This window comes from Benincasa hispida, chromosome 7 (assembly GCF_009727055.1).
Source record: "Benincasa hispida cultivar B227 chromosome 7, ASM972705v1, whole genome shotgun sequence".
Classification (NCBI taxonomy): domain Eukaryota; kingdom Viridiplantae; phylum Streptophyta; class Magnoliopsida; order Cucurbitales; family Cucurbitaceae; genus Benincasa; species Benincasa hispida.
Genome location: NC_052355.1, coordinates 51,116,857 through 51,174,093, shown reverse-complemented (window position 1 = coordinate 51,174,093; position 57,237 = coordinate 51,116,857). Strand labels below are relative to the sequence as shown.

Here is a 57,237-nt window from a genome sequence, read left to right as displayed (position 1 = left end):
GATAATTAATTCTTTTTCTTTAATAACCAAATGAGTGGATGATTATTAAATTCATGGTAACCGTGAGTTTAAAAGGAAAGTGGTTTTCCTATTTTGAAAAGAAGTTTTACAAAAGGTTGATAAAAGTTTTTGAGATTTCTCTCGACGAAAAAAAAAAGGATCTCACGGTAGTCATCAAGTAAATACAGACTTACTAAACGACAGTTGGGCGAGCTAAACGATCGTGCAGTATTTACTAAACGATCGCATAGTTTTGCTAGACGATCACTTGCCCTAATAAACGATCATGTAAAGTTTGTAGGCGACAGACCGAGCTAAGCGATGAACTAAACGATCGCATTACTTTTGCTAGACGATTGCTTAGCTTTATCTAAATGATTGGGCATCGACCTATACGATAGGTCTNTTGTGTTTCGGTCGTGTAGAACGAGCGTTCGAGGATGCTGTTGTTTGAGCGATTGTGCGCAACAGAGCATGGAGACGCATCTTCAAATGTTCGTAGAGTTTTTCTCTTTGTTCATTTGAGTTTTTCATGCTGTAATGTCTATATGAATTGTATAATCGTTTGTTTGAAGTCAACTGTAAATGTAAATTGTTCATTCATGATTGTGATTTGGAATTATCTTTCTTCCGCTCTCATGGAAATCACGAATCCGATTTCCTTCATCAAGCACTTTTTGAAAAAATTGTTTAAACTGGAATTTAATTTCTAAATATACTACCAAACGTGAAATACAACTTTGTTTTCATTGAATCCTTTGTTTTCAAATTACCTACCAAACAGGCCATAAATTTATGAGTAGTTCTTTTATATAATTAACTTCACATTGACAATTTGAGTTTAAAGGTGATTTACTCAAAATTTATAGTAGAAGGAAATAAGTTAGTCTAACAAATTATTCATATATATAATTTAAATTTAAATATTCATTTCAAACATGTTCATTAATTTAATTATTAAACAATTATAATTGTAAAAAGGTTTGAAATTTGAATCTACATCATGTTAAAGAAATATTATGTTAACGATTCTTAAGACTTGTTTGGAAGTATTTTGAAAACTAATTTTATGCCTTTTATAATAAAGATGTGGTAAAATTATGTTTTCAAATATAGTAAAACGAAGCAATTTATTTATAAATATAACAAAATATCACTAAAAGACAAATGACATATTACTATATTTAAAGAAACTTACTATTTATATAAACTGTGTGTTATTTTTTACAAATTAAGAGTGAGAGAATTCGAGAAAATTAAAGTAATATTATTGTTTTAAAAAGTATTTATAAAAATATTGTTGTTTTCAAACTATTTATAAAAATGTTGTAATTTTTTTTTAAGGTTTCGAGTCTTCAAAATTCGATCTAACCAATAGGTCGAATTTTTAAGATTCGAGGTCGAATTTTGAAGATTCAACCTTCATTATATATTTTTTTAATTTTCCATTAATTCGACCTCCATTTTTTCTTTTTTCTTTTTCCTTTTTCTTTTTTTTTTAATTTTCCATTATGTTATTATTTGGTATATTCAAATTTACATTATTTTATTATTTTATTATTTTTTAAACCATCTTAAAATTTACATTATTTTATTATTTTTTAAACCAAAAATTTACATTATTTTATTATTTTTCAAACCATCTTAATTTAACTTTAAAAAGAAAAAAATTAAAAAAATAATATCTCATAAAAACAATAAAGTGTGAATTAAAATATCCCATTTATATAAAAATAATTATAAAAATCAATGTGTCCCACAAGGCGGACGTCGATTTCGAGCTGGTTGTCGTCATCGACTTCGAACTTGAGGTTGTTCTCGTTCTTCTTGATGTTGCTCTGGTACCTCTACAGGCGCTTCATAATATAAATATTCATTATGCTCTCCACGACCCCAACTGTGTCCATGCACGTATGAAGACGAAGGGCCAGCCTCTAAGTCATAAAGTCCTGTACCAAATGCTAGCATCATCATCAGACTAACATAATCAGTTTGACTCTGCGTCTACATCAAGGGCAACTCTTCCACATTGTGGGCAACCTCATCAAACTCATCCTCTTCCCAAACAAGTCCTCGACGTCTAGGAGCTGGTGGAGGAATAATAGGTATATGGTACATATAATGTATCTCCTCCATATAGCTCTGGTTGTCACTACATATAGCAAGAACCTGGTTCGGATCATTCGCAACATCACGGAGTCTACTATTGTTCAATCTCTGTGAATTATAAAATAATTAGTTAATATTTAAAATAAATTCAAATTAAAAATAATTAAATAATATTTAAAATAAATTTAGATTAAAAATAATTTGATAATACTTAAAATAAATTTAAATTAAAAATAATTAGATAATATTCATTTATTTACTAGATGACTCACAATTGCTCCCGGACGAGTAACGCAGCGCCTTGTGATATTATTATATCAATGAATGTAGTCTTGAGTGACATCCCCGTCAAACTGTTCAATAGAAACCCTCACTGCAATAAACCTTGCACGATAGTGCCATCGCACTACCAAATGTGCAACTTTTTTCGGATCAATCTCCAGTCAAGTCAATATCATGCAGTAGGGGTTCAGTATTAGAAGACGATGGGACATCCTGCTGAAAACTGAATTGTCTCATCACCCTGTCAGGAAGATATCACCCACCAATGTGAAAACATATGAGATGACTCATTGTGACCATTCATACAGAAATGGAGCAAAGTGTGCATAATAATTTTGTAGGGCTCCCAAATAACCTGAAACACAAAATATTATATTAGAAAACATTAAAGACAAATACAATAAAAATGTATATAAAATAATCAATTTGGTTCAGTGTTAATGTACCTAATCAGGTTGAAGCAAATCAAACATGTATCTGTACTGGCTGACTATATGTGTGGTTGTCCTAGTCACACAAAATTTGTCTCTCCACCTAAATTTTCAAATTGACAATTTAGATTCTAAATTAACTAGATCAGTCATATAAAAATTAAATTGAATTAAAATAACATACCAAGAATCGTAGGCTCGTCCAGCTAACTGAGTATCATTTACATGTTGTAGCTGTGGAGCCATTGTTGGAAATCGCTCCCAAGCCTATAGTTGCAAAAGTATGAGAGACCCAGCTATCTCACGAACCTCAAATCTTGTTGCTTTGCATATTTGCCTATACAACCATGCCAAACATGACCCACCCCACGAATACCGCCCCGCATCATAGAGGTTAGCTAATAGTGGCAGGAACATCGAGTGAACAAAATGACCTGATTTGTCGGAAAACAGACTTCCACCCATCATTTGTATTATATATGCTCGTGCATATCTTATGACGGTTTCCTCGTCTGCATCATCTGTGAGCTCACGAAATTGTGTCCCTAACCATATCAAACTTAACCTTGATCCTTTAATTTTATCGGCATGTGGGGACACACTGAGGTATAGTTGACAAACTTGTGACCAGTCATCATACATCACTCCGGTGACTGACTCACCCTTAACAGGTAACCCCAACAACATTTCTATGTCTTGTAGAGTGATAATGTACTCTCCAACACACAGGTCTTCATCTCTCGATCAAGGTTGTGATCAAATGTTAGTCCAACTGAATAAATCACAATCTGGCAACCCTATAGAATCTAGATGTATGGAGTAGCGGTAGTATTTTAGGGTGGAGTGGGATAGTGCATTGGACAACTGTCTCTCGACACCTGCAAGATATTTCTCCAATAGTACGATATCGCCAAAGATGATCGATGAAAGGATTGGTCGTACAAAATATCAGGATCAATAGGTCTTGGGTTTAAAGCCATGATATGAAAGAAAAAAATATTTTTTTCTCAATTAAAAAAATATTTTTTTCTCAATTAGAAGAATAATGTACAACTTAATTAACTAATGGATCAACATAATCTGAATATACAATAAAAGTATCATCTACACTTAATTAAATATACATGATGAAAAAAATTATTTATTTCTCAATTAAATAATGTACAACTTAATTAAAAGAATAATGTACAACTTTATAAATTATAATAAAAAATTGAATATACAATAAAAGCATCTACACTTAATTAAATATACATGATAAAAAAAAAGTATTTATTTATCAATTAAAAGAACAATGTACAACTTTATAAATTATAATAAAAAATTGAATATACAATAAATGTGTAATCTACATTCTCAATCTAACTGTCTGGAGCCCGTCTTAGTAACGAATAACACTTCCTTCGATTATGGCATAATTGATTACAAAATCCACATCGTTGTTGAGTGACTGGTCTATCAGGTTTTCTCAACAACGATGGATCAGGATGTAAGGCAAACATATTAGAGTGCATGATCTAGTAATCTTCATGTGGTACAGGTTAAAACTGAGGAGAGTAACATTTAGCATACGTTGACAATTTATAATAGTCCTCAATAAAGTCTTCGTAGTTCATGTTAAAATGTGAGCAAACTGCCATAAAATGCGAACATGGAATGTCGAACGCTTGCCACTTGTTACATGAACAGTACCGCTCGGACCTGTTTAGCCTAAATATTTGAACATTTCCTCATTTAGCATTGAGACTATGACGTCCGATTTTCACATGAAACACACCTGTCAATCGTATGATTGTACTTCATGTTTACTGGATCTTGCAGCCCATTTATTTATTTTTTCATGTGCATACCTGAATATGCTTGAAACAAATTGTTTATAACACACATATATATAGATATATATATATATTACAAGATGTATTTATCTTGATGCTCCAATGCATTCCTTATTTCTTCTCTTATTTTCTCAAAATAATTCACACACTTGAAGAATGTTATTTGAGCAAGAGCATTTATCGGCAACATCCGAGCTCATTTGAGGACACCATTTATGCACTTTGATAGATTTGTCATCATCCACCCATATCTGAACCCTCCATCATGTGCTTGAGTCCATTGCTCTATACCAATGTTGTAAAAAAAAACTCATACAACTCCGATTTATTCCTTTGATATCTTCGATGAACTTCCGAATTTGAAACTGACACCCGACACGATAAACATAATTTTTCATTGTATTAAATTTGTACTTTTTATTAAAGTTGCAGATGATATGTTGTAAGCAGAAACGGCAGTGACATTTCGGTCCCATCCAACCATTTGCTAGATTATTCACTATTGCGATTATGTCAACATGTCGATCTAAAATTAAACACACCTCTTCATGTATTACAATTTATCTCAAGTGTTTCAGGAACCATCACATGAGTCTGCAAACTCTTCATTTGCAACAACAAATGCAAGTGGAAGAAGATGCCCGTTCGAGTCAATTGATGTAGCAATTGACAATTTTCTTCGATATTTTCCATATTAAAAGCTTCTATACAAGGAGCAAAAGCCCAAAATACAAAAGTTAAAATAACATGGCCTTCAATAAACGTTTCTTTCGCTCTCCACTCTACACATGTTCCGGGATTGGTCTGCTTAATCATATACAACCACCTGGATAACAATTTGTAAGACTCATTCTAATCACCAAATAATTTAGCCAACACTTTTCTTTTGCCTTCCCGTACCTTATGATAAGGAACATGATATCCGATGTCGGACTGCAGTTGTGCCACGCTGATAGATGGTTTTTCTATTACGACATCACAGAACTCTAATGCAATCATTGATGAATCCAATTACACATGACTTTGACTCATTCTGAATAAAACACATGTATGCTGCTCATCGTACTTAGTGATCTCGAACAAGCCATGCAATTTTTTCTTTATTGCACGAAGTCTCCATTTGCAACATTCTTCCCACTTCTTACACCGAATTGTCCAAATTGTTGGTGTCGATTCCACAACCTCATATGGTGCGTGACATTAATAGCAAAACATTTGACCGCGTGTTGTAGCATTTCTTGTCTTGACAAATCATCCTTTTATACAACTAAGTATGTTAACGTCTACATGGTTATAATTAGTCATGTTCTCGAATGCATCTAGTACATTCATATCCAAATCGTTGAATGTATCTGAAGGTAACTCATTTCACGACCATCGAAATCCAACTCTTCAAATTCATCGTCCGTTTCTGTTTTGAAATCTTTATACTGATTGTTAGTCGTCATATCTTCATTATCACATGGTGATGCAACTGGCTCCGATTAGGATCAATACATTCGATTGGATCTTCAAATGACTAAATGGTGCTCCAGTTTTGTATCCAACCTTATCCTATTTACATAAAAAATACACTAAATTTGGCAGTGACATCGCGATTGAGAACATCAAGTTCATAGCTTGGCATTCGAAATAGGGAATGACATAAACCTTATTGAATCCTCATGGTTCTAAGTTAGGATGTCTATATATTATTTCTAACTGATTTGTTCCCATACTACACTAAGTGACATCCCAACCATTTCAAGGAATTGTAACATTCACTGTTTCACATTTGTACTAAAACCCCTACTTGGTGTTGGTCATAGTCAACTCCATCAATACCATTAAATCATATTACTAGTTGTAAACAACATAAACCCAAACATTGTCCGCCATTTTCTTAAAAAAAAAAAAAAGACAAACCAAACATACTAATTGTTTATTAATTATTCAAACTTAAACAAAAATAAAATCATAATAAAAATCACAAAAGAAATATAAGAAATATATAAAAAAATCACAATAAAAATCATAGTAAGTAAACTTTTAAAACTATTTTAACTAACATAAATTAAACATTTTTTTATAACTATTTTAAACATAACATAAATTAAAACTTTTCAATATCATAAAGAAATATATTACAAAAAATCATATAATTTTGTATTAAACCTAAATATAAAGTTTTTAAACTATAAACATCAACTTTTTAAACATAACAATGAGGTAAACTTTTTAAACTATTTTTCAAATTTAATACATAACATAAAATAAATATTATTAAGAAATATAGTTAAAAAAATCAACAATAATTTTGTATTAACTTTTAAAATTATAAACATTCAACTTTTTAAAGCATAATAATAAGACAAACTTTTAAAACCTATGTTTTCAAAATTTTATACTAAAAACATAAAATATCCATTGAAAAATATATTAAAAAAAACTCACAACAAAATAAACTTTTTGTAAAAAAATTAAAGATTAAAAATAGATTAAAAGTGTTAATGAAACATTCAAACCCTCCTTAAACAAAAAATAGATTAAACTTTTAAAAGCTATTTTAAGCTATATTTTCAAAGTTAATACTAAAAAAATCAAATATCATAAGAAATATATTTCAAAAAATCATAATAATTTTGTATTAAACTAAAAATATTAAAGCATAAACATTAACTTTTTAAACATAACAATAAACTAGACTTAAATACAAACGAAAGCAAACAAAATATAAATAAGACTAACATGTTGGTATAGCATAATATAAATGAGATTAATACTAATATAATAAAGAAATAACTACTAACATCAATATCAATATGTAAATATTATTAAATTCAACAACTATTAAAAAATTAACATGATAGATATACTAAATATAGAAAAACTAGTAATAAATAAACAGTAAACTCACAAATTGAATAGTGGTTTTATTTTTTCCCCAAAGTGACAATGGTATGTTATTCGGCAACAAAAACTACGAAAAAAACAAAATATTATGAGAATATGGATCTACAACAAAAACAATGAAAAAAAAACAAAATATTATGAGAATATATGAATTTTGTTAACGTTACCTTTTTTTGTTATTTGTTTCTCAAACAGCAACAAAAACTATAAAAAGAATATAATAGTATGAGAATAGAAACAAAATTTACAATTTTTTTTTTTAAATGAAATTTTGTATAGTAAAGGTACAAACCTCACAATTTAATGGACGAATGTGGGAGAATAAGAAGATATGCCGATGAAGAAATGAAGAAGGCAAAAGCAAATTTTTAGAAGTTTTAATTAGGTTCGAAGAAGTAGGCAGAAATGAAGAAATAAAGAAATGAAGAAACGAAGAAATGAAAAAGGCAGAAGCGAGCTGTGATGTGAGAAATGAGAAATGAGGAGGAGAGGGTTAAAAAGTTGTAGGTCGAGTTTTCGCGGGACTTAAATTCGGCACGACGAGCGTTGGGAAATTGAAGACGATGGGACGAGATGCTGACGAATCGCTGCACTTTCTGCACGTTGATGGAAATCTATGCACCCTCTGCCCGCTTTAATGAAGTCAAGGATTGAACCCTCGACATGCGTAGTATGCAAAAAGATGGTTTTAGGTCGATCTTCTTTAATTTTTGTTGGTCGAGGGTCTCTTCTTTAATTTTTGTATGTCGAACGTTCAACCCTCGACATCTTCTTTAACTTCTTTTAGGTTGAGGGTTGAACCCTCGACACACTATTGCAACTTCGAAAACTCCCAAACAATCTTAAATCTTTAAATACTTTTCCTAACTACAATATTTTTTTAAAAAAAAAACTCCAGATAATTTGATCCACGGACCTTTTAATCTTCAACAACTTTTTGTTTGTTTGTTTGTTTGTTTTTTTTTTTTTTTTGGCAACTTTTAGTACTAATTCCAAGCTAACATTTGCATCATTTTATATTTATATAAATGAAAATGGGGCGGGTCGCGCACTCGCGCTGTTCACCTTTTTTTTTTTTTTAAGGGTCCCAAAAATGCTCTTATAAATTGAGAATTGGACGGGTGGGTCGGGTTGTTCATCTTTATTCATTTTAAAAACAATTCCAATTAATTCGCGGCAAATAGATTCAATGCCCTAGACTACTTTTGTCATCAGTATCACCATCCCCAACTCCAAAAATCCGATAGAATCACCATTTCGTCGAGCACAAGTCTCAGAGTCTCGAATGGCGATTTCGATTTGAGACGTTAGGGTTCCTCTTTGATCCTCCAGTGCAAATACAATGTTCGGAGCTCAACCGTCCTCCTCCGCCTTCGGCACTCCACAATCAACTCCGGCCTTCGGCACTCCGCAATCAACTCCGGCATTTGGCACGCCGGCGTCCACTCCTGCCTTCGGAACTCCATCGGCGTCTCCTGCATTTGGCAACCTTTCCTCAACTCCTGCCTTCGGAACTCCATCTACGTCGTCGTTTGCTACCGGCTTTGGCTCATCGCTTTTCTCCACTCCATTCTCTTCTCAGCCTTCACAACCGCAGCAGCAGTTGCAGCAATCGCCGCTATTTCCGCAACCAGCCGCCACTGGGTTCGGTTTCCAGACTCCGTTTGCTGCGCCTCAGTCCACTCCATTTCCAAATGCTCAACTGACTACTCAGATGGCCCCGGTCGCACCGCTTCCTTTCTCCCTCGCAGATCGAGATATTCAAGTATGTTCCTAAAAGTAATCGGCAAGAAATAGTAATATCTCCTTTCTCCGTTTATATCCGCGCCTATTTATTTTGTTTTTATTGAGTGCACCAGGCAATTGTTGAGGCTTACAAGGACGACGCAGGAAACCCTAAGTATGCTTTCAAGGTTCGTTTCCCCAATCTTGACTGGAAATCGGAATGCCTCGTGTTTTTACCCTCACTAACACTTGAGAATTGTTGATAATCGTGAGGTAATATACGATAAGCTTTCTTGTCCAGTTGCTCCAATGTTAACGCTTGTGTTTATTTTGCAGCATTTGTTGTTCAGTGTAACTGATCCTCAATATAGGGTGAAGCCTGCTGGTGTATCGGATGTGAGTTCAATATGTCGCGTTTTTACGTCTGAAGAATTCTCATCTCCTTGTATGTATTTTCTTTTTCACGGATTCTACACTAAATGCGGATAATAGTTTGCATTGCCAGATAATGTGGGCTGAGGCAATGGCAAAGCTTGAAGGCATGGAAAGTGCTGATAGAGAGCGATTGTGGCCGCAGCTTGTTCAAGGTTTTAAGGATTTGTCTCAGCGCTTGAAGGTATTTCAATTCACTGCAAAATGTGTGGTTAAATTAATTGATTGTGTTTTAAGATATTTGTCTCAATGCATGAAGGTTGTGTGTCATTCGTATTTATGCATATTCAATTATGTTGTATGATTTTTTGCATATCTTTTGTTATAGCTTAAAAATTTGTTATTCGTCATAAGCATTGGTGGATTTGCAGGCGTGTTCTTTAGCAACCTTAACCATATGTTAATTAACTTAGAGCTGCTATTTAACGTCATGGATCTAATTTGATGCCTTGAGCTTTTGAATATATGGATATGAGTGGGTGATCCAAAGTTACATTAGAGAAATGGCACTCATGAATATAGAATTTTATGTTTAGTCTGCCTGTTTCACAATTTTAAGAGTTAATTTTACTTCAAACTGAATTATGGTATTGCCTGTATTACATCAATTTCAATTTTCCAGAAATAGAATTTTAAATGAAGAAATATTTGTCTATCTACACAATATTCTAATGTTTGACATTCCATTTGAATTAGATATTTAAGTTCTACAATTATTGCTTCACGTATTATTTTTCTTTTGATGATTTATTACCTAAATAATAAATATAAAATAAAATGAAAGCAATCAAGTCAGTACTTGCTGAATGGTTAAAAATTATTATTATTATTATTAAATAATGAAAATGTACTTTCAATTGTGATGGTGAAAAAAAGATTAAATTTATGAAAACTATACAATAGAGAGTAAGCATCATTAGTGAAATAAAATTCAAACAATAACCAAGATTTTCATAAATGTTTGTATATATAATTTTTTTCCCCTTATGTATATTGTTAAATTTCAAATGTCTCGAGGACATTGCCTCCTCTGTGCCTGTACTGTGTCGACCCCTCCGGGATGTTATTTATTGTGACAAATGCTAATGCACGCGGTTGGGAAGTAGTCTTTTCTTTTCCCTTTCCAAATAATGATAATGCAGGGTATGCCAGTCTCTAGTCCATATATTATTGCCATTCAAAACTGTGAAGTAGGAAAACACAACTTATATTTGATAGGATGGCAATTATGTTTTGTTCCATCTACCAATGTTGGTGAAACAAATGCAATAGCCTAGTGACCAGTTTTATGTTTCCATTTAAGATTATTAATATGTTGTTCTTCGGTAAATATAATCATCTTTATGTCCAAGTTGTGAGAGTACATAAATTGAGAACATCCATGATGTATCAATATCACATATGCTGAAACTGAAAGTTATAATCTGCTGAGCCTTAATAGCTTCTGCATTTGCTTCCAGCATTCCTTGTGAATGTAAATGTTCCGGAAAGTTGTCACATAAAGAATGCGTTTTGTTTCAGTTATTGTTTATAAAAATAATTTTAACAACTCTACGTATCTTAAATTTCAATGACATTAGCTCATTTTTTTGTTGTTGCTGCATGCTTTTCTGCTTTTTTTTTTTTTAAAGTGATTTTCTTTTTCACACGTTCTGGTATTTGCGAGTGAAGTAACACAGTTTCTTGCACTGACGCTCCAGTGGAATTAATGCAGATTCAAGATGAAGTCATTCTCTCTGATTCTGATAGACTTCGGATGACCCAAAGCAATGTCAAAATGGTAATCTTATGCTTCCTTAATGATATATTTTAAATTTCCTATTTCTAATTGATGCTTGATGTATTTTGCAGCTTCAAAGGCATTTTCTAGCCGATACTCTACCTTGGGTTCAAAGATTGAAACAGAAGGAGCAAGGTCTTCAAAGGCGTCTGTTGAGAGTATGTTTTTATTTTTTTAAATCAGTGGACTAATATGGAAAAAAAAAAGTGGTATGGATGTGATCTTCAAGCTTTCTTCCCTCTTGCCTCCTCACCCCCTACCGGTTCCAAACTGCTGCTATTTTAATTTGATGTTTTCTTCAATAAAAGGTTATGAGAATTGTGGAAGCGCTAGAAAGTAAAGGTTGCCGAGTGCCTGTAATGAAAGGAGAGGCTGAATTGGCAGAGAAGTTAGCTTTGATAACGAGGCAGGTACGTATCATTCACCACATTTACTTTAAATGGAGGAAGAGATACTGAAGAACCTCCTCAGTTCCTAGGGCCTTCCCGTCTAGTTCTACTTCTTTATCCTAATTGTCAAACATATAAATTATTTCAAAATTTAAGTAACTCGATACAAAATTTTGAATTATCATTTTGGAAGAAGAGAAACTTTAATGATTGTAATGAATGCTTATTTTTCCTTTTAAAGAGCATCACATAAAGATTATTATCATCATCATTATTTTTCTTTATTTATTTTTTATAATATGATATTATTGTCATTTTGCCTGTGTTGAAATTTGAAAGAATTTGGCCATGTGCACATTCTGATCGACGGGGGAAGAATGAACTAAACTTATAACTAGGGAGAAATATCTTACATGTCCCAAAAAGTTGCATCATAATATTCTTCAACGATTTTCAGTTGAAAGGATCTGGAGCAGAACTTTCAAGGAGGGTGCAAAATTTGCTTACAATTACTCGTGGTCAAGCAAATGGCTCCAGTGCTGGTAACTCCATCTATCTTCAAGGATCAGCAAAAATACACGAGCAGAGTCTTGCTGATATGCAGGAGGTGCGAACATATTTGTGTTTGGAGTCTGCTTTTTGACTTGTAGTTTTGCTGGAAATGAACTTTATGAGATTTACCAAAATTCTGTTAACAGTCTTTCAAAAAGGAAAAAAAGACGTGTAATAATTATACAAGCGAGAATTTTGGTAAATGCAGTTAATTTTGGTAAGTGCAGTTATGTTATTGTCAAATTTATTAACCAACTTCCTCTACGTCTACACGTCATGTGCCAGGTTTTGCAGCAACAGACTGAGGCCATTGCTAGACTTGGAAATGTTTTAAAGCGGGATGTTAGAGACATGGAAATCATAATGGCTGAAGACAGAGAAATGACAGATGATGCGAGCTAAATGAAATTGAGTTCACATTTCTAGCCATTGTTCTGTTTGTTATTAGATATACTTGGCTTGATTTTTCCAAATGGAAAAATTAATATTCGTTTTCAAAACTTTTATGTACTGCTCAAGGTGCTAGCCGGGATCTCTTTTGAGAGACGTGGGTTAGTACTTGGTTAAGGTCAACTTTTAACTGCTTAATACCTATACAATTTTGATTTGATGCAGTGTTAAAGGCTAATAAGGCAGCATGAACAGTTGCTATGTTGGTCTCTTAACGTAGCCAGCATCATCAGAGAAAGGCCTTGGACTCATCTTTTCCTCGTCAGGTGAATGAGGTGGTTCTCTCACTTATGAATATACTTTACCTCTTAGCATTTGGGGATGTTAGTCCTCTAATTATAAAAGCTCATGCGAGTTGTTAGGTATGCTTTATTTATATATAAATATATACATATAGTTGAGAAATATGACTTTCATTAATAAGAGTGATAATACAAAAGAGGATAATGAGTTGGGCATAGTTTATAGTTGTTGGGGCTGGGGCAATATTTTAGAGAAAGGACAATGATCACAGATGCACCTTAGTCATCAAAATTTTTGTGAGAATTTGACTTCGTATATCCATTGGGGCAGTGTTGTTGAAATATCGGTGTAGTCACAGGTTATTTAAGCTTTCGTACAATTAGCATTAGGGGTTTAGTTTTATTTAGGGGTTAAAAGTTAAAAAATAATGTAAGTAATGGCAAAAATAGGGTATCTAAGAAAGAAATTTCAAAAGTAAAGTGGTTAAAGAAATAAATCGTGTACTCGGTACACGATTTTCATTAATATAGTCATCAGCCTCATGGTCGGTAGATAGCTGCCATGTTAGCATATGCGTAGGCTTGATCAGTGAAGGAAGACCAAACTTTGTGGACATACTTTTTTTTTTACTTCTAATGAACAATTTTCTTCCTTACCTGTTTTTTTTTCTTATTCTTTTATATCATATTCATTTATTAGATTTAGTGTCAAGATAAAATATAATTTTATTAGTTTTTTATTTTTTTATTTTTTTTATTTTTTTTATTTCAAGATAGAAGTTCATATGGCGTTAAAAGATTGAATTGCAAATCACTCAAGATTTCATATGATGGTCGTCTTCATGTTCCTTTGGATTAGTTTTGCCTTGTTGGTGTTGTCGTTTTGACGAGTACATCTTCGATTAGTGTTAGCAACATTGAGTTGTGTTGTCTGCTGAATAATATTTTCTATATTTACTAAGTTTTGGTCACATATTGAGTTCAGCTCTGGTAAATTGTGTATTGGTGTACATCTTGGGCAAAATTATTGTGTGATGAAAAATATTAATATTAAATAATGTTCATATCATATATTTGAAAAATGTAAGATAATAAAATTCTTACTGTGTAGTAATGGTAAGTGTCATCAAGTGATAAATTGTCTCATGATTTAATTGTACTAGGAAAAGTAGTTATGTTGGCCCATTTGTTATTTCTTCTTGTGCACAATGACCATGATGTGCACGTCAAACGATATACATTATGCATGACTTCGATGTCAATTGTGTTCGTGCTTATCTCAAATCAATTCGATTTAGTGTCGAGAGAATGGCACAAGGGTATCGTTTGTTGCAAACAAATTGGTTCAACACACGATTTGGTTGATGCCATTCTATGATTAGGAGGGCTAACCGTCAATCAAATATCTTGACCGTCACAACAATAATCAGATAGTAATAACAAAATATCGTGTGTATGACATCCATTTAATCTGAAAAAAAAAAAGATAATTTGACATCCAAAAAGTATGTTATATTCATTTGTATATTTGCTGATTGTGTATCAATTGGTCAAGTATTAGTCGAAATTTATTAACATATTTGTTGACTGGTCAGATGTAGTTTATACACCACTTTATCTAAAATTTAAAAAAAAAAAACAAATAATATATTTTATTACATAAAATAATAACAAAATAAATATATAAATAAAATAATACATGATATTGAGTGAATGATGATACGGAGTCTGTAATTGAGAATTTGTGGTGCTACAACTATTTGTAGCAGTTATTTTAATCTCAGTTTGGTGTTAAAATAATGAGCAATCCTAAACTCCAGGGAAATATATGCAACTGGGTACTGTTATTTAAGACTATATAGATTTAAGAAGACCTATTCAATAAAGAAGATAGAGTGTAGATCAAGTATGTCACGCTTTTCCTTGGTGTGAAGTAGTTTGTAGCAGTAATAACAAAATGGTGACCATGACTAGAAGAAGAATTGGATGATTGAAAGCGGTTGTGAAAGAAAAGCTAGACTTCTTGAAAGGATAGCCAGATTTGTTGATAATCTGACAATTATTGATGACTCAGAAATAAAGTTGGGCTAGGTCTTCTTCCCTGAGCTAAAAAAGGAGCAATTAGTCTCGAGGTTTTTCATCCACTGGTAATTCAAACTGAATTGCAACGTAATTAGGCATCCCCACAATATGTTATGCAGATGTCTCCCTTACCAAGATCCATGTTGCACCATGACTGAAAGAATATAAACAAAATTAAATAACAAAATCCATTACATAACAAAGTCAGTTACATAACAAATATAGTTACATAACGAAGTCAATTCCATAACCAAATCCATTAGATAACAAAGTTAATTACATAACAATCTTAAAACAAAATTTCAAATCCAATCTAATGGTAAAACAAATACTAGATCTTAGACAAAACAAATTTCACACTAGATTTTCAAAATTTTCAACAAAATAAGTTCAAAACAATAGATTTTTCATCGATACATCTAAACAAAATACTAGAACTATGGATATTCAAAGAACAATCTCATATACTTGGGAAAAAATTGCCTAGGGTCAACTACGGTATGGTAGGGGCAGCAGCAGCGGAGAATGACAAGCAATAGAGAACACGACGGGCAGTGAATTAGAAGAGAGGAATAAAGAAAACTGGAAGAGTGAGGAAGAAAGTGATTGGAGAGGGTGGTGGGAAGAATTTTGGAACCACTAACTCGTGTACCGAGTACACGAGTATGGTGGACCCAGTCCACGACTTTTTGGTCAATACAACATGTTAGACGTGTAAAAATTGCCAGGTGGCAGGTCAGCATCAAGTCAGCATCAGGTCATGTGAAGCTGGTGATATGGAGGGAAGTTGTGAATTCCATCGTGGCTTTAAATCATGGATTAGGTACACGTGTTATTTGCTTACTCATAACTCATGCACCCGGTCCACAATTTCACTACCTTATATTTGTCATTTCTTTCAATCCAACTTTATTTTTGTCAGTAAATATTAAAACAACATTATTTTTAAAAACCATTATTTAGGTTAGAAGATAATTAATCAGAAGTTCTATTAAAATTCATTAATTAGAGCCTCGTAGAATAATATAATTATTTATTTTGGTCATTGGTGTTTCTGTTTTTGATCTCTAGTCTTTTAGAAATAATTTTATTTTTTTTAAAAAAAATCAGATTTTGCATCCATTGACCATTGTTTTATTCTGTCATTCTTGAGGATTGTTTGATCATCTTTTATATATATACATATAGTTGTAAATGAACTTTTTAAATTAAAAAAATATGAATTATTTTTGGTTCAGTATAGGAAACGTCGTTTAATAATAAATTGTTTGCTTTTCGATTTCTTATTATCTTTTCTTAATCATCCAGGCTTGGTTTTAGTTTTTAGTTTTCTATTGATGAACAAAGAAAATGTTTTTAAAACTTGTGAAGAATTATAGAGAATAGGGTAAGGAAAGGAAATGTTATTGAGTGAAAGACATTATATATAGAATGATCTAGAAGATTGTAAAGCAGTGGGCTTTTCAGAGACAATTATGAGGTTGAAAAGTCAGATGAAAGATCTTTTGAAGAGAAGGATGGACTCGGAATTTTCTCAGATGAAATTGTGTTCTTCAAAACTTGCATTATAGATTTCTTTATATTTTAAAAATATCCCAAAATTTTAAAATAAGTTATCTAGCTAACCATGATTAAATAGTTTTCAATTATTTCTTAAAATAAGGCATGCTTGTTTTAAATGGCAAAATTATTGAAAGTATTTTTAAATATAGCAAAATACTTTTTTTTATTGATAAATTTTATTAGTGCCTATTGCATTTTGCTATTTTCTTTTCTACAAAATTTGTCTTTCATTAAACTGGATCCAACTTTTTAACACATGCAACTTTCACGTAATCCTATTTAACAGGTGCGGGTTTCATTTTCTACTTTAAAAACATAGAAACGAAAGCTCATAGTCCAAAATAGAAGTAATTGGATTAGTGTTGTACTAAGATGTTCGACAATTTTTATTATATTTATACAATAATCAAGATATAAAATAGTTTGGAAGACGAAGGTTAAGACGAGAGGATTGGATTTAATTTTAAATTTAGACGATTATATTAATTTCCAAAACTAAACAATCAAAAGACGATTAATTTAGATTGAAAATGTGGTTGCAGTGAATTTTTAAAATTTAAGTTCAAATTGAACGCCATTTGATTCGATTTTTTCCTATTATGCTCATCTTTTCACAATTTTATAATCATCATTTTTATTTTTATTGTTCCCAAGTAAACAATTAAAATTTTAGCTAAATTTAAAAAACAAAAACAAATTTATTAAAACTGCTTTTCCAAATTAGAATTTGAAATTATTTTTAAAATGTAGAGAACAAAATGAAGAAATTAATAGATGCAAGTAGAGTATAGTATCTATAAAAGGCTACTTATGAATCAAATGATAATAAAATGAAACAATAAATTTGTAATACGCTCAATACTAATGCTTAAAGATTAAACTTGTAGGTTAGTCCATTAAATAAGATTCGGACAAACACGTGATAAATGAAGTCACAATGTACCGAGATGAATCCGTTATTCCACTGTAAGTACTCTCTTCTACACCATTTATTAAAAATGTTTCCTATACCCAGTTGAGTGCTCCAAGTTCTCTGTTCATAAATTATATGATCCACCGCAGATAATGAAACGCAAGGGAGAGGGGTTAAACAATAATATATATATATATATATATTATGAACATTATCTGAGAAGGGATGGGATGGGATGAGGATACCCAAAAAGCTCCTCCTAACTTTCTGTATAGGCTTCTGCCATGATTAAGAGCACTAAAGATGTCCAACCAGTAAATGGGTGTGCGCCTTTTCCTTTACCCGTTTTTTGATTATACTGTTCCCAAATGTATCCAGTCTTGTGATAATTGCCAACCACATTTCTGCGCCAATAGTGAACTGGTGTAAAGCTTTCGGCATTCTAGATATGTTCATGGTTTGATTCGATTTGGTTTTGCTGCCAAACCAAACCAAACCAAACAAAAAATATGGGTTCGGAAAATATGTCAAACCAAATCAAACAGTTTGTTTGGTAACTAAACTGCAAATATTCAGTTTAGTTCGGCCTTTGGTTTCATAATATATAATATATATGTAATTTGTTTGGTTCGACTTGGCTTTCGGTTTTACATAATATATACATATATAAATACTTCAATTTCATATATAACATAGGCTTGGTTTTTGATTTTCTATATAATATAATCAATTTGATTTTGGATTCGGCAAATCCAAAACTGAACCGAATTGAAAGATTCAATTTTCTTATAATTTTAAACCCAACAAAATCGATGCTTAAACAGAAACTGAATTTTCAGTTCGGTTTTGTCATTCGGCTTGGTTTGGTCGGTTCTAAAGTTTTCCAAGCTAGCCATGAAACAAATAACTGCAGCAGCTTGTACGGGGGTGTTTGAAAATAAGTTCACAAAACTCACTTTTTCTTTGTTAACTTGTTGAAAATTTGCACAAGTTATAAATAAAAGAAAATGATAGTGAAAAAGCATAATCTTCAGAAAACGGAACGTAAAAAGAAGGTAAAAAAAAATTGTTGAACGGACTCATAATTACCTAATTATATTGCTTCTCAACTCATCACGAATATCTTTGGCTCTTTCTCTATACGGTCCATGCTCTGTAATCCAGGTCACATTAAGGTATTATCGAACTAAAAACAAAGAGGCGCACATGAGATACCTTCCAGATAGGAGGCGATGGATTGAAAATACCTGTGGCATAGTGGTTGAGAGCTGAAAGAATCAAGTAATTCATGTTCATCCAAATTGTACCTCTCCAATAAGGTGCCTCATGCTCCGTATTGTACTTCATGTATAATGAGCTACAACGTGCAATTTCAAAGACGGAATTAATCCACACAATAATACACCACATGGTTTTGGGTTCGTCGAAGGACAGAGATTAACAGAAATTATGATACCGTACACGTACCTTGTTTTAGATAGGGAACGGAGCCCATAATTTGTCCAGAATATGCTTCGATTTGAAATAAGATCAAGCTGTTTTCCAAGGATCGGAGATTCCTGTTGGAGAGTTGAAGGGAAAAAAAGATTCAAGCCTCTTCACGACTGTAAAATAACACCACACGAATCAATGGTTTCACGTTGCCAGCACTTACAGGTGGAATGATTCTCCCCATGAGTGGAAAAAGACTGACATAACCGATATGAGGAACCATTCTTAGCCTTGGCGTTTCCGACACTTCCCGGATAAGTTGTCGAGTTGTAAATCCCTGCTCTCCCATCACCTCTTTCCAAATTAAACGTACCTACATGAAATCAATCCTTGCATTAGGGGAAAAACTGAAAAAACTGGTTAAACGGATCGAAATTGCTATTTGGTCGGATTGGGTTTGCAGAAAAACAAAATTAAAAGGGGAAAAAACAAACCGTTAATATTTTATTATATATATAAAAATTCAAAAGTAATATCAAATAAAAACGTTGGACATGTCGGTGTGAACGATTTTGTATTCTTTAGGTCCTCAATTTGAGCCTCAGGCAGATTGTCCCCACCCGTCACCAAACCCAGACCCACACACACAAGAAATCGGCAAACTGCGAGCCGAACCAATCAAACCACTGGTTTAATCGGTTTGGTTCGACTTCGGCTTTCTGTTTTTCCTTCACCAAATGGTTGGTTCGGCCCTGGTTTTGCACAGTAACCAAGCTGAACTGATCGCCTGAACCCCTACCTTGCATTAAAAAACACAAGAATGGACTCTAAACACACAGTACCACCGCAAAACAAGCTTTTAAGGTAGAAATTTCCGTCAGTGCAATCGAAAATACACACATTTCAGAGCGAGTAATGTACTTAATAGAGTTTTGGAGCCTTCTGTTCATTTTGTAATTTCTCAAACAATGGTGGATCTATTAATAAAGGAAACAACTTTATAAACTCATAAAAAGCCAAATTCATATGTGGGAACCATCAAGAAAACCAGGAAAGTGCAAAAGAGCGAACGAGAAATCAAGGGAGTGTTCCGTTGACATACATAAAATAGAAAATAATACAGGCATTTGGAGAATAAAAGTTCGTATCCCACACATTAAGAGTTTATTTCAAGGAGAAGATTAAATGAAAGTCGAATTGTAAAGACAATGATGATAATACAGAGACCATACCTTTTCAGTGTGATTTCCAAAATCTAAGTAAGTTCCATAGGCGTCATCAAAGTGCATCTGGTCAGGCATCAATCATGGTCAAATTAGAGGTCGAGAGCTTATTATCTATTACTATTTCAAATGTTCTACAAAAAAGACCACGTGCATAAATAATCGTCTCCATATATTATAATTATGAAATAAATTTCCAGCAGAGATGAAAGTGACAACCAACCTGATTTTTTATTTATTTTTTAATGAGAAACATGAAACATAATTTTATTGACAGTATGAAATTACAAAAGAGCAAAAGATGTCGTGAGGAGTTACATAATACTATTCCAATGTGTAATGAAAGAAGTAAGGTCGTAATCACAAAAGAGAGGGGTGAATTTACACCAAGTTAAAGGTGTATAAAAAAGGTGTTCAAAGAATTGAAAATTTGACAACCAACCTGATTCAGAAGCTCAAAATCCGAAAGAATTTTTGCTGCTGAACTATAAACCTGCATGATATGAATTCTTCAAAAATTCGAATGGAAATAAATAATAAAATTAAAAAAAAAAAAAAAAAAAAAAAAAAAAGAAAGAGAAGAAAATCTATGAGATACTAAGTTGATCTCTCATGACAATTTACCGTTTCAACTCTCTTTCTCTTCACGGTTAGCTCCGAAATAGCATGCATGCAATCTGCAGCAAGAAGCATCCAGCATCGGAGGTCCACATGACGCTCATCATCAGTGGGGTGCGAAGCACGAGGATAATCATCCAACCCAGACATCAGTGCCTACAAATGTGAACAATTTTAGATCATGGGGAACTTTGTTGGTAAGGCATAAAAGAGAAACTTCAACGCCATTATTTTGATACTGCTTAGAGAAACGTGCTTTTGTAACACTGACAACTTTTACACCAAATAAAGTGTAAGGATTCTTCCTCACTTAAATGGTATTCACGTCAAGATAATTCCAGAACAGGGGAAAATAGAGTTCAAGATGGAAAACAAACAACGTATTCCCACCTACAGCCAAGATAACCAAGAGGGTTGCCCTCTCCACCAAGACTTCTGTTCATACACAAAATACAAGATAACTAACCCTAGCACAACAAAACGTTTAAATACCAACATTCCCTTGCTGGCCGTACAACGGGCCCACTATAAGCTACCCCTCTGTCGATGGTGCAAGCCCTTTTTTGCCCCTCCTTTTGTACACATACTTGATAGGTGGCCTAACATTATCCCCATGGAGATCAGGGAATTGTTCGGTGAAGGCTGCACAAGACTCCCAGGTGGCTTCATGCTCCGGTTGGTCTTTCCAGGTTACTAAGCATTCCCATTCCCTCTCAGCTTCATTCCAGCGTACTTGTTCAACTTTGCTGGGTCCAGAACCCATTCCAACTGGTCATTCAGCAGCGAAACATCAGGCTGTACTACTTGGTGATTTCCCACAGCTTTCTTCAACTGGGAAACATGAAACACCGAGTGAATTTTGGCTGTCTCCAGTAAGTCTAACAGATAAGCTACCTCGCCGATTTGACCCCTAACTCTAAATGGTCCAAAGAATCTCGGGGCTAGCTTTTCACAACGCTTCTTGGCTAGAGTCTTCTGTCTATAGAGACGTATTTTCCGATAAACCCAGTCCCCTGCTTCAAACTCTACTTTCCTTCTATGAATGTCCGCAAATTTCTTCATCTATCCTGTGCACGGGAGAGGTGGTCCTTCAAAATGGCCAAGGTCTCGTCTCTATCTTGCAACTGTTTTTCCATGGAATCATTCGCCGTGGTACCCGAATGTCCGTAAGAAACGATCAGCAGCGGCGGCTTCCCATAAACTACAGCATACGGAATAATTTTTATGGAGGCATGATATGATGTGTTGTACCAAAGCTCCACCCAAGGCAGCCACTCCCTCCACGTTTTGGGCTTTCTTGACAGAAATAACTGTTGAAATTAGGATTTTGAGCCCTAGGGGCAATTTTGTCTTTTTCATTGTACCCTAGGGTTCCTTGTTCTCTATTTAAGTTGTTGGTCTACTGAATTCCATTGTATCAGTTTCTAATAATAATTCCCTTATCCCGTGATTTTTCTCCCTAATTAGGATTTTCCACGTAAATTCTTGGTGTGTTATTTTTCTTTTCCCTACTCTTTTTTTATCATGGTATCAGAGCATGGAGATGAAACCCTGGCCACCATTGAGGAAAATCCAATAGGAGAATCCCAAACCAATAACCCAGATATAACCACTGTTATCCAAAAAGCCATTGATAGATACTTCCAAACTCTTCCCCACTTCCGTGAAGACCAGCCGCCGCCGCCCTACCCACCGCCGGCCGTTTCCGTCGAGCCAACCGCCACCGCCATCCCAACTTCCGGCTCCCTCAAAGACCTAACCACCCAACTGCACCCGCACGCTACCTGTTCGAACCAACCGCACACGAGCGATGGAGTTTTTCTGGCTCAGACACGTGCAGAGGAGGTCGACCAACGACCAGCCGCGCGAAACTGGTCTGACCGGTCACAGACGATGCCGACCGAAGCTGTGGAGCATCGATCTGCTATTTCCGACGCCAACTGGACCCGATCTGCAATACCCGAGCTCCGATCTGCTATTTCCGACGCCGATTGGTCCAGATCTGTGATGCCCGGTACCAATCAGTCAAGTTTCCGTCCTTCGGGAGTACCGCCGACCTTCTCCTCTCAGATCAGAGCCTCATCCCAGTCTTTGCCGCACCAAATGACAGATGAAAGAGGTATGGGTATTTTCCAGCTAGGTATGAGCAACCAAAGGGGGCAGTTTTCGCCGAGTATGGATGAGTTTGGAGGGGGCGAGTCTTCATCTTACCACCAGGACCAAGGAAATACAATCAAAGATCGAGTTACCCAGTTGCAGTTGCAGATTAAACAACAGAATGAGATGTTTCAACAGTAGCTTGCTGCTATTGGGGACGCCATGGGATCAAAATCCAAGATCCAATCAGATCTAAATCCATACCCTGAAAACTCGATAACTTCGTTCCCTACTTACTCCTCAAATTTATGTTCTGGAACTATAGGCAACTCTTCTGGAATTATTATAGGGGAAAAGTTAAATGGGGATAATTACTTCTCTTGGTCCCAATCTATTAAAATGGCTCTTGGGGGCCGTCATAAATTTGGATATCTGACAGGTGAAATACCAAAACCAAGGATTGGTGACCCTTAAGAGCGAATGTGGAAAGGAGAGGATTCTTTGTTGAGATCAATTTTGATTGGTAGTATGGAACCTCAGGTTGGAAAACCTTTATTGTATGCAGCTACAACCCGTAATATTTGGGAGGCAGCCCAGAAACTCTACTCCAGGAGACAGAATGCCTCACGTTTGTATACTCTACGTAAGTAGAGTCCATTAATGCAAACAGGGAACGATGGACGTTACCGCTTACTTTAACAAGCTATCTCTATTATGGCAAGAGATGGATTTGTGCCGTGAAATGATCTGGAACTGTCCTTATAGAGGAGTGTTACATTATCAATCTGAAGAAACGGATCGCGTGTATGACTTTCTTGCAGGTCTAAACTCTAAATTTGATATAGTGCGCAGTCGTATACTGGGGACCAGACCTATACCATCCCTAATGGAGGTCTGTTCTGAAGTTCGCCTGGAAGAAGATCAGTCGAGAGCCATGAACAGTACACCTATAACACCAACAGATTCTGTTGCGTTCAAAACATCAGGCCCAGTACAAGATAAACAGAATAGTAAGCCGCCCCCAATATGTGAACATTGCAAGAAACCTTGGCACACTAAAGATCAGTGCTAGAAACTCCATGGCCGACCGCCTAATGGTAAGAAACGACAGCCAAGTCGAGCTCTCATAGGTGAATCTGTTACTAAAGATACTCAGACTTAGAACCAGGAAATTACTCAGAATACTACTACAGTGGGTGTAAGTGCAATCGCCCATACAGGTACTTTTCAATCTTTTGGTCTTGTGAGTAAAACTGGTAATAAACTGTGGATATTAGACTCAGGAGCCACAGATCACCTCACTGGTTCCTCTAATCAATTTTTATCTTATCAACCTGATGCTGGAAATGAAAGGATCCGAATTGCAGATGGGTCCTTTGCTTCTGTTGCTGGAAAAGGACGAGTGTCACCCTTTGCCGGCTTAGTACTCCAAGATGTGTTGCATGTGCCAAAAGTGTCTTACAATCTGTTATCTGTTAGTAAGCTAACAAGAGATTTGAAGTGTTGTGTTAGTTTCTCACTTGATGATGTTATGTTTCAGGATCTGACCTCGGGGAGGACGATTGGCACTGCCCGACATGACAGGGGACTCTATTTCCTTACTGAAGAAGCTTCCTTTAGGTTATGTGATAGGACTAGTTTGTTTTCTTCTCATTTTTCCATTTCTGAAACTGATTATATGTTGTGGCATTATCGTCTTGGCCATCATAATTTCCAGTATATGAACTATTTGTTCCCTCATCTTTTTCGCAATATTAATATCTCCAAATTGAAATGTGATGTGTGTGTCCAGGCGTAACAGCCTCGTGTTTCTTTCTCTTCTCCGCCCTATAAGCCGTCTAAACCATTTACTCTATTCCATAGTGATGTCTGGGGTCCTTCACCAGTCACTACCATAACTGGGAAGCGTTGGTTTGTAACCTTTATTGACGATCATACTCGTCTAACCTGGGTTTTCCTGCTGACAGATAAATCAGAAGTCACGTCAGTTTTCCAACAATTTTACAATTCCATAGAAACCCAGTTCAACGCTAAAATTGCTATCCTCAGAAGTGATAATGGTCGATAATACCTTAGTAACACCTTACAGAATTCCTTACCTCCGAAGGTGTTGTCCATCAGAGTTCCTGTGCGTACACTCCTCAACAAAATGGAGTGGCCGAACGGAAAAACCGTCACCTAGTTGAAGTTGCCCGCTCTCTTATGTTGTCTACCTCTCTTCCCTCTTATTTGTGGGGTGATGCTATTCTGACAGCAGCCCATCTCATAAACCGCATGCCATCCCGGGTCCTTAAATTCCAAACCCCATAAGACTATTTCAAAGAGTCTTACCCAAACTCCAGACTTCTTTCTAATGTACCCCTTCGTGTCTTTGGCTGTGTGGTGTTCGGCCATACACACAGACCTAACCGAACCAAGTTTACCCTTCGAGCACAAAAATGCGTTTTTATAGGATACCCTCTACATCAGCGTGGGTACAAGTGTTATCACCCTCCTTCCAGGAAATACTTTGTCACTATGGATGTGACCTTCTTCGAAGATCATCTATTCTTTCCCAATGGTTCTCTTCAGGGGGAGCATTCCAGTGAAGAAACCAATTGGTGTCCCAGTCTTTCTACCTTACCTGAACCTGAACCCATCCTTGATGTCAGTGTCAACACCAACGCACCCATCCTCCCAACTGTACAAGTCCCTTGGATCACATACTATAGAAAGAATCTCAGGAAGGAAATAGCACCACCTGTCATCTCTCCGGCTCCAGTTCATGAGTTTGAACAGAGATCAGTTCTAGGTACTAGTAGTCCTATCCTTGATCATGATAATAAATGTGATAACATTGATGCTTGTGTTGAAAATGTTGAGAGCAAAAGCAGGGAAGATAATGCCAGCAAGGATGTGATTGAGGTTGATGATGGTGCAGAGACAGATGAGTGCATGACTCTTAAGGACATGGTAGAACCTAGAAAAGAAGCCTCTCTTATTCCCACTGAGAAAAATGTTGAGAGTGGGAAAATAACAGAACCGGAGGGAGAATGCAGTATGTCAGAAGAAAATAAAGATAGAGATGAATCCCTTGATCTTCCGATTGCCTTGAGGAAAGGTACAAGATCATGTACTAAATATCCGTTGCAAAGCTACTTGTCCTATAGTAATTTATCCCCTAAGTTCAAGGCCCTCCCTACAAGCCTAGACACAATGGTGATACCAAAAAGTATACACACCACATTGGAAAGTCCTGAATGGAAAGCAGCGGTTATGGAAGAAATGAAAGCCCTCGAGAAAAATCATATGTGGGATAAGTCAATCTTCCGAATGGTCATAAAGCAGTCGGATGTAAATGGGTATTCACAATAAAGTATAAGCCTGATGGAACTGTTGACAGATATAAAGCAAGATTAGTAGCCAGGGGTTTTACTCAGATATTTGGGGTTGATTATTCAAAGACCTTTTTGCCAATTGCAAAGCTAAATACAGTTCGGGTCCTCCTTTCTATTGCAGTTAATAAGGACTGACCCCTTCACCAGCTTGATGTGAAGAATGCTTTTCTCAATGGAGAACTGGAGGAAGAAGTCTATATGAGTCCTCCCCCAGGATTTGAGAGACAGTTTGATCACCGAGTTTGCAGATTGAGAAAGTCCTTATATGGGCTAAAACAGTCACCAAGGGCGTGGTTTGACAGATTTACTATGTTTGTAAAATCTCAAGGATATAAACAGGGTCATTCTGATCATACTCTGTTTACTAAAAGGTCTGTATCCGAAAAAATCGCAATTTTGATTGTTTATGTTGATGACATTGTTATTTCAAGTGATGATACTTCAGAGATTGACCGATTGAAGGCAAAGATAGCTGAGGAATTCGAGATCAAGGACCTTGGAAAACTAAGATACTTCCTCGAAATGGAAGTAGCTCGATCAAGAGAAGGAATTTCAGTTTCCCAAAGGAAGTATACTCTGGACCTGCTCAAGGAAACAGGTATGACGGGNCAAGAGAAGGAATTTCAGTTTCCCAAAGGAAGTATACTCTGGACCTGCTCAAGGAAACAGGTATGACGGGATGTAAACCAGTTGATACCCCTATAGAAGCCAATGCAAAGTTAAGTAATATGAGTAAAAGTGTTCCAGTGAGCAAAGAAAGATATCAGCGACTTATTGGGAAATTAATATATCTTTCTCATACTAGACCCGACATCTCTTATGCAGTAAGTATGGTAAGTCAGTTCATGCAGTCACCATACGAAGAACACATGACGACAGTGGAGCGCATTTTGAGATATCTAAAAACTTCCCCAAGGAAAGACTTGATGTTCAGGAAAACTGAAAAACGATGTATCGAAGCTTACACTGATGCTGATTGGGCAGGATCTGTAGTAGACAAAAAATCAACATCAGGATATTGTACCTTTGTGTGGGGCAATCTTGTTACATGGAGAAACAAAAAACAAGGTGTTGTTGCCAGAAGCAGTGCTGAGGCATAATACAGAGCCATGAGTCAAGGAATCTGTGAAGAGATCTGGCTTGAAAAAGTCTTGAAAGACCTTGGTCAAGAGAATACCAGCCCAATGAAACTCTACTGTGATAATAAAGCAGCCATAAGCATAGCAAACAACCCTGTTCAACATGACAGAACAAAACATGTGGAGATTGAGCGGCACTTTATCAAAGAAAGACTCGATAGTGGCAACATTTGTGTTCCTTATATTCCCTCCAATCAACAAATTGCAGGTCCTAACAAAGGGGCTTTCCAGACAGTCGTTTGACACTTGTGTGAGCAAGTTGGGACTTATTGACATCTACGCCCCAACTTGAGGGGGAGTGTTGAAATTAGGGTTTTGGGCCCTAGGGGCAATTTTGTTTTTTTCATTGTACCCTAGGGTTTCCCTGTTCTCTATTTAAGCTATTGGTCTACTGTATTCCATTGTATCAGTTTCTAATAATAATTCCCTTATCCCGTGGTTTTTCTCCCTAATTAGGGTTTTCCACGTAAATTCTTGGTGTGTTATTTTTCTTTTTCCTACTTTTTTTTCATCAACCACGAAGATACATTTCCAAGCATGTGTTTACAGCCTCAGTCTGAGGGTGGTATGCCGTGCTTCTCTTCAACTAAGTGCCTTGTAAACAAAACAGTTCCTGCCAGAAGTGGTCAAGGAAAACGTGATCCCAATCCGATACGATGGAACGAGGATATCCATGGTGGCGCACCACCTCTTTAATAAACACTGTTGCAACCATTTTAGCCGAGTACGAATGGCCCAAGGCCATGAAATGAGCATATTTACTCATACGGTCCACCACCACAAAGACTACCTAAAATCCCTTCGAACAGGGTAGCCCTCCACGAAGTCCATCGAAATATCCTCCCATACTCGATTAGGAATCGGCAAAAGTTGTAATAGTCCGATGGGGGATAATGCTTGAATTTTGTTTCTCTAGCAAACATAACACTGTTCCACATATTGCTTGACATCCGATCGCATTCCCTCCCAGAACAACTCAGCTACTATCCGTTTGTTTGTCCGCAAATACCCTGAATGCCCCCGATCACCGAATCATGGAAGGTATGAAGAATTGTGCACAATAAACTCAAGGAACGGAAAAGGACTAATTTGCCGTTATGAAACAACCTCCCTTGATATTAAACAATCAGCGAATCAATTATGCATACAGGCTATAATTGGGAACGCTCTCGCTCTCGCTCTCTTGGGCTACCTTGTTAAATATGGCCTTGAGTTTCGGATCTTCTTGTACTTCTTTATCAACCACACTCAAATCAATCAGATAGGGAACTGCTATCACATTTAGCTGGCTCCACCCAACATTCTTGAGAGAGCCGTTTTGTTCTCAGGTCCCACTTTATAAATGATCTCAAAATCATACCCCATCAACTTGTCACCCATTTTTGAACTCCCTGTGGAATATCACACTGTTCTAAGATGTATCTCAGAGTCTTTTGGTCTGTGTAGATCGTGAACCAGTGACCTAACAAATAGTGGCGCCATTTTTCCACAGACAACACAATGGCCATTAATTCCCTTTCGTAAACCGACTTCTTCCTGCCAGCCATCGATAAGACCTGATTGAAATAGGCGATGGGGTGTTGATTCTGTGATAACACTGCTCCCAAACCCATCCTTGAGGCATCCGTTTCTATGTCAAATGGGAGGTTAAAGTCGGGTAAAGCTAAAACCAGTAGTGTAACCATGGCCTTTTTTAATGTCTCAAACACCCTTGCCGCGTCCTCTGACCATACAAATCCATTCTTCTTAGTCAGCCGCATCAACGGAGCTGCTATGACTCCATAATTGGCTACGAACCAGCGATAATACCCCATTAGGCCTAGGAAGCCTTCTCAATTCTTTGACGTTTCTTGGTAGGGGCCACTCCGCCATGGCTCGGATTTTCCCTTCATCCGTTTCCACTCCTCCCGCTAAGACCCAGTGTCCTAGGTATTCAATTCGAGTTTTGGCTAGCTGACACTTTTTCTTGTTTGCAGAGGAGCTGGAGTACCACAATTAAATGTTCCAAATGGGAAACCATGTCCCTGCTGTAAACCAAAATGTTATCGGAAAACACAAACGACATGATTCATAAGAAATTTTCGAAGATAGGGTCCAAAAACCTGATTCATAAGAGCTTGAAACGTCGTTGGTGCGTTAGTCAACCCAAACGACATGACCAAAAACTCCTGATGCCCCCTATGGATCCGAAATGTCGTCTTTGGTATATCTTTTTCTCAAACCCTTATCTGGTGGTATCCGAATTTCAAGTCAATTTTGGAAAAAACACAGGCCCTATGCAGCTCGTCTAGCAATTCATCGATCATCAAAATAGGGAATTTGTTCGGTACCGTAACCCGATTCAGTGCTCAATAATCCAAACAAAAATGCCAGTTGTCGTCCTTCTTAACTAATATGATAGCGATGGAAAACAAACTTATACTCAGAAGGGTGTCGTCCTTCTTCTTAACTCATTTACTAACCTCTCGATCTCATTCTTCTGCGCATGCAGGTGTCAGTAGGGTCTCACGTTGATCAGGTCGGTTCCTGCTTTCAATTGGATCTGGTGGTCAATCTACCTTACTGGAGGTAAGCCCTCTGGCATGTGGGACACATCTTCGAACTCTTGCTGGAGTTGCTCTAACTCAGGTTGAAGTTCCTCAATGGTTTCGCTCATCAACAGTTCCCAATCCTCCTGAGGTACACCCATCGCCTCCCATCGCCCGGAGATCTACTAGGAACCCCTCATCCTCTGGCTGCCACGTCTTAACCATCATTTTCAAGTAGACTTCCATTCAAGCAAGACCTTCAATCCCTCTACCGTAAGGGTCATTGTCAATTCCTTCTAGTCGACTGTCATTGATCCCTGTTTTCTTAGCCACTGCATGCGTAGCACCATGTCTAAATTTCCTAGCTTCATTGGTAGAAAATCATCCATAAAAGTTATCATGGGCAGGTCGACCGTCACCCCTTTGCACGTGCCTTTTCCTGGGACAACTTTCCCAGAACCCATGATAACACCATAGCTAGTTGTCTCCGTCACGGGTAATTTCAAGGTCTCTACCACGCGCTGCCCTATAAAGTTGTGTGGCCCCACAGTATACCATAACCAAAATTTCTTGCTCCTCGATCATCGCTTTGAGTTTAAAATTACCTGGTGTGGTTACCCCACTACCGAATTCAACAACAACTCGACCACGGGACTCACCTCCAACATGCAGTCCTCCACCTGCATTTCTTCCATCTCAATATCCTCCACATCATTAGCTACTACACAAAGGCGTAATTCTTTGTTTTTGCAACGATGACCCTTACCGAATGGCTCGTCGCACTGATAACACAAGCCCTCTTCCCTCTTCGCTTGCAGCTCAGAGTCTATCCATCTGTGAAGAGGATCTCGTCGATTTGTTCCAATGCCCGTACCTGGGGATTGTACCTTCTCGGCCCATGTGATCGTACGGGTCGTACTACCCTTTGTATTTTTTACCATTGGCTTTTGGGCTGGTTTCCAATCCTACCCATACGGGTTGTGGGCCATACGCATACATCTATACGATCTTCAACTAATTGGGTCGCGTCCATCATCTCTTCCAGGCCCACTGCTCTCATGGTGAACACCTCAGTCCGTATCACCGGATCCAACCCATTCGTGAATGTGTTGACTAAGACATCTTCTGCCAATTCCGGCAATGGTGCCAACAGCTCTTCAAACCTCTGTAAATATTCCGTGATGGTTCCCTCCTGCTTGATCGCCAAGAACCAAACACATGGTGTTCCCTGCTCCCGTGACCAAAAACGAATGTAAATCCTCTGTTTGGGCTCCTTCCATGACTTAAATTTCCAACGATTCTTTGCCCAGTGAAACCAGTTTAACGCCTTCCCTTCCATACTCACGATCGTGATTTTCAACTTCTCCTTTTCAGTCGGCCAATACAACTAGAAGTAGTGCTCCTCTCTAAAAAACCAACCATCTGGATCCTTCCCGTTGAAAACAGGCATCTCGAGTTTTTCGAACTTAATCCACTCTTGTCCTCCCCCATTTTCTTTCCTTAGGGATGATTCCCCTTCTTTGGCTTCTTTGAATTCCTCGAACTCCTCTTCCGGTCTCTCTTTTCTCTTCCCCGTGGTGGTACCAGTCACCTCCGACGACCCCTACTGTCTTTGGCGGTCACCATATATCTTAGTCAACATTACTTGAATCTTCTCCACCGGCTTTTCCAGCGTCGGCAGCCTCTGCAACTCCTGCTTGATAATCCCAATGTCATTTTCCGTTGCACTCAACCGTTCCTCAATCAGTTTCTGTGTCATCTTCATCCACTTCCCTAGGTTTCCGAACATCTTTGGTACCACTTATAAGAATTCTTCCTCACTTAAATGGTATTCACGTTAAGATAATTCCAAACAGGGGGAAATAGAGTTCAAGATAGAAAACAAACAACGTATTCCAACCTACAGCCAAGATAACCAAGAGGGTTGCCCTCTCCACCAAGACTTCTGTTCATACACAAAATACAAGATAACTAACCCTAGCAGAACAAAACATTTAAATACCAACATTCCTCTACTGGCCATACGGCGGGCCCACTATAAGCTACCCCTCTGTCGATGGTGCAAGCCTATTTTTTGTCCCTCCTTTTGTACACATGCTTGATAGGTGGCCTAACATAAAGAGCCACAAAAAGAGAGGCCTCAAGGACTTCTTATGAAGATCTTTCCTTATTTCTTTCATTCCAAATTTTCCAGATCACCACTCTTATGATGTATAGCGTTTCTAAAGAACAATCATTAATGAAGGAAAGTTAATAAATGGATAAATATGTACAAAGTGATGAAGGGAGCACTGTTTTCTCGGTCACCAACAGAGCAAGGCATAGAGAGTTCAGAATTTTAAAAAAAAAACCTTAGGGTTAAGTTCCCGAATTGTAGAGCTGTCTCTTCCATGCCAGTAAAAGCTGCTTGCCTCTTTCCCTGTGTTCCACAAAATGATATTTTCAGTCAATGAAGGGGAGAAAATGTGAAATTCCAAATGGCTTACTAACTAATATGAACTCAAGCATAGTGAAAGAACCCATTGAATGCCCAAAAAAATAATATAACACAGGATGCAGACACCTGGCTGTGTAGTATTGAACCACTGGAACCAAGCTTCCAAGCGGACAAAAGCCCGTTCTAAGAATGAAGATATCTTCGAGCTTTCTGTCTCCGTAAATGCATTTTTCTTTAGGCCATGAACTAATTCTACAAGAAGAAACAAATCTAATCACCAACATCGCAACTAGAGATTCAACCAAATGATTTGATATTTTATGTTACGGACCACAATGGTCTACTATTACCAGTGTACTGTGAGTTCATATTCGCTGGTGACACTACATACAAAAGCAGAAAATGTAGAGCTAGTTAAACAGCCACAGTACCCATGAATGCTCAGATTTCTGAATGCACTCAAGTGTAAATGGGAGTGTGTAACCAAATGCCGAAGAGATAAGACTCCAAGAAATAAGTTCTCGTCAAATAAAATAGCAGGAATTGCTAGCAAGGTACTCATTATCTCAAAGGATCCATAGAAGTTGTATGAATCCTTCGATCAATGGCCAACAACATTTTTTTGTCTCTTATTCAGATAATAAAGCAAAAAGAATTTCAGAGTTGCTTACTCTACAATACATTGTATCTTTTGTGTAGCAGACTTATTAGGAACAATCCACATTATTAACAAATTTTCCTCCATCAGAAATACATTAAAAAAATTATTGGAGTTCAAAACTCGAGTTACTACATCTCTCAACAGTCAACACCATTGCACCATCACAATTTCTCTGTTCTCATTGCCCTAAAATTATATTTTAAAAAAACGCCAGGCATGGCTACTTACGTTCCACTCCTAGCATCATTGCATGGTTTATCACACTAATTCCCCAAAGTCACCTCTTTTAATATCTATAGACGCGATAATAAGATGTTGGAGGGAGAGAAAAGAATCATACACAGAATACTATGACAGGGAATTGAGATAAAATTAGTAATTACCACGCAAGACTAGAAATAATGCTGGAGGGTTAGCATTGCTTGGATATTGAGGAATAAATTCTTCCGGGATCTTGCTGCATTGAGATTAGAAAACAAAGTGGAAGATATTTCAGTAGAGGTTAACGGTAATTTAAATTCACATATTTGAACAAGCTGTCACCTGAGAGCTTCGGCCCCTAATATTTGTTCACGTGGAATCCATCCATCAATATTCATTAGATCCAACCAGTGACCAAGAATATCTAAGCTAATATGAATATCCCATCGCCTGTTCAACAATGGATAGGAAGAAGGTACGGGGTCAAGAATGAAAGCTCAGCCCAGTAAAGTCTTCATAACATGTGAATCTTTCTTATCCAAAAGACGAATAATCTACCTGCACTTGAAAATATAAAAATGAACTGCACGTCTAGAAACAATAAGCACTAACCAGATCAGCAGCTGATGAAAGCCTTCATCCCACAAAAATCCCCTAGGGAAGACGGGACGGCATGGAACAGCAGTGTAAAGCTCAGCAGGCCAATAAAAAAGGAAACTATCACGACTTCCGGGCTGCAATAAATGTAGTGTTGTGTTTCCTCGGTTGCAAAATTAATAACATACAACAAAACATTCACAGGTTTCAATGCAAAAGGAACAGAATAAATATGCTCAAAGACTGAAAAATAGAAAAGGAAAAAAAGAACCAAAAACTACAAAATACAAGATTAATAATCTTGGAGCAAATAGAAATTACGTTAATTCCTCAGGCCAATAAGAAAACAAAAAATTTTACATCTAGTAAAAATGGAAAATTTAAAAAAAAAAATTGAGTATACTGATGAAGCATCTCCTACGATGAGAGGTATACATATATCATTAGATGGAGATTATTTAATGATAAAACAATTGAAGAATTAGTAGGCTAATAAAGGGAGGGGGGGGGGGGGGGTTGTGGGTGTTGTCTTCAAGACATGCCAACAAGGAATGAGAAGAAAAGGCTCCAACTACTTACATGGGAGGCACCTGGGAGAGCAATTTTAGACCGGCCATAGAAATAACCAATGCCACCTAATAAGTTTGAAACAGCAGCCTTACCAACAGTTGTGGATTCTAAATCAAACTGATCATAATTGCAAAATTAGATCCATCAAACACTAATTACAAGTTTAAGGACATCAACAGAATATAATCTAGAATCAAAGAAGAAAATATCACTTAGAAGTTGGAAATATGTTTTTTGCTTCAGCCAGTTTTTAGAAGAACTCGGTACATATTGTATTGAACACAAACTAAGGAAGGATCACCAAACATGTATTTTGTCTTATGGAGTAAGCATCTGACTTTTGATACTTTGATATAAGCATCCAGCTAGGTGCTATACTATATTCAACAGTTCTCGTTACTCAGTTCAAGCAAATCTTTTTTTTTTTTTTTTGGGCAAAATATAGAAGATGAGATGATGAACAGATGTCTCCAAACTATAAATACCTTGTTTGCCAAACTAAAGCACTCCTCAAATCTGGTATCAAATTCTAATTCTTTCTCCTTTAATCGGTCCGTTAATGATGAACCTAGTTGAAGTGGGAACAAACACAATATGTGAAGAACAGAAGCCAAGAAAAATAATAACCCTTCTTATGAATAATTGACATCTCCAAACAACATACATAAGTAGAAACACGATTTAGACTCTGCATCACATACATAAAATGGATTTTCTTTAAGGATACAGACAAAAACTTCAAATCAATTCGATAACTTTTTTATGCTCTTCTTTGGTTCATTGTTGAAGCAAATAATTCAGTAGCCTCACTTCTAGTTTCATAACTTTTTATAACGTACAGATGTTTCTTATAAACATAAAAAGCACACAAAAGCTTATGGCAGATCAAAATTCCAATTTTTTGTGGTAGAAGTGTACCAAAAAGATTTGTCTTTCCTCAACTCCAAATTTGGCAGTGCATATTGCCAACTACTAACTGGATCTTATGGATTCAAAGTGGGATTCACAGTAAACACCTGTAAGGCTGTTGACACGTTCCTCTTCTCTAGAACTTGGGAAACCAGTTCCAGAAATGAAAGCCAAATCTGTTCTAAATGGAATTCTTCCGGAGATCTGTGAAACAAAAATAAACAAATCACACAGAAAAAAACAAGAAAATGGTGCCACTCATATGGTTTAGACATTCCCACTTTCTCCATGATATGGAAACTTTCATCTGCATTCAAGCATACCTGGAAAACTAAAATATTTGAAGAGTCATCAGAAGTGTCAGAGAGCTGCAGTCGACCAAATTTTCTTGCCTGGCAAAAAAGATAATGCAAAGACGTGCTGGAGTCCATCACAGCACAGATATATAAACCCCAAAAGATTATTCAGGGGGAAAATCAGACATCACGAGGCATCCAAATGCATTTAAAAAGAGTAATAAAAAGAAAAGTCAACCTACTTGTGCACCAATATTTTCCTGAACAAGTTCAGATAAATTGTGAAAATGCTCGGTCTTAAAGCCACTAAAATGGACTTCCACATCATCCTGCAGGGGAAACCATATGAAAAGAAAAATGATGTCACCAGATTAACAACAATGGTTATGTAAAAAGAAAATTCCAAGCAGTCTGATCAAAGAAAGCACAGTATGTCAGAGGCAATTTCTATTACAATAACGACACAAACTCTAAGATTATAACTGAAGATTTTAATTTCAACAAGCAATTATGGAAAAAAAAAAATCTTAGGAAGAAGGATGGGGTAGCAGATGTTCAATTAAAATGTTTGATTGAGATGTGAGGGGTTGGAGAAAGAGACTACAGCAGAACAAATGATCATGGAGATTTGTCCTTCTGTGGTCCCTTAAAAGTGTAGAAAGTGCAGAAAATAGACAGGAGGGTGGCTAAAACAATATGTAGCTCAAGAGAATCAACAGATATAGGATGGGATGGGCTCAAATTACTACTTGCAAGTTCATTTAAAGTAGTAAATGCCAACACTATCCCATTGGAATTCATATAAATCTAAAATAGAAAACTTCAATTCCTCACTTAAGAAGAATCCAAAGAGAAAAACTGAGGGAACTAATTCATTTAGAGAAGACATTTCAGAGAAAAAATTGGAGAGGCATCACACTATTGCTTTCAGGAATTTACCCTAGATTCTAAATGTAACTGCCAATTTCCTATATCTCTGCGTGAACCTGATGCTATGAGTGAAGTCTCATGAATGTTCATGGCATCTCTACTCAAACGTAAAGCATTTCCATCTTCATCTGCCAAGTAGAAAAAAAGATGTCCAGTTTTCAACAATTCCTTGACCTCCTCAGATCTGCAAAACCAGCTAGAAATAAGAATGTGTTTATCCTCACAAAAGAAACGTGATAAAATCAACCACATTCTCAAAAGGGGAAAAAATCTATTACAGGCCTTAAGCCTAGGTCTCATGTAAGTAACAAGGTAAATGGGATTGAAAAAATATTCACGTAGTTCATGACTCAGTTAAACTAATAGTCAAATTCTGAAACCCACATAAAACCTTCCAGAACAAGTGGCTCAATAAGAACAGATTACACCAAATGAATGTGGTACATGACATAACTACATAGTCAACAATACAAGATTAAACCGATCTATATGCTTCAACATGAGTAAACTTTTCAAGGGAGAAATCTCACTTTTATCCTATAGTACCCTCAGATCATTTATACTTATTTTACGGGAATGATTTTCAATATAGAATATATATCACTTTTGATACTTTCAGAATTCCTAATTCTCTTCTGAAAATGGATCGACAAGGAAAATCCTGCACTAGACATTATTCGACACCGGTGAAAGAGATTTTTACAGTTTCACATGGCAGTCCAATCATTTACCAATTTGTAAAACATATGCATAAAGTGAAATATGAATCCTCGGTCAAAGGAGAAATAAGAAGTCAAGAAAAGTTCATCTAGAAGAACTTTACATGGAAAGCTAGGTCTTTAACCAGACTACCAACGATCGCTGTGCCACAAAATAAGTTCCAACTCATTGTCAGAATCCAGTCCAGTTATGCTACATCTACTTTCTATCAAGTTACTATTTATGGACAGCCCTTCAACATTAAAGCCACGTTAATGGAAAGAATGTTTAAAATATCCTTGTATTAAAGGCATTTACGTTTTGCTATTAACTTCAATGCGAACACTCCAATCTCCACCATAGCCACTACCACTCTCCTTTGTTTTCAGAAAACTTGTTGCCAAAGTCAAGTCCTGGTCAACAATAACTTGATGTCCAAAATCACGTGCATTATGATGAGTCCAGCCGTATGTGCTTAGTTCATCAGAATCTTGGCACACATGCCTCATGACATATCTTCCATTCTGAACACCTATCCACATCAAGCCAGCAAGCAATGAACGTGGAGTCCTGAGATATAAGAGAACTACTTATCAGCTAAAAACTAGGTATTCGTATAAAGCATTTGATAGAGTGAGTAAAGAACAAAAAACAGATATAGAAGAATTGGCTGAGGTCAAGACTATGATTACAGTGACCAAAGTTACATATCGAGAATCACAGAGATTGAACTCTAAATACCCAGAAAATTTTTATGTTCGGTATTAAAAACTCGCCACGGAAAGATTGCAACTACCTTGTGAGGTTTGCATCATAAAAATTCATTTACCAAAAATAATCTAACAATATACACTAAAAATACAATGTCTTGAAGAGCACAAATCTGACTTTCAAAACACAACTCAAAGAATCGAGTCACTCCAGCCACCAAGTATGCTCAAGTTATCAATACAGAGTTTGTATTCCTGACAATACACATTTTGTAAATGGACGATAAGAACAATGTGGTAGTTAGCAAAGTGTTTCCTGCGTACTCGTTGAATAATTAAGCATCTTGTAACTTCGAAAACACAAGTAAATTCAATTGTTGAAAAACATCCTAGATCGTGCAAATATACGACGAAACTTATTTTCAACTCAATGAAGTACCTAGCTCGGATTCCAAGATAGAGATGAGGTCGATAAGTTCCCCAATACAGGCTCTCTTTATGTTCACCTTGAAACTGTCTCCACAACCAGCGAATATAGGCGGAATGTAGGCAGCGTAAGATATACAATTAATATATATACACACATATATATAGCGGGAAAAAAATGATGGAGGAGAAAAATTAACAAATAGTTAAAGCAACTCTCTACCTGAGGAAGGTCGATAACTTTTGGAGCAGGAAATGGCGTAATAACCCTAGGAGTCCGATGGTCTCCGACTACGACTAGGCTTCTGATCAGATAAAAGATGACGAAAAATGCGACGAAGCAAAAACCTACCATGACCTTGAGACTAACATTGAAGATGCGAATCGAAGGACGTAATTTGCTTCTATCTCTGTGCCGTCGATAAGTATCCGGACCTTGACGGACGGCGGTGTCGTCGTCGCCGTCGACGGCGGAGACTGATTTGTTTCGGCTTCGAGGATTCCGTCGACTATGTCCAGTCATATTGAAATCAACGCCCCTAAGACAGTACAAACTGAAGGAGCAAGAGGACCTGCGGTTAACGGTCGTAAGAAGAAAGGAGGAGTGAAGTGATGGAGAGAGGGAGTATAAGATTCCTAATTCTGACTAATCTCCGGCGATACCTTGACTTGAGGCGCGCGTGGGTGAAAATGATATAAATAGTTTATTTTCGCGCTAAATACTCGATTGGAGAATAAAATGCGTCTTCGTGCACCTATTTAGTGTTCTCCGATTATACAGAAAGGGGCAATTCTACAAATAATGTATTTTTAAAGAGAGCGAGGGACATAGGGTGGTGATAAAAAATTCCCTGAAAATAATGTTGTTCGAAAAAATAAATGTCTCATCCAGGGTCCGGTGAGAAAATTGTGTACGGAATTCACGATTTTTTTCGATGCAACTTTCCTCTATGTCGTTTGTCAAAAAGGCAACTATGTTCACGAGACCCGTGGACCAAATCCATGAATAAGATAAAACTTGTTGGGAATAACTTTGGGTTTTTGGCTCATAGCAAAAGAAAAAGTAATTTTGAGAGAAAAGAGATAAGAGTTATCCTATTTTGAAGATTTAGGCTTGACAAGTTGGTATATATATAAATGTTTAGAAGGAAGCTTCTAAAGTGTGGTGGTGGTAGAAGTATGACCCTTTCACCACACATGTTGTTACCTATCCTTTTTAAAATGTTATAAAAAAAAATTACTGTTTTACCGTTCGTTAATCCTTAAAATTAATTCCAAATCTAAAAATATTTTTCTTCCTCTTCTTAATTTTTTTTTTTTGACAACTTGTGTATACACAGAAAAAACTCTAGCTTCTCAGTTTTACCGATCTTTTTTGTTTTCGGTTGTCATCGACGTTTTTGAGCTAATTTTTTGATTGATTCCAATTCATTATGTGACGAGTGCACGTTAAAGTTCGGATGTTGTGTGAACCTTGGGGAGCAACGACTTTTTGTGATATAGCACCAAGGTCACGTCATTCTTGCTTTAAAGGCAGTAGGTTTATCCACGACGCAATAATCTTCATTTGGAATAACAAAACTTGTATACCTTTTATTTAATTTAAATTTAAATGTTATCTAAAAAATGAAGTTTATTTTTTTGTTTGCGTTTATAAAACATTAAAACATCATAAAAATTGATTAATCAAATTATATTCAAATAAAAATATATCTAAACTTATAAACTCACCTATTACTTTTATTGACCATGAGGGGTTGTTTGGGGGCTCGTAATGTAATGAGTTTGGATTGTAATGTAATCCAAAACTCATGTTCGAATTGAGCATTTTGGACCCAATTTATATTTTTTAACTCATTATGATCTGATAGCTTTTAACCCAATCCTCTTTCCCATTGTTTCACGTTTCACGATTCTATTTTTATTCCACCTTTGATTCTTCACGTATTCCAACACTACTCTAATTCTCAATAATCCTTATTACATCTCAGTCTCCTAAATAGTATTTTCTCATACTTTATAAAGTCTATTGGAATGTAGATTAAGATATACACTTGTTTTTTTGGAGCACACCTAGATGTTCAACTACAATTCCTCATACATGATTTTTTCTCAATATTTTCAAATTTTTTATGGGGTGTGATTGAAACTTTGAGATAGACTCTGATAATTTAAAAATGGCACACCCGGCCCCATACCACTTTTAACCATCTAATGACATGGCGTGCTTGACAATAAATCCTAACATGTTGCTAACTCTTTTAATCACATTAGATCTCACAAAACTTAAATAATTGAAAATTGAGCAAGTTTACTTTGAAAAATGGCTAAAACACTTGTAGGAGAAGATAAATATTTACGAACATGCTATATGGAAATACCAAAAAGGTTAAAAAAAACTTCACAACCTGAAACCAATCTACAACCACATACATTCTGAACCTACTTTACTCAGCCCAACATTCCATTACGAAACATTTTTACAAACTACTAGTCCATGCAACCATCTTATATATAAAAGTATCACCCCAACAAAATACACATACAAGAATGTTATTATGCACAGACTCAAGTGACAAGCTGCTTCTAGTAGGCTCGTTGAAGCTCAATGGCTACCTGGTAGAAAAAATTAAAGAAAAAGAATGAGCTAACAAGCTCAATGAATAGCGCTCACTTGTTATATGAAAGTAATATTTCGAAATTCATCATTTATTATTATTGTTTTAGCGGAGAATCAATATAAAATATTCAAAATCTCATATGTCAATTCAAATAATGCTCCAAAGATCATAATACAATAACTCTCTTTTTAAGACAATTAAAAGTCCATAAAACTTGTCACCAATCCTGTATCCTATAATCAGACATAGAGCGTCCTCAAATGCACAACAGCGTTAAAACTCTAGTCACACGTGTGCGCACAATAGCCCATTAAGGTTGAGCACCCCAACACACGGTCCTCGACTTATGTGCAACCTAGAGTGGGTCCCAAAGACCTCTCTCTATATATATTATGGAAACATATTCACATGGGTAATCATCAAGGGTACATAAAACTAGCGATTTTGAAAAATACATTTCAACATAAATAACATGATCCACTAGCTTCTTAACAAAAGCAAAAAGTTCACTGAACTTAAAACTCTTCTCTAGAGTCGTGTTTAGCTATGGTTTTCACAAATACTATAAATGTAGTACTTTTTAATAATATAAAATAACTTAAAAAACAATCACTCACAAATACTATAGATGAGATGCGTTTGGGTCATAAACTGTTCTAATCTCTGCACCCTTGGAATACTAATTAGCCAACGTATAAGTTACCATCTAATTTAATTATCCAACAAGTAAGAACACACATAAAATAATTCGAAAAATTTAAATTTCTCCATGTCCACCTAAAGTTTTGTCATTATTTCCATTCAAATAATATATATTTCCATTATCCAAACAATACCAAAATGAACCATTTGTACCAACTTTCCCTTTTCTCACTCCACCTTATTTTATTAATTTATTCTCTCTCCTTAACTTCATCTTCCTCCTCCCCGATTTTCTTCCTTCTTCAACAAAACCCACAACTTCCACCATTAACACACATCTTCTCCTTCTTCTTCTTCCAAACAAATATCTAACACCCAACTTCTTCCTTCTAGCATATTCCAACTATTCCCCAAATCTCTACAACAATTTAACCCAAAAGCAAAGTAACAAATAACGACGGAATTTTCAAAACACGACTTACCAAATTATTGTAAGGGAAAGTCATGGTTGAGCTATCTTCACAAATCCAACTTCCTTCCCTGAAATTTCCCTTCTCAACAAACCCCCTTGTTTGATGGTTCCAACTTCTCTCCCTCTCATATTCATTTGTTGTTAAAAAATGAAAAACCAGCATTCAGCCGTCGTTGATTACTCCTCACACCACACACCCCCAACCGCCCCAACCTTTTTCCCCCTCTCTTTTAAATAATAATAATACACTAAATGGGTTGGGTCTTACACAAAACTACCTCATTTTGAGAATTTCGTCCTCAAAATTCATCCATTTTAATCAAGAGTAGAACTGTATATTGAGCTCACATTTCATTTTTACTCTTCCAAGTTGTTTCTAGGGGTATACATGGACTAGGTTGGGAAATTTTTTAGACCAACCCGAAAATTTGGATTGGTTGGTTGACAATTCGAATAACTTAAATAAAGTCCAACTCGACCCCAATCCGACCCGACCCGTAAAACCATAAAAAATCAATCCAATCCAACCCAAAATTAAAACAAATCCAATTCAATCCTTACAATTTGGGTTGGGTAGTCCGAGTTGTTCGGGTTGTCGGATCATTTGAATACTCTTAATTGTTTTGTACACTTGCATGATTTTCCCATGAAACCTTAACAAGTGGAGTGGTTTTGTTTCGTAATAGTTCTTTCTTATTCAGGATTTTATTCAACTCTTCCACATAGGTTAGATCCTCCTTCAATTGCACTAGTTGAGATTCCAACATATGCGTTGGATCCGGCACGTACTTACGCAACATAGAAATATGGAATGCATCATGTATTATGGATAACTTTTCTTTCCTACCAAACTTCAACACATCTTTTCAATGAGACAACCGGAGGAAAACTTACCATAAAGTTTAGATCTTTTCCACGCTTATTAGCCTAACTTTTTCTTGTCAATCCTGAGCCACTTTCAATCTTTTCCTAATTAATTTCACCTTTTCTGATGTGATCTGAACAAGCTTAGGTCCCAACAACTTTTTTTCTCCAACTTCTTCCCAACAAATTGGAGTTCTGTCTTTTATGCCATACAAGACTTCAAATGGTGTCATTCCAAATACCGGAAATATAACAAATATTTCTTTTAAATAATAATAATAATAATAATCTACTAAATGGGTTGGGCCTTACAAAGATACAACCTGACATGTTTAGTTTGACATTTTCTTTTGGATTAAATTGTAAATTTGGTTTGAAGAAAGTTAGAATGTAGTCCCTATAATTTATAATTAGAATTTAATTCTTATGATTTGATAAAATTCTCATAAATAGTTCATACGACTATTTATGAAAATTTTATCAAACCATAAGAACTATTTATGAGGTTTGATCAAACCATATGGACTAACTTTTAATTTCTGGGATCAATTTTAGCATTTAACGTTTTTTTTAACCGTGAACTACAATATCTTCATTAAGAATTACAAATTTCTTCACAGTGAATTTGATCAAAAAAAAAAAAAAAAAACATAGAAACAGAAATAAAGGAAAATTGATTAAAAGACCTATTTCTCAAGGCTCAAAATGATATTTGCAATACTTTTTAAAAGTTAAGAATTTTGATTTTTTGCTTACCTTATCTTTAAGCAATTTTATAAAATTACCTTTATTTCTCTCATTCTTCTTCTAGTGCCACCAATTTCAATGATACCACACACTAGCTCTGGCGAGACCAAAACAGTGAGTGTGTAAGAGTGAGACATGGGAGCACAAGAGCTAGAGTGCAAAAGCAAAAATAAGAGAACAAAAAAGACCATTCTATGAAACTGTTTTTTTTAGTAATTTCATCCAATTTTGACGTCAATCAATAGTAAAAAATCTCATTTTTAGAAGGTCAGCAAATCTCTCTCTTTTTTTTTTTCTTTCTAAGTTTGGATCATCCATCCGAGATCCCGAGAAAACGCCAAGATAGAGATAAATATTATTGAAGCAAATTTTATGAAGTTCAAAAGCATTCACAATTTAGAAATTTACATACAGATTCATACATGGAAAACAATGGGCTTGGGCTCATTGGTGCACTCGTCCACCGCCGTGGCAAGGGCTGAGCAGCCTCTTCTTTTTGTCGCCAAGGCTGAGGCTCCGCGCCAATTTTGGAACCGGAATACACCACGGCGTCGTTGACTGCGCCGATTTTTCATTCACCGATCTAGAAATTGGCTTCTTATTATTGGCCTCCATAATTACGACCTCAATATTGTGACGATTACTTGTTGTATTTGCAATTGATCTTCCATGATCTCTGTTGAAGCTTTCCTGAAACAGCTCGAATAGCAGTTTCTTTGTTTCTTTGGGCGGTAAGGGATCAGCCGGCGGTGCTTCTACGGCATTGGGACGCCATACTGGAGTGCTGCCGCACGACGGTGTATTATCTGCATGTATACGAGGCAAGCCACTCGAAAATTTTAGCCCTTGCTCTGTTCAGTTACTGGTTTGTTTTGTTTTTTTAAAATTTTTGCTCTAATACATAATTTTTTGTTTTTTTTTCTATCATCATTTACATATTCCCGAAATAAACACATGAATTATTAATAGGCGTTCAAATGACCCGACAATTCAGACTATCCCATCTAAATTATATTATTAATAAAAATATTTTTTAGTTGATATTTTAGATTGAGTTGGGTTAATTTTTCTGGATTGGGTTTAGGGTTGAATAAAAAAAATTTACTTTGACCCGGTTAATCCATCTTGACATATAAATTAATAAAAACAAATTATATATTTCTTTTAGAAGGGATGAATTTGTGAATTCTTTATTTACTTTGGTGGAGATTTTAGTTATTAGATATGTTTTGTTAATAAATTTAAGCATTTTAAATTAGGAAGAAAAAGTAATAGTAACCGGACAACTCAATCCAATCCAATCTGGGTTGGATTGGGTGGGAGATCTATGTTAGGTTATTTGAGTTACCAATTTGACCAACCCAAATTTTTGGATTGGTCCAAAAAAGGGTAACCCAATTTGTACACCCCTAATTCTTACCTAAGTCTTTTTTTTTAAAAAAAAAATCTTAGTTTTGATTTTAAAAACACTCCTAGAATGTAAATGAGAACATATTGAAACTAATAGATGATTGGAAGTGATGTTTATTAGCTTAATTTTTTAAAATAAAAAACTAAATGGTTTCTAAAATTAGAATTTAAATATCAAATTTCATTTGTGAAGTTTCAAAATTTGTAGGTAACAATTTAATAAATTCATAATAATTCCTATAAGTTGTCATTTTTTTAATTATTCATTAACCTAGTATTTTAGTTTATAAATAAATACATCTAAGCCTTCAATCTCAATTTATCAATCTATAAGGACGATGAATTTCTATAATGCAGAAAAATTTGTTACACCATTCAAAATGAATTAATTCCTACATATCAAGTCCTTTTTATCATTGTTAAGCTTTGGTCAATTTTCACTACTTTGTTCACTCCTCTTACAGTTTTTTACTTTAATTTAACCTTTTTGTTTTCAACTTTCCCCACCTTGAAATGTATTTTTAACAATTTTTTAATTGTAAAAAATGTTTGAATAAAAATGATGTTTTTGAAAACTATTTTTTTCTTAAATCAATTTAAACGAATCAATCTTTTAATAGATTTTTAAAATTTCACCATCTTCGACCAGCATTAAGTCTAATGAAATGCGGAGAGAATGGACATATTTACTAATCTTTTAAATTTGCTTATGTTTCTTATAATCCACTCATATGAAGCAAACCATAGATTAAAGAAAAAAAATTAGAGAAGAAGAATTGAACTTATCCAAGCTTAAAATTCGCTAAGGTTAAAAATTGATTAGTGTTCGAGTTGAGAAATGAAAAAATTGTGAATTGTTTATAATTCTAACCTCCATTAACGCTGAAGAAATCATCGTTATCGGAATCCAACCAAGCCTGTGAATCGAAGAACATTTCATCGCCTTTACCTGCATTGACACGAAAACTAAATGGTTAAGCGTTCTGTTGAAAATGTTGAAAATATGTAATTAAACTCTAAATTTGAATGGGAAGGACTAATAGCAAGTGCAAAATGTTTGGAAATGATTATCAACATCAAAATAATTTTTAACTATTTTAAAAAGACACGTTAAAATTATAATATGATACGATAGAACCACTTTTATTAGATAATAAATACGATGTTCATCTCGAAACCAATGATACTAAAATGAGTAACACTTCTGCTTTATATAATTATATGATATTTCATAATGTGTGTCTCAACATGCCTTTTCATGATAGTGCTTTCCCAATTTTGAGTTGGTTTTTTTTTTTTTTAAAACCAATGGTCAGTTTGAGCTTTATTACCTCTTACTAAATATAAAGTTTCGTCTAAAAATCAACTAACACTAATAAGCACAACATATATTTTATAAAGATTAGAGCAAATATAATTTATACCTCTAAACTTTGAGGCTTGAATCAATTAAAACACTTAAGTAACTAAGAGATTTTTAAAAATATAAAAATAATGGAAATTATTTACACAAAATAGTAAAATTTAATTTTCTTTGATATAGACTCATAGAGATCAATAGAAGTCTATCAATGTCTATGAGTGATAGAAATGGATAAAAGTCTATTATTGATACTATATGATAGACGTTCATAGAAGTCTAACCATGTCTATCGGTATTTTTTTGCTATTTATGTAAATAGTTTAAAATTTTTTTTATATGTGAAAATTTTGCTAATGAAATTGTATCAATTTAAAATCTAAACTTTCATAAATATATTAATTTACTCCTTCCTCTAAATTTCATTCTATTGTGTCAAACTTTTAATTTAAGTCCATTAAACTTTTAAATTTTCATAAGTCAATCAATTTAGACCTTCGTTTTCATTACCTTTGGAAATCATCCCTACATCAATTATCAAATATGTAGACTTTTTAAATGTCAGTTTTACAAAACGGATGATTAAAATAAATGTATAGACAATTTTTAAAGAAAATTTAGTTTAAAGGTCTAAATTGAATAATTAATGAAAATTGAGAAATTTAATTGATACAAAGATTTTTTTAGACAGAACATAACCGAAGGTGAATTGGTGAGGTTACAAAAAAATTGAGAATTTAAATCAATATAGATTTTTTTTCAAACAGACTATAAGGTTTCCAAATCTTTCTAAATGTAGAATCGTGATCAAACAGCTGCGCGGCAGACAAGTAAGACCATCAAATGGGTTATAAAAAAAGAAAAATTATATCAATTCTCAACTCTTAAATGATTATTGATCTATGCTCACAAATAAATGAAATCTAACATTATACTTACATCAAAGTTCACTAGGGATGATCATATCTATTGTTAACATGACAAACATCGCGTTAAAATTACGATAGACATGATCATCTCTAGTGTTATATAAAACGGCATAGTATACTTTGACGTAAAACATAAGGTTATATTTCATTTGTTTTGAAGGACGGATCATCAATCGTAAGAAGTTGTGAATGATCACCGTACAAAATTCTCTAAAAAAAAAAGATGGGGGCAGGAATCAAACTGAATTGTGGAGAAGAGGCTAGATGTGAAGAGAGAGGACTGGAACAAAGCCTCCCGACGATCTCCTTTTCCCAAACGTTGGCTTTATTGGAGTCAGTTGGAAGATCAACATTGACGACCGTCTCAGAACCGACCGACCACTTGAAATTAGAACAAGATTTTTGGTCTCTACGAACAATAACACAATTTCCCATGTCGACCGAAACAAGCAGCTAAAAATGTCCACTACCGAGATCGTCTTTCATCGGCGATAGAAAGAGGGAGACGGAAATTTTGTTAAAGGAGGGTTGGATTTACATTTCAAACGGGAAGAGAGGAAAAGGAAAGAACTTGTTTTTGGGCAAACAAACCAAAAATCTGGCGATCTGGGTTCTGTTGGGAGTGGGTTGTTTGGCCTTCAAAGTGAAGTAATGGCATTTACTGGAAGTGGGTCCTTACTTTTTGTATATTTATGCTTTGAGGAATGGGAGGTTGCTTCTCGTCTTTGTGGAGCTGTATTTTAAAAGACTTATGACTTAAGTAGTTACCTTTCACTTTGTTTTAGTTCATTTGGGTTTTGTATCTTTCATAATATTCATTTTAATCTACGTACTTTTAATTTTAGTCTATTTTAAACTTTTTAGTTGAATTTCCTTGTCTCGTGGTGATTAATGAGTTGAACGATGTTGATGCCAATATTTCTGAAGTTTCTTCCTTCATTAAGAAAGATAAGGATTTGGCTTGTGGTATGAGGATGGTCTCCCTTTCTCATGTTCGCCACGGTCAAGATGAATCGGCGCACTTCGCTGTGCGTAAGGTTTTTGAGTCTTTGATTCTCGATTCTCCTTTTTCAGAATCGTCTGTATTGATTTTTGTCCCATGACGTATTCATTTAGACCTTTTTGGCTTTTGAATGTATTATTGTGTAAAAAAAAAAAAAATCTTTAGTTCATTTTACTTATGTATTTTTAAAAAATGATTATTTTCGTCATTTAAAAGTGAAATGAAAATAAAGATATCAAAATAATAATTTTTTAAAAGTATAGAAAATAAAATAGATATTTTAAAAATATAGATACTAAAATAAATTAAAATGATAAAAATTTAAATAGACAATCTAAAAATACATGGACTAAAATGAAATAAGTTTAGAAAATACAAGGAACGAAATAATTTTAACTATTTGGTACACACTTTGCTCGGAATCCAAGAAATAGAAATCATTGCTTGATCAAATAGTTTCTTACCCACTCTAGCTTTTTACCACATATATTACAGTTGCTTTTCCTACACTCTAGTTGTTGACAGCCCAATAGATTCGACTTTGGTTTATGCAATAAATTATGGTGGGCGAACAAGTGAGAAGTTAAGATACTCTATGTAGATATAATAGGAGTAAAGGAATAGTCTCTCTATTTTATAAACATGATAAGGTACTTGATTTATTTATTTATTTTTTAAAATTGAAATCCTCATTAGTATTCTATTGTAAATTATAGGTTCAAATATTCCTATCACAAATAATATTGTGACGAGGTAATATATAATATATCGGAGAGAGAGAAAATACTTGACTAATAACTAGCTTAATCGAATAAAAAATGAATGCAACTCAATTAACAACCAAGTATTACTCTTGGGCAGATAAATTAGAGGTCAAAACATATGCACTTGACTAAAAAAAAAAAAAATATAGTGCTTGTGAATAAATTTAGGATCGATGGTGAATCGGAATTTCCTATATTTTATAGATATTTGTGTAATCGTCCAGAATCAAATTTTTATATTGGATGAGTGGCCCTACGTCGACAAGTGACAACTACAACCTTTCAAAAGAGGTAAAACGCATCAATATGTCCAAATTCATAAGTTTACCTATCAACGATATTTCAACTAGTAAAATTCGCTTGAATTTCGATACATTAAAATCTTCTCCCTACATGTGATTGTCACTTTCATGTTCATTAAATATATAAAAGATGATAAAGACAAATAAAACATCAACCTATCTCTACAATGATTCAATATTTGTCCATTTAAACATAAATCCATATGACTACTTTTGGAACCATCTAAAAAAGATTAATTGAAATGGAGATAATTGTCTTCAATATACCTATGATAACTTTTTTTTCGACAAAGGTGGAACTTTGTATGCATTCCTAAACAAATGGTAATGTGTATTTTTTTTCTTCGAAAAACCATATTTTTAACCATAAGAAAATTGCGAGGGCAACTATTCAATAACAACCATTCTAAATAATTTCACATGTCGGTGATTTCCTTGACGTTTAATTGCTATTGATTATAGCTATTTGAATTTGACCAGATTAAGTGCAAAGAGGTAGTCTTGTTAAATATAAAAAAATATTTACACTTTATAGAAAAAAGTTCAAAAAATACAAATACTTTTGGAACTTTTTACTATAAAGTGTAAATATTTTTAGAAATTTTCTATTTATAAGAATTTTTCAAGTGCTAAAAGTATGAAGGTTTTTTTTAAAGAGTAAAAAGTCGTAGAGTTGGACAACTATTACAAAAATTAGTTTTTGTTTTTTTGCTTATTGTTTTATGTCTCTTGTAATATGCAAATTACTAGACAACTGTGTAAGTGTTTACTTCGTCTGCTGACTGAAGGTACACGATAAGTTAAATGTCGTGTAGTTAGTTACTTTTTTGAACATAAATAATCTAAGGGGGAAAACCTTACTTTTGCATTTAGTTTCTTATAAATTCATATAACATATCGTGCAACCACCGAGAGTTAAAAATAATATTTAGAAAGTATGCGGTAAAAAAAACTTATACACAAGATACGTAAGAGGATAATCAATTTAAACATAGTTAACTAATTAAAACATATGACATCCACAAATCAAATCTCCACCCTCACCACCATTCCACTGGGTGTTAAAAAAAAAATAAAAAAAGTAAAAAGGGTTTTATGAAAAGAAAAAAAAAAAGAGAGACTAAAGTTAAAATTTATCTTAGTTGAATAATTTTAATTATTTAGTGTACTCATGGTTTAACATAAGTGATAATTAGGTCGTGGTCCCATAAGAAGGAAAAAAGAAAAATCCATGATATATCCAAAAGTAAAAAGTGTATATAATATGATTTAAACATCCTTCTTAAACCTCATTAATTGCATTTGCGTCCCTTGAATTTCACGACTTCCAAATACAAGTGCAGTGCAAACTCTAGCATAATTCTAAAGAGTATGGAGATTCCATCTCACGCACGCTATTGACCAGTCAAACAACTTCACTACCAACAGGGACAACCCAAGTGACTATCTATCTATATCAAAGTCATTATTAAATAGATAATAAACAATAAAGCCCTTTTTGTTAATTTTTTTTTTAATTTTTAAATTAAATCTCTTTTAACATTCTCCTATCTCTAAGTTTCTTATTTTATTAACTACTCTTTATCCATATTTTAAAATATCAAACCAAATTTTAAGAATTAAAAAAGTAATTTTTAATGATTTATTTATATGATTGAAATCTGATAAAGAATTCAACTTTTATACTTAAAGAAAATGCAAAACGATAAGATAAAAGAGAGAGAAAATAGATTGAATTTCAAAAAACTAAATAATGAAATAGTTACCCAACAAGCCTAAATAAACAATTAGAAAAATCAAACACTGGCACGATCAAAATAAAGAAAGGTATAAACCCTAGACAATAAAATAATACATTTTATTAGAATTATGCTTTTAATACAAATAACACACCCTAAACACACCTCTATAATAATATAATATTGTCCACTTTTGACATAAATTTCACAGTTTAGCTTTTAGAATCCAAAAATTATTTCATATCATGAAAATATTATCTTCACTTGTATGAAACGGATCTCTCATTTTCTTAAACAATATGAAACTTTATTTGTAACTAACGGCTAATTTAGCTCTCTTCCTCACTCAATCACTTTCTCTCCTTTTAGTCTGGATTTATGTATATAACTATGTAAGTCAACAGCAAAAAAAGCAACTATTGAATATTTAACCAACTCTATATAAGTATCAAAGAACTACATCATACACATCACTTTGAGGACCTAAAAGGAACCACCACATTTAAAACAAACCTCCATAATAAATGCAGAGAAACTTTCAACCCAACGAACAATAAAACAATCAACATTCCCATTTCCCATTGTAACTTGTAAGATATCCCAAAACTACAAAGGGCTCAATAATTCACCTGTTCCAACGGCCATAGTACGGCGAGTCAGATTGTAATGAATGCTGGAAGAGATAAGGAGGAAAAACACAATAGCCGTCGATCATAAATAATTCACGAACATGTGGGCATAATTCTTGACGTTAAATCAACTTTGATCATCAAATGAATGAGTTATGTGGCGTCCCATAAAATGTGTACTCCATAAGGTAAAACTCGAATACATCATATGAGTTTCCACCAATACTTAACCTGCACATACAAACACTTGTGAAGCACAGACAGAGAAACAAAATAAAAGAAAATATGACAAACTAGCTGCCGAATACTAAAACGAGCTTAGCGTAACAGTAATTGCCTCGACATTCCTTCTAAAAAGTTAGAGATTCGATTCCCTTTTATTGTTATACTAAAAAGAAAAAAAGATAAACCAGCTGATGAATCACTTATGGACTGTTTCAGAATTGTGTCAATATCTAAGAAAAGAATCCTTCTAGGAAAAGCAAGAAACCTACAGGCTGCAGACATGGGGGCAGTTCGCGGTTAAAGATGAATGTCATCACCGGGAACAGAAAAGAAAACAGAAGCAATTATTGATAATAATGAAAAGATCTCCTTCCCTATAACAATAAAAATCAACATCATGATATATTATAGACGTACACAGTTAATTCTAAATGTAAAAGGATCATAGAAAGAGGTGGAAACAACTGGGCTATGAATTCCATCTTCTAGCGAACAAGAAAATTCAGAGCAAGTAAAAGCATAGCAAAAATGAGCTTGAAAGGTAAGTGCCAACTGCCATGAGTGCAGCTTTTCTAAAGCCAAAGTTTTATCATTAAAGTGAAAGCAAAGTCAGATGCTCTCCCTAGAGTCAAGAACAAAGGGACCCTAGAAAGCTTTGAACACAGTTATTAGCATGGTTGCTACAATCACATAGTCGACAATTAGAAGTACATGTATAAAAGAAACATACAAAATCTCATTTACAGCTTTGATAGTTTCATTAGCATGAGATCCAGTCTATTACTATAGCCCTATCAGAAGGCTAAAACCTTTCGCACTTGTGAACAAAAGCCAGAGGGATAGTTACAATTTCAAGTAAAAGTCACATTACTCACAAGAGTCTAGAACAGATGAAGCATTTGATAGTTTGATCCAGTACAAAGTTTATAAAGGGGAAAAAAAAACGTTTTCTCACGATGACAACTTGCGTTGATGCAATTCGATAAACTCAAGTATAGAAAGGTGTAATGGGACCATCAATACAAGTTAATAACTCAATCGTTATATATTTAACTTCCACCATGATTGATAAGCCAAATTTAGGAATAGGAACAGGCCAGTATGATGTCTGGAAATAGCGAAAGAGAGAGTACGGACCCTTACACTCGATTTAGTTTAGATGTGGAATGAATGTCTTTTACACTATAGGTTGTGTTAAGCGTGCTGTTTTGACAGAAAACAAACTGTTTTTCTATGACCAGCAAAGGTTGAGGTGCATTGATCCGACTACAAAATATATATTTCCACATGCCGTTTTTGATGAGGCATCATGATGGTGGTCCTCCAAAAATCTAATACTGCACAGTTAGCATGGGAATAATGCAGGAGTGCCTACTCCCTTTGTTCACACTATGTTTTAGCTTTTATAAATCATTCTTTAATCCAGTGTGCAAACATGGCATGCAGATTTCAAATGAATGAAAGAAGTATCCATGCTCCATAGTACCCGAAATTTTCCACAGCCAGAATCAAACATGCAATCATTTTAATTGTGAAGAACTGCTATGCAGAAAGAAACTCAACTGAACAGACGGGAACTATACCATGTCGAGCTGAAATGAAAGACTATATTTGTTCAGTAATTAAAAATGTAGAAGATCTTGGACATATAAACGACGATAAGAGCTCCATTGGTACAAACCTTCCTGTGCAGAATCCATGTAGAGTGAACAAAATCATATCAAAATATGAAGAAAATAAAATGCATATACTAAAACTAGCTTAAGAGAAAAGAAAAATCAAAACAATACAGTTCCATTTCTAAATTAAATTCAGGCTGGAGACAGGTGGGGTAGAAACTAACAGCTTGAAGCATCAAGGGGAATGAACATAGTGTCCAATTTGTAGGTTGGGTTTCCGGCCCATTTCAGAAGAACTTCTCCTTCCTTCCCAGATAATTCGGTTACAGTATAGAAACAAAATGCTAAATCATAGAGTTAAATCAAAACCCTAGAATTTGAGACGTTAAATTATGTAACTCTCAATCCAATGGTAAATTCACAATGGAGAACATTGGAAAGAATCTGATAAATGAGCGCATTATCAATGAAGGAATATAACAGATTTCATTCAGTTTTTTTCTGTAATTTTCTTCCTCTGCTTCATGTTCCACTAATATGTAATTTCTTTTTCATGATTGTTATTGTAAACCATTAACATTTGCCATGTGGCACTGTTATGCAAATAAATATCCCTACACGACAATTGTCATCAGTCGTGAAGGCTAATCGTCTTACTCAAATTCTTCTGTCGTTTGTACTCTCTACCAACCGTGTAGTAATTTTCCTCTATCGTCTAAGTCCTATCGTGTACTCTCCTTCGTGTACACTTCAACCCAATCATCTACTTTCAATCGTGTACTTTCTGTCGCCTACACGATCAACCTAATCGTGCAGTCTTCCACCTATCATCTACACGCTTTCCCTTATCATGTAGACGCCTGTCCTATTGTTCACTCTTTTTTCAACGATCGTCTAGGTATTTGACCACGATCGTTTAGCCTTCTTCACCACGATCGTCTAGCTTTTCTCTCTACGATCGTCTAGCCTTTCCCTTAACGATCGTTTAGCCTTCACCTCTCAACGATTGTTTAGTCTTTGACTACGATCATTTACCTACCCTTTCTTCTTCATCCTTACATGGTATCAGAGCTTTAAAGCATCCTGGCTTCTTCTCTCATGGCGCCGAGCTCAGGTACATCAGAAGAAAATTCTACCCTCCCAGTAACATCAAACCCAGGCATACATTCAACTATTCTACCTCCGACCACCATATCTATATCATCTCCGTTTTCACCCCACCCGCTACTCAGTACGCCCCTCCCTTTGCTCGAAATCAATTCTACCCTCCGCAATATGGCCCTCCACCACCACCCCTTCACCCTCACTATGCCAGTATCCCTAACCATCATCCATTTCAAAATCCGGTACCGATTAATCCCTTCCCCACTCTTCCTTTCCCACAATCCCCAGTCGCAAATTTCCCTCACATGTCTCAATCCCTCACCGTCAAGCTAAGTGATTCAAACTACCTCCTCTGGAAGAATCAACTCCTTAACCTCATCATGGGCTATGGCCTTAAAAGCTTCATTGATGGTACCTAACCTCAGCCACCGAAGTACCTCGACCCTTAGCAAACTCAAATCAATCCCCATTTCTCCTACTGGCAGAAGTGTAATCGAACAATCATGAGTTGGTTTTATTCCTCCCTTAATGAAGATAAGATGGTAGAAATCGTTGGATATGAATCCGCGTTGGAAATATGGGAAGCCTTCTGCACAGTCTATGAATCCTCTTCCACAGCCCGAATAATGGGCTTGCGTTCTCAACTTCAGAAGATAAGAAAAGATGGCATCAGTGTTTCTCAATACCTTTCCAAGATAAAGGACATTGTCGACAAGTTTGCCGCTATCGGAGAACCACTGTCCTACCATGACCACATTGCATACATCCTTAAAGGCCTTGGCACTGAATATAACCCATTCGTGACCTCGATTCAGAACATGACTGATCGCCCATCTATCGTCGATGTCCGCAGCCTCCTCATCGCATATGACTGCCGGCTCGAATCCTAGTCTGCTATGGACCAACTTCAACAGATACAAGCCAACGTCGCGTAGCTCTCACTCCAACCTCGACGTCCTCATTGGCTGTAACCTACCAGGTCATCTTTCCATCCTTCTCAAGCTCTTCCAGGTATTCTCCCTAACCCTCATTTCTCTGCTATGCCTACTACGAACTATACACCTCATCGACCATCCACCCGAACTCCACGACCAACAACCTATCAACCATCCCAATCCTCCAATCGCCTGCAATGCCAAATCTGTAACAAGTTTGGCCATACAGCTCTGTCATGCTACAACATTGACAATCCAAAGTATAGAACCATCCAACATCCTTAAGCTCACTTTGCTCAAGCCACACCAATCCCACCACAGCCGCTGCCCTATATTACTACCCCCCTGCTCCAACAACCAATCACCCCGATGAAGGCTGGTATATGGATTCCGGCGCCACTCATCACATGACCCCTGACCTTTCCAACATCCAACAACCTGTCCCTTATTATGGTGGTAAACAAGTTGTCGTAGGAAATGGTAAATCTCTTCCCATCTCTCACACTGGTTCTGCTTCTTTCCTTTCATCTACATCGCACACTTCTATTCATCTTCACTCTGTTCTTAATACACCCTCATTATCTCGAAATTTAATTAGCATCAATCGTTTGTGTTATGATAACAATGCTTATGTCGAATTTTTCCATGATTCCTTTGTTGTGAAGGACCTCCAAACTAAGAGTCCACTCCTCCGGGGCACACTTGATCGTGGCCTATACAAGCTCTCTGTCAATCCATCGGCTACACGATCAGTTCATCCTTCATCTCATCCAACTGCTTTCATCTCAACACTCACGGATTTCTCTTTGTGGTACCATCGCTTAGGACATCCCTCTCCTCCAGTAGTTTACTCTGTGTTATCTAAATGCAAACTGAAGTACAAAAATAAGTCCAATGTATCAATTTGTGAACATTGTCAAATGGCCAAGAGCCATCGTTTACCTTTTCAAACATCTAATTCTCGTCCACCCTTTCCCTTCAACTTAGTGTATGCCGATGTATGGGGTCCTTCACCAATCAATTCAATTAATGGAGATAGATTTTTCTTGCTTTTTATCGATGCTTTCTCTCGTTTCACTTAGATCTATACAATGAAAACTAAATATGAAGTTCTGCCCTATTTTCTTAAATTGCAAGCTATGATTTCAAATCAATACTCCATCACCATTAACTGATGGAGGAGAGGAGTTCAAAGCTCTCTCTTCTACTCTAGACAAACTTGGCATAATCCATCGTCTCTCCTGTCCTTACATACCCCAACAAAACGGCACTGTCGAACGAAAGAATAGGCATGTCGTTGAAGTTGGTCTAGCCATGCTTGCTCACTCCTCTATTCCACATAGCTT

The 57,237-nt window shown here is 35.5% G+C and overlaps 3 protein-coding genes and 1 long non-coding RNA gene across 14 annotated transcripts; 1 reads left to right on the top strand and 3 right to left on the bottom strand.

Moving 5' to 3' along the window:
• Window positions 1-8,695: 8,695 nt before the first annotated feature.
• On the top strand, window positions 8,696-14,129 carry LOC120082219 (nuclear pore complex protein NUP54). Of its 3 annotated transcripts, none has more exons than XR_005483090.1 (10): window positions 8,696-9,314; window positions 9,409-9,462; window positions 9,611-9,670; window positions 9,780-9,890; window positions 11,421-11,486; window positions 11,558-11,644; window positions 11,795-11,896; window positions 12,333-12,482; window positions 12,713-13,152; window positions 13,897-14,129. XR_005483090.1 is itself a non-coding variant. In XM_039037498.1 (9 exons), the coding sequence occupies exons 1-9, from the start codon at window positions 8,892-8,894 to the stop codon at window positions 12,827-12,829; spliced, it is 1,170 nt and encodes a 389-aa protein (XP_038893426.1). In that variant the 5' UTR covers window positions 8,696-8,891; the 3' UTR covers window positions 12,830-13,213. The 3 variants fall into 3 exon arrangements, 1 of the variants encoding a protein (XP_038893426.1); XR_005483089.1 differs by having other exon boundaries at window positions 13,893-14,129; XM_039037498.1 differs by lacking the exon at window positions 13,897-14,129 and having other exon boundaries at window positions 12,713-13,213.
• Window positions 14,130-17,614: 3,485 nt separating this feature from the next.
• LOC120081361 (mannosyl-oligosaccharide glucosidase GCS1) lies at window positions 17,615-39,324 on the bottom strand. 9 transcript variants are annotated; one of them, XM_039036156.1, is made up of 24 exons: window positions 39,190-39,324; window positions 38,750-39,098; window positions 38,540-38,613; window positions 37,709-37,960; window positions 36,701-36,887; window positions 36,004-36,090; window positions 35,789-35,857; window positions 35,573-35,669; window positions 35,042-35,124; window positions 34,566-34,673; window positions 34,002-34,123; window positions 33,732-33,839; window positions 33,572-33,645; window positions 32,878-32,910; window positions 32,654-32,779; window positions 32,442-32,509; window positions 20,956-21,105; window positions 20,774-20,824; window positions 20,341-20,397; window positions 19,332-19,481; window positions 19,145-19,236; window positions 18,925-19,034; window positions 18,767-18,830; window positions 17,615-18,081 (listed from the first exon to the last, which is right to left on the bottom strand). In XM_039036156.1, the coding sequence occupies exons 2-24, from the start codon at window positions 39,047-39,049 to the stop codon at window positions 17,937-17,939; spliced, it is 2,607 nt and encodes an 868-aa protein (XP_038892084.1). In that variant the 5' UTR covers window positions 39,050-39,098; window positions 39,190-39,324; the 3' UTR covers window positions 17,615-17,936. The 9 variants fall into 9 exon arrangements, with proteins under 9 accessions (XP_038892084.1, XP_038892082.1, XP_038892085.1 ...); XM_039036154.1 differs by having other exon boundaries at window positions 38,750-39,265; XM_039036157.1 differs by having other exon boundaries at window positions 36,701-36,875; window positions 38,750-39,264.
• Window positions 39,325-40,942: 1,618 nt separating this feature from the next.
• On the bottom strand, window positions 40,943-42,453 carry LOC120080924. Its single transcript, XR_005482684.1, has 2 exons — window positions 42,272-42,453; window positions 40,943-41,142 (listed from the first exon to the last, which is right to left on the bottom strand). It is a non-coding gene; the product is annotated as an uncharacterized LOC120080924 (long non-coding RNA).
• Window positions 42,454-44,203: 1,750 nt separating this feature from the next.
• Window positions 44,204-48,263, bottom strand: LOC120081155 (uncharacterized protein At3g27210-like). Its single transcript, XM_039035838.1, has 3 exons — window positions 47,814-48,263; window positions 46,154-46,231; window positions 44,204-44,678 (listed from the first exon to the last, which is right to left on the bottom strand). The coding sequence occupies exons 1-3, from the start codon at window positions 48,004-48,006 to the stop codon at window positions 44,317-44,319; spliced, it is 633 nt and encodes a 210-aa protein (XP_038891766.1). The 5' UTR covers window positions 48,007-48,263; the 3' UTR covers window positions 44,204-44,316.
• Between the last annotated feature and the right edge of the window lie 8,974 nt (window positions 48,264-57,237).

What these genes read in the sequence shown, in the direction of transcription:
- LOC120081361 (XM_039036156.1), bottom strand. Translation starts at nt 39,049, where the DNA reads ATGACTGGACATAGTCGACGGAATCCTCGAAGCCGAAACAAATCAGTC. An exon ending in AGGAAAATATTGGTGCACAA is followed by an intron (nt 35,858 to 36,003) that starts GTAGGTTGACTT and finishes CTTTTTTGCCAG; the next exon opens with GCAAGAAAATTTGGTCGACT. An exon ending in CAAATATTTTAGTTTTCCAG is followed by an intron (nt 35,670 to 35,788) that starts GTATGCTTGAAT and finishes TTTGTTTCACAG; the next exon opens with ATCTCCGGAAGAATTCCATT.
- LOC120082219 (XM_039037498.1), top strand. Translation starts at nt 8,892, where the DNA reads ATGTTCGGAGCTCAACCGTCCTCCTCCGCCTTCGGCACTCCACAATCA. An exon ending in ATTTGTCTCAGCGCTTGAAG is followed by an intron (nt 9,891 to 11,420) that starts GTATTTCAATTC and finishes GAATTAATGCAG; the next exon opens with ATTCAAGATGAAGTCATTCT. An exon ending in GTCTTGCTGATATGCAGGAG is followed by an intron (nt 12,483 to 12,712) that starts GTGCGAACATAT and finishes GTCATGTGCCAG; the next exon opens with GTTTTGCAGCAACAGACTGA.
- LOC120081155 (XM_039035838.1), bottom strand. Translation starts at nt 48,006, where the DNA reads ATGGGAAATTGTGTTATTGTTCGTAGAGACCAAAAATCTTGTTCTAAT. An exon ending in AGCCTCTTCTCCACAATTCA is followed by an intron (nt 46,232 to 47,813) that starts GTTTGATTCCTG and finishes GTGTCAATGCAG; the next exon opens with GTAAAGGCGATGAAATGTTC. An exon ending in TTTCTTCAGCGTTAATGGAG is followed by an intron (nt 44,679 to 46,153) that starts GTTAGAATTATA and finishes GTATACATGCAG; the next exon opens with ATAATACACCGTCGTGCGGC.